Raw genomic sequence first — 60,000 nt, forward strand, 5'->3', positions numbered from 1 at the left:
CCAGTTCCCCAAGGAAGGCGTCCACGTGCTCCTCCCTGACACAGCGCGCCAACACGTTGCCCCCGTCCTTGTTGCATGGCAGGCACGCGACGCAGTGCGGCACCGCCATCCGGTCCAGCGAGCACATCACCCTCGCCGGCCGCCCGCCGCCGAAGTCCACCGCGTCGGCGCCGAGGTTCCGCCAGCTCGTCACGTCGAAGGCGTTGTACCCGAGCGTCACGTCCAGTTGCTCCATGGACAACGATAAACCACCTTCCGGTTCCAGGCCGCGCACGTGGCGGCGGCCTTCGTCTCCGGCGTCGACGTCTTTGTTCTTGCAGAACTGATACGGTATCGGCTGCTTAGCGCGCTTGATCAGCCTCAGCACGTCGTTGATGTCGCCGTTCGCCACCTCCCCGCTCGTCGGCACGACCACCGCCGACGTTATGCAGTTGCCGTAGTAGCCGCGCTTGGCGCCGGCGTGCTTGCGCACGTTCACCGCAAAGATGAGCGGGGCGGGGGTCTCGGGGTCGGACATGACGGCGCGCGTGCGGCACTGCCAGAGAACGGCCATGACCGCCTCGAAGACGGTGCACGGGCCGCCGCCGTCCGCGGCGGCGGCGTGGCGAGCGAATCCGGCTTTGATACGGTTGATGCACCTGGACGGGACCGTGATGTCGAGGTAGGCGAAGTCCCGTGGCTCGAGCGTGACCTGCGCCTTCTCCATGGCGTCGACGAACGGCGGCAGCTCCGGGAGGGAGTCGTCGCCGCAGCTGACCGGGAAGACGGACGGCCGGGGCAGGCCCCGTGCGAGCTCGCCGACGGCCTGCAGGAACTGCGCGAACCCCGTGCCGTCGGCGACGATGTGGTTCCGCGTCACGCCGACGACGAACCCGCCGCAGGAGAACTCCGTCACCTGCACGAGCAGCAGCGGGTCCGACGGACGGAACCCCTCAGCACCGAGGCCGACGGCGAGCTCCTTCAGCAGCGCGCCGAACGGCGCGTCAAAGAGCTTGACGTCTGCCAGGGAGCAGTTGGCCGACGCGGCCACGAATCCCACGCCCTCGCCGGTGCAAGCGATGCGGAGCTCGGCGCCGCAGTCGTCATCGATCACGGCGCGGCCGGCGACCGGGTAGTAGTGGACCAGGGCGCGGGACAGAGCGCTCCGCACGGTCTCGGCGGGCCTGTGGATCGCATGGTCGAAGATGTGGAACGACGTGACAGGGAAGAAGGCGAGGGCCTTGTCAAACGACGAGAGGTTGATGATGTGCGCGGTCGTCTCTGCCGCCGCCGGCGCTGTCGACGGGCCGACCAGCGCCAGCGATGACTTGGTGACGGTGATGCTCATAGTTGGCATGGGTTCACTCGCTGGTGTGCCCAACCGTCGCCCGCCCACCATAAACGCACTGCATTTTGACTTTCTAGGAGAAGAAACCTTTTCTATTTCAGTGGATTCTAGCTAGGAGGTGAGACTTTTGGGAGATGAGATGTGCACCTGGGGCTGGGAAGCCTAAACCTACACGACGACATGTGACCTTGTTTTGTTTTTTCCCCACATTTTTCTAATGCGACATTGACTTAGAGGCAAGCAACTTGAGGTCCCATGCAATCTAATATTTTACGGCTTGTTCGACTGAGCAAGTTCGGCTTGTTTTTTTTCAGCTAGAGCAGTATTTTTCTCTCACAAAATTTTAGTATAAACAGTACTTCCATCATAAACAGTACTTTATTTCATCCCAACCGAACACTCAATTAATAGTTCTGTCGGCAGCCGGCAGAGACAGGAGGATTGTCACGTTTTGTCCCCTGTCACATTCAGACACCATTTTTCAAGAAAAATAGTCATACTTGATTTCAAGTGTTTAAAATTTTTGCCACACCTCAGAAAAAACTGACAGAATCTTGCCATAGCTTTTCTTTTAAAAAAATAATGACATGATCCTTGGAATTGGAGATTAATCGAACAACCCTTATAGCAATCATCAAAACAGTTCTCAAAGTGGGTCAAATTTACTTACACCCCTTTGGATCCATCCAACTAACTATTAGCTAGGTTAGCTGGAAGAACCCGGCCAATAACTAATTGTTAGTTGGATGATAGTTAAGACTTTAGCTGAATTTATTAGCTGAGATGGTTGCCACCTAACTATTAGTTGTTGGAATCCAAACAAGCACTTAACCATATAGACGTGGTAAATTATGGCAACCAACTAAACACTACCTAAAAGATAAAGTAAACGTTTAGTTGTGTAGGGGATAGCTTATTTTAGCACTAGTTGAACAAACGCACTTGCTTTGACTTCACTAGTTGAACAAACGTGTACTAGTTGTGTAGGGGATTGCTCTCTCTCTCTCTCTCTCACGTCATAAAGGGACACTTTGACTAAGATCCTTTGACCCCTTAAATTTGACAATCAATGACCTTAAAAATAGTTTAGTAAAGAAAATTAATAGCTTTCATTAGTAGTTCAACAATCTCATGCATTTTTAGATATGTAACAATATTCTAATATATATGACAATCTCCGATAAAAAAATATGTAAAACCATAGTCAAAGTAGCACTTCAATCAAAGACAATAAAAGTCAACAGTATCTAGTAATTTTGACCCAATGTTCAACATGTCGACAAAAGCTGCTTCCAATATCAACCTGGGTCACTTTAGCCACTTAGGTGGCATGACAGATACAGATACTTGCATACCCTATATGGGATCGTCAAATGAATTTTGTTAGCTTGATAAGTTTGTAAGGTTCTTTTGACTTATGAGATACTCAGAGTTCAGTTTTCTGTGTTGCTGCAGACGCTATATGGGGCCACACCAGCCACCACCAGATAACATAAAAAACCCGTTCTGCCGAACGCTGAGCATACTGAAGAGTTATATATCCATGACGTCTAAAAAAGACGTACCCAGTGCAGATAGCTACCGCTCTGTGCAGGATCTAAGAAATGATAGCTCCTGCCCTGTGCGGGGTCTGAGAAAGGATGTTAGTGGCAAGCCTTACTCTCGCATGTGTAATGCGAGAAGACCGCGACTCGAATCCGAGATCTTCCGGTCACAGACGGTAAGACTCTACCGCTTGCTAGGAGATGCCACATGACGTCTCGGGCATGAATTTTTTTAGTTCCACCGCAACTAACTGACAAGTACAGATGATTTCGCTAAGCATTAACACACAAAAAAGCTCAGTGTTAGTGTCATCGCAACAAAATTTTGTACCCAAATCTGATGGGTAATAGTAATCGGTATTCAGTAAGGCCATTGTCCTACAACTCTTTAGAAACACTATCAGTATATTGCACCAAATCTCTTTGACAAACTGTGAGCAACTCGCTTTAACAAAAAGTGAGATCACTTGGGTCCAGCCTTTCCATAGAGTCCTTAAGGGTAACAGTTCTGTTGAACACCAGTTCCTCAGGCGTCGAGTCTGAATCCACAGCAAAGTATCCTGTAACATCACCACACGAGGGTGATGAGCAACAAGGACACAGGGTTGGTTTAATCTTCTTTTTTTATCCAAGGTGTAGTTAAATTGGGAAAAAAAATCCTAGTGACATTACCAAGGCGTTCAAACTGGAATTTGTCCCCCAGCACGGCACTTGCAAGTAAAGGCACAGCATATGCTCCCTTTATCACCTCCTTCGACTGTGGGTTGAGATCACCCAGCCAGTCGTCAAGTTCTGCAGGATTCAGGTGAACAGAATATGAAAGACAACATCCAGAGAAGTCAGCGAGCAGAATTTCTATTTGAACAGGCAATTGCAACGAGGAATGGTAAAAAATACTATACCTCTGAAAGAAACAATTTCTCAAACAATCTGACTTCAACTTTGAGTGGTTCAACCCCTGGAGAAGGCTCAGCAACCCAATGCAGGACACCCTACACAGATTGTCAGACAACTAAGAATGGAGACGCTGCAGATATAAATACTTCCAGTATATAGAAGGATTTTAGTGGCCAATGTACCTTCGGTTTTGTAGCCTTTGAAGCGTCATACACAGCTCAGATTTCAACAATACTATCTGCATTGTCTCCATAGATAACTTCCGTACATTTTTATTGGGAATGCATGTCTATCCATTCAAAATGGCGACACATGTCAGGCAACTAGGCATGAAGGTGAACCACTTAGATGCTTTCAAATGTATTACCTCAGCATTACTGATTTACCAGGAGCAAGCCCATAGAAATCTTTTGAATCCTTAAGACAGAAATCAGATTGCTCAATGTAGACGATTCTTGAGAATGGAACCTAGGAATGTAGGGACAGACGACAACACAGACAAAAAAAGGCAATTCAGCAGAATGATGATATTTCATTACCATAAAAACATCCTACCTTCTTTTTTTCTAAAAAAAGATATCATATAATGTGTGAGAATTGAAAAGCACCTTATAGTGGGCTGACGCATCACTGTCAGGCGCATTAGGCCACATTTTGGCATCAAGGTTAATAACCATTCCATAATCCAAATTAGTTATAACAACCTATATTCACCAAAACAGTAAATCCCATTAGTGCATCAGTTAAGTGATTAACAAAATAAGATAAAAAGGCAATGATTTGAGAAATAGTTTAGTGCAGAACCTTTAGAGGATGCAAAACAACCAACGCTCGAGGGGAAACTTTGTTAAGTTCTTCTCTAATATGCTATTCAAGGCGTTCGATGCGTATCAAGCTATTGTCACTGCAACGAAAGTTAGTTTAGTGGTATCAGTCATAAAAAAAACTGGAGCAGATTTTCCTGATATGTATGGATATGTAAAGAACCACTTTGAGGGACATGGATTTTGTGCTCTAGGTGTTATCTACAGCAATTATAATGTATTGGGATCTATTCCCAAAAAAAAGTGTATTGGGATCTGTGATCTACCTTGTTTCCCAATTTACGATGGTTAGCTAGATGGACAATTTCTTTTCCCAATTCGTGAAAATGTTTCTTTGCAACATTACTTTCTTACCTTCTTGTTATTCCCATTCCACGAATGAAAGAGTTAATTGCTGTTGATGATACTCCTCTCCTTCGTAGGCCTGCTAGTGTCAACAGTCAAGGATCATCCCACCCATCTACCCACTTGTCTGTGACCAGTCGATTTAGCTGCAAGACGGGGGATGCAAAATCTAACTACGTAATTTTATGAACTACATAAATTGGCATTTCATTCGCAAGTTTCACTGGTATACCTTTCTTTTGGACATAACATTGTTTGATATGTTTAGCCTTGAATATTCCCATACATATGGCTGATACTGGCCCAAGGCTACAAGCAGCCAGTAGTATGACGGACGACGTATATCAAATTCTAGTGTGCATAACTGACAATATTCAATAGCTAGATTAGCTGATGACATTATAGGGCCTAAACAACTGAAAAAGAATAATTAAATATTACCGAGTCTGTAATGTTCTCAAGAGAATCTACCAAACAATGGGCATAGTCATAGCTTGGGTAAATGAACCACTTGTCTCCAGCATGTGGATGAGGTGTAAACTACGTTCAGTTATGTCGGAGCACTTACCTTTATTCTATAAGCTATCAAGTCAGCCATGTTCTTGTTGTCATTCTGCTTGTCCTGCTTCATCCGGAGAGTAGCCTTTCCCTCAGCAATCAATCCACATCTCATATCTTTAAATAACTTCAGTGACTCTTCAATGGGTCTATCTCTCCATGGACTATTCATCTTCTTTTCTCTATACTCCTTAATTTCTTCTGGGGTCTGCCAAGCATATACCACTCGGTATAAACATGCTATATAATTCACAGTATTCTAAACACAACTAAATGCGAAATTCAACATGCTACATAATTCTTGTTATTCTAATAAACACAATTAAATGTGAAATTTGCTTTCTTTTGATCCAAACAAGCAAGGCCAGAGAAAGCACACCTGGTGATCGACATTGGCTAGTCCCTTCTGTATCAAACAAATAGCAAGTTCATACAAATCTTGGAAATAGTCGCTCGTATATGTTATGTTCGGCAAAGTCTATAGACGCCGTAATGTCTAGACTCAACCATGTGCCGAGCTGGGGGGGGTCACCAGGGGGCGCATAGGGTTGGGTTAGTTGTGCTGGTCCAGCAAGCGGAGGGTGCCCGCCGTATCTTCAGGAGTCAACAATAAAGAGTCGTAGTCTTCTTCAGGTCAATAAAATAAGCCGAGATGTAAAAGGCTTATTTTTAGGTGTTAGGTTTGTGTCTAGTGGAGGCATCGTTAGTGTCATCGTTAGATTGCAACTCGAGGACGAGCTGCATGTCCAGGTGGGGTGTAGTGTTAGAGGAGTCAGGGGCCTATTGGGCCTTAGCCCATTAGGGTTAATTAGTCGCTTGCTTAGGGGCCAAGTCAGACCTCTCTATATAATGAGAGGAGATGTATCAATCTAGAATCAAGCAAGAGATTAGAAGGAAATCCCTTCTCTCTTGCCGGCTGTGGGCGAAGCCCCGCGGCCGGCCTCCCCCAGCGCCCTTGCAGCCCTAGCCGCCGCCGCTGTGAACAGCACCCGCGCGTACTGTAGCGCCGCGGCTACTGTAGCACGCCAGCCGCCGTCGCTCCCCTCGATTCTCTCCTCTCAATCCTAGCAACCACATAACAGTATAGGTAACTTTGTAAGGTTCCCAGCCCATCCATGTGACAATTTCTTGAATATGATCTATGTATTCTTTCTGCTCGGCCTCAGGGTTTGTATCATCAAACCTGTTTAACAGATAGCATTGTTAGAAATCATATACTCATCATTGTGTATGTGTCGGTTAGATGTGTGTAACTTGCAGGCTAAGATAGATGCAGGCTACATGATGACCACGCCACAGCACTCACGTCGCACGTTCTGTTAGATAGCATGCAGGCACGTTCCTGCTGGATTGGATCACAGATCCCTGTTACATTTGTAACCATTCGATTGCTCTATAAATGGAACAAGATCCCAAAGAGGATCAGTGTGTTTGGCAAGTCATTTCAAGCATCATATCAGCATGTTTTAGCAATGTAAAATGCACAAAAAAAATAGTTAAGAGGACTTAAAGTCTGTAAGTGTTTCAGACAGAAAACTAAGGATATCGAGATCAATTAGAATTGCTTCATACCTAAGGTAACAGTGCCCATTACGCTCTTTAGCCAACCCAAAATCAATGAACATAGCCTGTACATGAGAAAGGATGAAAGTATCATTTCCAATTTCAAGAATTCATGTTGGAATAATTATATCTTCAATGTAGAGGATTATCAGAACCTTGGCATGACCAATATGAAAGTATCCATTAGGCTCTGGGGGAAAGCGTGTCATCACTTTTCCACCAGTTGCTTTAAGATGTTTCTCTAAAATGCTCTTTGTGTTGTGTGCTCTCCATATATTTCCATCACTGAAAAATATTTCTGTATGGACCTAACTCACCAAAATAACAAATGTCAAAATTATCTAGTTAAGGTATTCCGTAGAATGACAAATATGGTATGTATTTCATATGGTCAAGGTACCTTGAAGTTTTCCTCTGGCTGAGGAAATATGTAGGGATTTACTTCCTCCTCAGGAGTAGCAACTGCTACTGCAGTCTTTTCTTCCTGTATATCATTGAAAACCATAATGACTGATATGATAATGAAATAGTCCTATATTAAACTTCAAGGAATTTCAGCTAACAAACCTCAACTTTAACAGGCTTCTCCTCCTTCTTTTTCATTGGTTTAGCATTATCTGCTTCTGTTTTTGGACCTAAAATTTCCACAAGCCTTTTCTCAATTTCCTCCTGTAGCATAATCAAATTGTAGTAAGTTAGTGCAAGCCATATGGTGAAGTTCACATGAACAGATATAGGGGGGAAATATAACAACTTCAGCTATTATGTAACCTTGATTGACTTAGCATCACCCCAGGGATGCCTCTTCCTAACCTGTCCACATAAGCTGCCAACTGAAAAAAAAAAATCAGGACCAAATGGAGCTCAGTTCTTACAGTCCCACATTAAAAGGGAAAAAAGGGTGAAAAACAGCAACACTGAAGTAAAGGAAGGTGAAGTGGAACCCAAACCATTTATACGATATCGCTGCTCTACTATGGCTTCCATAATTTCATTTAAAACATCCATGACTGTTGACTGAATCTCTTCGAACAAAACAACCACCCCTGCAGGAAAAGGAAAATTGTGGATCAGGTGAGCAGAACATTGGAACGGGATGGACCACAGTGTTAGTCGCTGAATTCTCACTCTTGGTAGTAGGAGAATTCTTACTCTCATCGAGAGAGGATGACACTAGGAGTTGGGGCAATTTTTCTATCTATTTCTCACACAAGCTCACACAAATGCCATACCAACCTGAGGGGTTAGGGTTACATATTTATAGGCTGCTAGCCAGCCAAGCATATGCCAAGATGCTAGTCTAAGATGCTAGTCTAAGATGCTAATATGCTGTCCTAGCTAAGATGTTGTCCTCTAGTCTAAGATGCTGTCCTCTAAGATGCTGTCCTAAAAACAGAAAAACAGCCACAAGGACCATGACCATGTGAGCATCATAGCCCCACAAAGACCAGCCACACATGAGACTTATCCATCATTCTCCCCCTAAGTCTTGTGCGTCGTCTTGTGGGAGAGTTGAACCATCCCGGTCCTGGAGCAGAGCTCAAGGAACTTGATCCTCCCAAGGGGCTTGGTGAGCAGGTCCGCAAGCTGGTCCTTGGTGTTAATGTAGCTCGCCTTGATGCTCCCTTCCTCCAAACAGCCTCGGATGAAGTGGTACCTCACCCGGATGTGCTTGCTGCGTTCGTGGAACACGGGGTTCTTTGCCAGGGCCAGAGCGGACTTGCTGTCCACCCTGAGCTCCACTGCTGTAGTGTCTCTGCCGAGGAGATCACCAAGCAGTCGAGCGAGCCAGAGTGCCTGAGTCGAAGCGGTGGAGGCCGCTATGTACTCGGCCTCGCAGCTGGACAGGGCCACCACCTGCTGCTTGACCGACTGCCAGCTAACGAGGCACTTGCCGAGGAAGAAGAGGATCCCGTGTAACACCTCGGGTGTTAGCATTGCATAACTTGACTTGCATAACATGAGCATGAGCATCAAGCATTCATAAATCATCATTTACAATTGAAACATTTGATCGAAACATATGAAACATTGCTTGTTATCTTGTGTTTCTTGGAACCTATGCATATGATCTTGTACAAATGAATGCAAGTGGGTAATGCTAGTCACTAAAACACCTTAGCCACACTTAGGTTAACAAAAGGAACCTTGTTCATGAAGGCCACATCTCATGATCAAGCATTTAAGTGATATTTCATGTGTTGACCTGGATAGCTCTATGTGTGACCACTGCATATAATGAAAGGATGACCTTGCAAATTGCTCAAACATGCTTAGGATATCATTAGGAACAACTTTGGTATTTAGTGCTAGGGCTAGTTTGGTCATTTAGCCATGGTTTGAATTTGTATCATGATTTCAAAGTGACATGTTTGACTAAAGTTGAACTAGGTGTTAGAGACCTTGCATGGAGGAGTTCACTAAAGCAAAGTTGTAGTGTTTGGCATAGGGAACAACTTTGATTTTTGGGTCTTTGGCTGATTCAGCTCCTAACATGTTTGAAATTGGATCACAAGAATCATCAAAATCTTGATTTCAACACTTAAGAAATTTTTCTAAGTCAAGTTCATTGAACAGCCTGACAAGCTGACCTTCATGACAATATAACTTGAATTCGGTTGAGAATTGAGACACGATCATTGAACAACATTTGTAACTGGTACTTAGGTCTACAAAGTTGGTTTAGTAACCTAGCGCTAATTCGTCACGGTTTGGAAGTTAATTCATCACCAAAACTCGTCGTCAGGCACTGCATCGCGCGACTGACGAACTGAATCGACCGGCACAATGGCCGACCGGTTTCAGACACCGCGCGCCGCGTGGCGCGGGAAACGGCCGCGCGTCGCCGCCGGTCTGTCCGCGCAGGCCACTGACGCGCCTGGGCGCGCCTTCATCACCGCCAGCTGCCCGCCCGAGCCACCCCGCGCCTCATTTCCCAATTTCTGCTTCGTCTTCCTCGCCGCAGCGACAGCCGAGCTCGGCCGCACCTCCGCAGTCGCCATAGCCAACGCCAACTCGCCATCGCTGCTTCTCCACCCCGGCAACGTCTCCACTAGTGCCTCAGCGACCCACTGCTCCCTCCCGTGCTCGCTGGCCGTACTTGGTAAGCCGCCTGCATCGCGTACTGCCCTCACCGGAGCCCCGCCGTGGACTCCGTCTCCGTGGCCACGTCGCCACCGTCCATCCCAGGCCGCGTTAGGGCACTAGATAGCTCCGCCGTAGCTCGGTGATGCTCGGCGCAGCGTCCGTTTCGAGCCACCGTAGCCCACGGCCGGCGTACCGCCGTGGTACCAGCCCCGCCGTTCCGCCATGGCCGCCGCCGTCAGCTCTAGGGTCGGCAATAGGTCCGGCCAAGTAGCTCAATCAATGCGCTAGGTCACCTAGGTCATGCCGTGATGATGTCACCGCCGGCGAGTTCGCCGTCGGCGAGCTCTGGCCGCGCCAGCGCTGTGCAGCGCCGCTGCCCTGTTTCGTGTCACTGACGCGTGGGGTCCCCTGACCAGCGGGTCCCACCTGTCAGCGACAGCAGTAGTGAAGGCTAACTCATTTTGAATCCAGTTTTTGATTTGTTTTGTGAAATTTGTATCTTCAGTTTGGTAGCTCCAAAAATTGTGAAATAAATATGATTGTGTTGCTTAGGAAGTGTAGTATTTAGTAAAAATATGTTCTTGGCTTCAACAGTAGAAATTTCTAGAGATTTAAATAAGGATTTGAAATGTGCTTTTGAATGCATTCAAATTTGTTTATTTTATATCTAGAGTTCCTGTGCTCCAAAAATTATGAAATTTTTGTGGTAAGCTAGTCTTAGCATATGTGAACTCTGGTAAAAATTTGAGGACCAGTGCATGTGTAGATCTATAGTTATAGATTTTTCTTTTATAAATAGTTAATCCTTGCATGAATTTTTATAAATTAATTATGAGTCCAAAATACATGAAATTTATTGGAGGTGATACTAGTACCATATGGATGTTAAGAAAAATAAGAAATCTGTTGCTTGACACTTTTCAATAGGATTTTCCATTTATGCTATTTCAAGCCTTGCTGCCTTATCATTTTTATATAGAATGTTCTACTTAGTAAAATGACATGAAATTTTTATGGTAGTCCTTTGATAGGCATTAGTGAGGCACTGTAAATTGTTGAGAATTTATGAAGTACATCTGATATATGTTTATTATTTAACATAGATATCTAAATAAAATAATAAAGGCATTTAAATAAATAGTTTGGACTTCACCATTACATCATCTTAACTGTATTTGGTATGCTTAAACTGGTGGTAGAGTCTAGGTTGTCAAATTTTGAATGATTACATGAAGTAGAAGTATTTTTACTTTACATTGCATGTTAAATAGTTTCCGGACTGATTCTAGAATGTGATGAGTTGCATGTTGAAACTGATGTAGACTGTAAAAATGGTTAATAACAAAGTTGTGGAGAATTTGATAAGCTTTCCAGAAAGTCCAGGATCACTGTTTTTGGATTTGTAGAACTCCAGTTATGAGTGAAACAAGTAGCTACTGTTCGTGGCATAATCGATGCATTGTAGAAGTAGTTAAGTAATAATCGAGAAGAGATATGCACCTACTCAAACAACAGTGATGCACTTGTTAACATATATGCATTCGTAATACTTATACCATACTCATGCATCTAGGATCGGAGGAAAGAGATCACGTTGCTGGAATTCGAAGAAGCAGAGGAAGGGAACCCGCAGGAGGATCCGCAAGCACGTAGCTCCCGAAGGCGTGGAGCAGAACCCTGAAGAGCTTCCGGAGTGTCCCTGACCACCACCCTACTTCCTTTCTGCGAGGCAAGCCCCTGGAGCATTATAAGTCTCCCAGTAATTTATAAATGTTTACTTACGTATTTATGATTGATGCATTAGGTTATAAGAGTTGAATGAAACCACTTGATGCATGTACATTCCGTTGTCCAGATATTAACACTTTAACCGGTATAGGTCCAGGATCGAATATATGCTTAGCCATGCTTAGACCGGTAGAAGTCAGGGTGATGTCCTGTCACCTGCGAGAGATAGGGGGATACCGGAGCACGGTTGGCTATATCTGCTATCGTGGAACAGAACCATGTGGTAAAAGTAAATCGAGACCGGACGGGAAGTCGATAGAGAAGCAACAAGACATGGAGGTCTTGGGTGTGGACTTATCCCTGTCTGTGTCGATTAAGGACCATACCGTTGTTGGCGCTTCTAACAAGATTGAACGCATGCCTCTCACTTAGCTGGCCGAATAACTTGTTCCGACCGCGAAGCCGAGTAATTCAACTCAGGCCTGGGAACCGTTCTGTTGTGCGCTCCTTCCGGGGAACGATCAGACTGAGCCCAAGGGCAGGCTTGGCCTGAGCATCCTAGCATCTGGTGTTCCAGATTGTGCGGCGCAGGTACGGACCCACGAAATGTGTACCTGAGTTGTACCAAAGGTGACCTAAGACTATCGTGGCTGATAGATCTGGGTTTGTGTTAGGAATAAATTCCCAGCTGGTTGAAATCGATTCGAATTGCCGTCTCTCCCGAATAGTGAGAAACTTGGCTAGTCCCAACATCATAGTAACTATATTATGAAACATGATGGTTCAGATGAATATGGAATTACAATACCTGCTATGGTTACTATTGTATGCTTCTAAATGATATACCACATGTTTGGCACAGGATAGTTGCTAATCTAGAAATGGATAGTCATAATTAACTTGATAAAGGAATCATAATGGTACAACGGGTAAATTGCCTTTTACGCAAAATGTTGTCAAGTTACGTCCACTTATACAACCTTGCATAATCCTTGGAGTCATTTTATTTCTGGTTCATGATGGGTAAGTCTAGCTGAGTACCTTCTTGTACTCAGGGTTTATTTTCCCATTATTGCAGATGGCACCGTGTATCATGGTTATTGCAAGAGTTGCTTCTATCCTGCTGTGGATGAGGAGTAAGCCTTGGGCAGGCTTCTTTAGTAATTCCTATCTTTGCTTTTGTGGACCATGATCTGGCTTGGCACTGTATCAAACTATGTTGGAAACTTTATCTTCGAACTTATTTGCTTCCGCTTTATTTATCAAACTTGGTTTGTAATAACTATTATTCGTACTCTGATGATGAAAAGTATCTGTGAACTTTATGTAATATGTGGCATGTATGTTGAATCCTGTACGATCTTGGTTGTTGTAAATCGTTTATCGAGACCCGTTGTGGCACTCGACGGACTACCGGGTTTATATGGGTTCAAGTATGATAGTGTGACTGCTTGCGGATTGCCATTGTACTTGTATTCTTATAAATTGGTCGGTTCTGCGACAGCTGGTATCAGAGCAGGGTTCAACGTTAATTGTCACAAGTGTATTTAAAACAAAAGTTTTTGTGTTCCAAAAACCCTTCTCTAGCAACTAATAGTTATTTAATAGGTATTTGAAATCTAAAGTGTGCCAATGATCACTTTCCTTATGCCCAAATTAAGGACTATTAGGTGGCTATTTAAGTTCTAACATGGGGGTTTTTACTTCGTCGTCCATACGGCGTGCTATAGTATGGATGCCATTCACTTGAGTGGTAATGTATGGATCAAATGCCTCTACGCCAAGGTAAGATGAGTGTATGACCGCAAGATGTGAGCGTGCGGTTGGGAAGAGTTAGCTTTGGTACGGCTATGTATGCATGCTTGCAAGTGTATATGGTACGTATTTAATTGTGGGTTTAAATTATTGTTGGGTAGATTGATACAGAAGTATATGTATGGGGATACATATATGAAAGTATTTACAATTACATTCTGCATATTTCATTATGGGTTTAGGGCTGAAATGAAATTTTATGCAGGTACACTAACAACGAAACGTGTAGCTCGACTAGTTACGATCTATATGAGAGAACGTATGTATGCCACCGTGTCTACCGTTAGAAACAAATTTTTCCTAAGTTTGTAAGGATGTACGGAATGAGCATGCATCATGTTAAACTACCATTCACATAACTACATGGTTCCTCCCCTTATAAAATTCTTACTCGGTTATTTAACTCTTATCCATTATGGCATTGTCTCACAAAAGGGTACATGTTGATGGTGCAGATGGCACGCACCAAGCAGACTGCTCGCAAGTCCACCGGAGGTAGAGCTCCTAGCCGTCAGCTTGCTCCACGTACCCATCAACGTCACACGTTCCTTGGAGAGTTTGGGATGCCTACACTCTTGTGGAGAGTGCTCAGCTATGTAGGTTGTCCCGATGGAATGGAACCCCGCTACTTCTGGGCGAATGAGCGGTTGGGAGAAGGTCTCTTAGTTATAGTGGAGGCCATTGTCCGTCCCCAAGGTGACGATTCTGAGTGGACAGGTTGGTGTTATGAGTCGACTGGCAGGACTGCTGAAGAAGCAGCTGGCAGGGCAGCCTTTGGGATCCTGAGGGATATCATGGATCGTTTTCCTCAGGAGCTGGTAGCCGCTTTGGTTGGAGTCTTTCCAAGAGGTAATCCCTCCACTGACTCATGGCAGCAGGCAAGAGGAAGATCTTTGGAGATTGGTGTAGCGGAAGGGCAGAACAGCGATAACCCTGCCATGAGCTCCATGTTCGCAGTAATGAGAGTGTTAGATGGAGTTGAAGGTAGCCTCAGACGTGTGTCTGGTGCTCTTGGTCATGCCCGCGAAGACCGACGTTAGCTTCAGAGGGAGCACGATGCCGAGATTGAGAGGCTCACTAAAGAAATGACTCGGTTAACTCACCAGCAAAATGCAGCTTGGTCTAGGGAAGATGTCCTGAGGGCTCGATAGTTTGAGCTAGGACAGTAGCTGGCCAATGCGGAAGAATACAACGATAATCTGCATGAAGAGGTTCATCTACTGCACAATCAGCTCCACCCTTATGTACCACCTGGAGCCGCAAAAATGGATCTAGAAGGGTACGAGGAAGAAGAAGTGGAGCCTGAAGAAGAAGTAGAACCTGAGGAAGGAGATGATTCTGCGTCTGACCTCGATAGTGATCATGATGAGGATTAGGTCGCTTAGCACTTAGTAGGACTCGTGTATCACCTTTATTCGTGTAATGGACCTGTAGTTCCAAGTTGGCATTAGTAACCAGACTATCATGTAATGTTAATCGCACGTTTGGTTGAACGTCAATGCAATTCTAGTACTTTGTCGGTAATCACGCTTTAAAATTGCATGCGTTATGAGCACGATAAGTGGTCAAATTGGCGATGTCATGTTGCGAGAATGAATTATTATGCCTCTATTTTTATTGTGCTTTTGAGAAAATTTCTCCAGTAATTTCAGTTTGGCATGAGTACCTAATTCATCTGCAATCTCTTGGCATCAACCAATAATCGCTTATTGTTGCAACTTCGCAGATGATGCGCACCCGTGCTGGAGCTGGTGGCAGCCAAGATGGCAACCATGATGACTTGCCACCCCCACCGCCACTGTCTGCTCAGGAATTCTTTACCCAGTTCCTTGGGAGCCAAAGGACAATGGAGGAAGCTTTGCGCCTCATCGCGCAAAACACTACTCGTGGCCACCCACAGCAACCAGGGGCCGAGCCAAATCAGCACAGTTCATTCAAGGAGTTTCTGGACACGAAGCCTCCGATCTTCAAGGTGGCTGAGGAACCACTGCAGGCCGATGAGTGGCTGAATACCATCGAGCAGAAATTTTGTCTGCTAAGGGTCACAGAGCACCTGAAAGCTGAATATGCTTCTCATCAGCTGCAAGGACCAGCAGGAATCTGGTGGACGCACTTCCTGTCGTCTCTGCCTGCTGATGCGAGAGTGACCTGGGATCAATTCAAGCTGGCTTTTAGGGGACACCATATTCCCCCGGGCCTGATGCGCATGAAAGCAGCCGAATTTATGAGGCTCACTCAGGGAACAAAGTCACTCACAGAATACATGCACGCATTCAACAACTTGTCAAGATATGCTCCAAGTTTCGTGGATACTGAAGAGAAAAAGATTGAGAGTTTCAAGTGAGGTCTGGGTACCAAATTAATGAAGACTATGGCAAATTCTCGATGTGCCACATACAATGAGTTTATTAGTGATGCCTTGACCCAAGAAAACCACAACAACATGCATGCAGTTGCTAAAGGTCGCAAGAGGGCATATGAGGCCGGTGCATCCGGATCTTTCCAGTCAAAAGCGCCTATCGCAGCTAGGCCACAATTCCGTCCACCTACACCCAAGTTCAGGCCTCCACCACCGAAAGCTCAGAATAACAGGCCACAGAAACCGTTTCGTAAGGCGTTCACTATTGCCTTACCAAAAGGAAATGGCAATCAGGACAGCTCCACCGGATTCAGAAGTAATCAACCTTGTTTCAACTGCAACCAACTGGGTCATTGGTCCAAGGAGTGCCCCCACCCCAAGAGGAATAGCAACTCAAATCAGAACAATCAGAGGTAGGTGAATGCCAGGGCACGTCAGGGACAAGTGCATTATACCACTGTGGAGGAAGTGCCCGCTGGGGAAGTTGTCACGGCTGGTATGTTTCTCGTCAACAAGCATCCCGCAGTTGTTTTATTTGACTTGGGAGCTTCTCATTCATTTATGAGTCAAGCATTTGCATCTAGACATGATCAAGAAATTATAGAAGTACGTAAAGGGGGTTTTAACATAAGTTCAGCAGGGGGTACTATTACTACCAAAAAGATAGTAAAAAATGTACTCATCTTGATACAAGGGAGAGAGTACACAACAGATTTGATAATATTGCCGGGGTTGTCGATAAGTGTAATCTTAGGCATGAATTGGATGAAGGATCATGGTGTTCTTATTGACACTAGCACCCACACTATTATGTTGAGAGAACCCACGGGAGGGAAAGCTTTTCTAGTCCCACTCTCCCGTGATTTCGAACCCCAACATTTAGCCTGTGCTATCCAAGCCACCACCATATGTGATATTCCAGTGGTTTGTGAGTTTCCGGATGTATTTCCAGAGGAATTACCAGGTCTACCACCGGATAGGGACGTGGAATTTAAGATTGAATTAGTGCCAGGTACCGCACCCATATCTAGAAGGCCCTATAGAATGCCACCTAATGAGTTAGCAGAACTTAAAGTTCAATTGCAAGATCTATTGGACAAAGGTCTTATCCAACCTAGCTCATCTCCGTGGGGATGCCCAGCATTGTTTGTGAAAAAGAAGGATAAGTCACTGAGAATGTGTGTGGATTACAGACCACTCAATGCTATGACCATCAAGAACAAATATCCATTGCCCCACATTGACATCTTGTTCGATCAACTAGCGAAGACAAAGGTATTCTCCAAAATTGACTTGAGATCAGGGTACCATCAAATAAAGATTAGACCAGAGGATATACCTAAAACTGCTTTCTCTACTAGGTACGGCTTATATGAGTATTTGGTTATGTCTTTCGGACTAACAAATGCCCCAGCCTATTTCATGTACCTAATGAACTCGGTATTCATGCCCGAACTTGATAAGTTCGTGGTCGTGTTTATCGATGACATATTGATTTATTCCGAAAATGAGTCAGATCATGAAGAACATCTGAGGATTGTCCTATCCAGATTGAGGGAGCATAAGTTATATGCCAAGTTTAGCAAATGTGAATTTTGGATGAGCAAAGTACCTTTCTTAGGTCACATTTTATCGAGAGATGGAATCTCAGTAGACCCATCAAAAGTACAAGAGGTCATGGAGTGGAAAGCCCCAACTTCGGTTCATGAAGTTCGGAGTTTTCTAGGGTTAGCAGGATACTATCATCGGTTTATTCCAGATTTCTCAAAAATAGCTAAGCCTATGACCAGACTACTTCAGAAAGATTAGAAATACAAATGGACACTAGAATGTGAAACCGCTTTTCACACCCTCAGAACTTTGTTGACTACAGCACCTGTGCTAGCACAACCAGACATTGAAAAGCCTTTTGATGTATTTTGTGATGCCTTAGGAATAGGTTTGGGATGTGTGCTTATGCAAGAAGGGAGAGTAATTGCATATGCCTCTCGGCAATTGAGAAAACATGAAGTCAACTATCCTACACATGATTTGGAACTGGCAGCCGTTGTCCATGCATTAAAGATATGGAGACATTACTTGTTGGGCAATGTATGTCATATCTATACTGACCACAAAAGCCTCAAGTATATCTTTACCCAGCCAGAACTGAACATGAGACAACGTAGATGGTTGGAATTGATTAAGGATTACAATTTGGAAGTGCATTACCATCCGGGTAAAGCAAATGTAGTAGCTGATGCACTTAGTCGGAAGTCCCATTGCAACACTATGGAAGCACTATTGGAAGATGGATTCAACTTGCTACATCCTACCGTACTCCACAATATCACAATCAGTTGTTCGCTTGAGGGCAAAATCATAGAGCTACAACAGACAGATATAGGAATAAGTCACATCAAGAGAAAAATGCAAGAGCAAGAAACCAAACATTTTAGATTGGACGAAAGAGGTGTATTATGGTTTGAGGACCGACTAGTGGTGCCAAAAGACCATGAGCTAAGGAATCAAATCTTAGAAGAAGCTCACTCGTCCAAATTGTCTATCCACCCGGGTAGTAGTAAAATGTATCAAGATCTAAAAACCCGTTTTTGGTGGACTAAGATGAAGAAAGAGATCGCAGCCTATGTTGCTAGGTGTGATAACTGCAGTAGAGTGAAAGCCGTCCATATGAAAACTGCTGGATTACTTCAGCCACTGCCTATTCCAGGATGGAAATGGGAGGAAATTAGTATGGACTTTATTACAGGCCTTCCAACAATGCCACAAGGTCATGATTCAATCTGGGTCATTATTGATCGTCTTACCAAGTCAGCACACTTTATACCCGTGAACACGAGGTATATAGTTGGGAAATACGCTGAGATATACGTATCCCAGATCATGAAATTGCATGGAGTACCCAGGACCATAATCTCAGATAGAGGACCACAGTTCATAGCTCGTTTCTAGGAACACTTACACCAAGCTTTGGGAACCAAGCTAACCAGAAGTTTAGCTTATCATCTGCAAACTTCAGGACAGACAGAGAGAGTAAACCAAATCCTAGAAGATTTACTTAGAGCTTGTGTTATATCTTCAAAAGGGTCATGGGAGAAATGGTTACCTTTAGCTGAATTCTCCTATAACAATAGCTATCAAGCGAGTATCAAAATGGCTCCATTTGAAGCCTTGTATGGCCGAAAGTGTAGGACTCCATTGAATTGGATTGAGCCCGGTGAAAGGAGATACTTTGGTATTGATTTTGTCAATGAAGCCGAAGAACAAGTACGTATCATCCAACAGCACATGAAGGCAGCTCAATCAAGACAGAAGAGTTATGCCGATAGAAGAAGAAGACCACTAACTTTTGAAGTGGGTGACTATGTATACTTGAGAGTATCACCCATGAAAGGTGTGAAAAGATTTGGGATGAAAAAGAAACTTTCACCAAGATATGTAGGGCCATACAAAATTTTGGAATGAAAAGGAAATGTTGCGTATAAGCTACAACTACCACCAGAGATGAGTGCAATCTTTGATGTGTTCCATGTTTCTCAGCTAAAGAAATGTCTTCGAGTACCGGAAGAAGCGATTGCACCCACCAACGTGCAGCTTCAATCGGATTTGACCTATGAAGAAAAGCCAATTCAAGTAGTAGAAGAGATGGAGAGAGTGACAAGGTGTAAGATTATTAAGTTTTATAAGGTGGTGTGGAACAATCATAGTGAACAAGATGCTACGTGGGAAAGAGAAGATTATCTACGAGAAGTTTATCCCGCCTTTTTCCAAGAATGGTAGGTCTTGCAAATCTCGGGACGAGATTTTTATAAGGGGGAGGGGCTGTAACACCTTGGGTGTTAGCCTTGCATAACTTGACTTGCATAACATGAGCATGAGCATCAAGCATTCATAAATCATCATTTACAATTGAAACATTTGATCGAAACATATGAAACATTGCTTGTTATCTCGTGTTTCTTGGAACCTATGCATATGATCTTGTACAAATGAATGCAAGTGGGTAATGCTAGTCACTAAAACACCTTAGCCACACTTAGGTTAACAAAAGGAACCTTGTTCATGAAGGCCACATCTCATGATCAAGCATTTAAGTGATATTTCATGTGTTGACCTGGATAGCTCTATGTGTGACCACTGCATAAAATGATAGGATGACCTTGCAAATTGCTCAAACATGCTTAGGATATCATTAGGAACAACTTTGGTATTTAGTGCTAGGGCTAGTTTGGTCATTTAGCCATGGTTTGAATTTGTATCATGATTTCAAAGTGACATGTTTGACTAAAGTTGAACTAGGTGTTAGAGACCTTGCATGGAGGAGTTCACTAAAGCAAAGTTGTAGTGTTTGGCATAGGGAACAACTTTGATTTTTGGGTCTTTGACTGATTCAGCTCCTAACATGTTTGAAATTGGATCACAAGAATCATCAAAATCTTGATTTCAACACTTAAGAAATTTTTCTAAGTCAAGTTCATTGAACAGCCTAACAAGCTGACCTTCATGACAATATAACTTGAATTCGGTTGAGAATTGAGACACGATCATTGAACAACATTTGTAACTGGTACTTAGGTCTACAAAGTTGGTTTAGTAACCTAGCGCTAATTCGTCATGGTTTGGAAGTTAATTCATCACCAAAACTTGTCGTCAGGCACTGCATCGTGCGACTGACGAACTGAATCGACCGGCACAATGGCCGACCGGTTTTAGACACCGCGCGCCGCGTGGCGTGGGAAACAGCCACGCGTCGCCGCCGGTCTGTCCACGTAGGCCACGACGCGCCTGGGCGCGCCTTCATCACCACCAGCGCCCGCCCGAGCCACCCCGCGCCTCATTTCCCAATTTCTGCTCCGTCTTCCTCGCTGCAGCGACAGCCGAGCTCAGCCGCACCTCCGCAGTCGCCATAGCCAATGCCAACTCGCCCTCGCTGCTTCTCCACCCCGGCAACGCCTCCACTAGTGCCTCAGCGACCCACTGCTCCCTCCCGTGCTCGCTGGCCATACTTGGTAAGCCGCCGCATCGCATACGCCCTCACCGGAGCCCCGCCGCGGACTCCGTCTCCATGGCCACGTCGCCACCGTCCATCCCAGGCCGCGTTAGGGCACTAGATAGCTCTGCCGTAGCTCGGTGATGCTCGGCGCAACGTCCGTTCGAGCCACCATAGCCCACGCCGGTGTACCGCCATGGTCCAGCCCCGCCGTTCCGCCATGGCCGCCACCATCAGCTCTAGGGTCGGCAATAGGTCCGGCCAAGTAGCTCAATCAATGCGCCAGGTCACCTAGGTCATGCCGTGATGATGTCACCGCCGGCGAGTTCGCCGTCGGCGAGCTCTGGCCGCGCCAGCGCTGTGTAGCGCCGCTGCCCTATTTCGTGTCATTGACGCATGGGGTCCCCTGACCAGCGGGTCCCACCTGTCAGCGACAGCAGTAGTGAAGGCTAACTCATTTTGAATCCAGTTTTTGATTTGTTTTGTGAAATTTGTATCTTCAGTTTGGTAGCTCCAAAAATTATGAAATAAATATGATTGTGTTGCTTAGGAAGTGTAGTATTTAGTAAAAATATGTTCTTGGCTTCAACAGTAGAAATTTCTGGAGATTTAAACAAGGATTTGAAATGTGCTTTTGAATGCATTCAAATTTGTTTATTTTATATCTAGAGTTTCTGTGTTCCAAAAATTATGAAATTTTTGTGGTAAGCTAGTCTTAGCATATGTGAACTCTGGTAAAAATTTGAGGACCAGTGCATGTGTAGATCTATAGTTATAGATTTTTCTTTTATAAATAGTTAATCCTTGCATGAATTTTTATAAATTAATTATGAGTCCAAAATACATGAAATTTATTGGAGGTGATACTAGTACCATATGGATGTTAAGAAAAATAAGAAATCTGTTGCTTGACACTTTTCAATAGGATTTTCCATTTATGCTATTTCAAGCCTTGCTGCCTTATCATTTTTATATAGAATGTTCTACTTAGTAAAATGACATGAAATTTTTATGGTAGTCCTTTGATAGCATTAGTGAGTCACTGTAAATTTTTGAGAATTTATGAAGTACATCTGATATATGTTTATTATTTAACCTAGATATCTAAATAAAATAATAAAGGCATTTAAATAATTAGTTTGGACTTCACCATTACATCATCTTAACTGTATTTGGTATGCTTAAACTGGTGGTAGAGTCTAGGTTGCCAAATTTTGAATGATTACATGAAGTAGAAGTATTTTTACTTTACATTGCATGTTAAATAGTTTACGGACTGATTCTAGAATGTGATGAGTTGCATGTTGAAACTGATGTAGACTATAAAAATGGTTAATAACAAAGTTGTGGAGAATTTGATAAGCTTTCCAGAAAGTCCAGGATCACTATTTTTGGATTTGTAGAACTCCAGTTATGAGTGAAACAAGTAGCTACTGTTCGTGGCATAATCGATGCATTGTAGAAGTAGTTAAGTAATAATCGAGAAGAGATATGCACCTACTCAAACAATGTGATGCACTTGTTAACATATATGCATTCGTAATACTTATACCATACTCATGCATCTAGGATCGGAGGAAGAGATCACGTTGCTGGAATTCGAAGAAGCAGAGGAAGGGAACTCGCAGGAGGATCCGCAAGCCACAGCCCCCGAAGGCATGGAGCAGAACCCTGAAGAGCTTTCGGAGTGCCCTGACCACCGCCCTACTTCCTTTCTGCGAGGCAAGCCCCGGAGCATTATAAGTCTCCTAGTAATTTACAAATGTTTACTTATGTATTTATGATTGATGCATTAGGTTATAAGAGTTGAATGAAACCACTTGATGCATGTACATTCCTTGTCCAGATATTAACCCTTTAACCGGTATAGGTCCAGGATCGAATATATGCTTAGCCATGCTTAGACCAGTAGAAGTCGGGTGATGTCCTATCACCTGCAAGAGATAGGGGGATACCGGAGCACGGTTGGCTATATCTGCTATCGTGGAACAGAACCATGTGGTAAAAGTAAATCGAGACTGGACGGGAAGTCGATAGAGAAGCAACAAGACATGGAGGTCTTGGGTGTGGACTTATCCCCGTCTGTGTCGATTAAGGACCGTACCATTGTTGGCGCTTCTGACAAGATTGAACGCATGCCTCTCACTTAGCTGGCCGGATAACTCATTCCGACCGCGAAGCCGAGTAATTCAACTCAGACCGGGAACCGTTCTGTTGTGCGCTCCTTCCGGGGAACGATCAGACTAAGCCCAAGGGCAGGCTTGGCTTGAGCATCCTGGCATCTGGTGTTCTAGATTGTGCGGCGTGGTACGGACCCGCGAAATGTGTACCTGAGTTGTACCAAAGGTGACCTAAGACTATCGTGGCTGATAGATCTAGGTTTGTGTTAGGAATAAATTCCCAGCTGGTTGAAATCGATTCGAATCGCCATCTCTCCCGGATAGTGAGAAACTTGGCTAGTCCCAACATCGTAGTAACTATATTATGAAACATGATGGTTCAGATGAATATGGAATTACAATACCTGCTATGGTTACTATTGTATGCTTCTAAATGATATACCACATGTTTGGCACAGGATAGTTGCTAATCTAGAAATGGATAGTCATAATTAACTTGATAAAGGAATCATAATGGTACAACGGGTAAATTGCCTTTTACGCAAAATGTTGTCAAGTTACGTCCACTTATACAGCCTTGCATAATCCTTGGAGTCATTTTATTTCTGGTTCATGACGGGTAAGTCTAGCTGAGTACCTTCTCGTACTCAGGGTTTATTTTCCCATTGTTGCAGATGGCACTATGTATCATGGTTATTGCAAGAGTTGCTTCTATCCCGCTATGGATGAGGAGTAAGCCTTGGGCAGGCTTCTTTAGTAATTCCTATCTTTGCTTTTGTGGACCGTGATCTGGCTTGGCACTGTATCAAACTATGTTGGAAACTTTATCTTCGAACTTATTTGCTTCCGCTTTATTTATCAAACTTGGTTTGTAATAACTTTTATTCGTACTCTGATGATGAAAAGTATCTGTGAACTTTATGTAATATGTGGCATGTATGTTGAATCCTATACGATCTTGGTTGTTGTAAATCGTTTATCGAGACCCGTCGTGGTACTCGATGGACTACCGGGTTTATATGGGTTCAAGTATGATAGTGCGACCGCTTGCGGATTGCCATTGTACTTGTATTCTTATAAATTGGTTGGTTCTGCGACAGGCTACATCCAGATAGGAATACTTTTTCCTCAGAAAAGCACAAGCGCCACTCAAGAAAGCACTTGGATGCCGAAGTTTGTCAAGGCAACATTCTATGCTGAGTCGTTTTACATAGCGCAGACGAAAGGTTGTCAACACAAAGATCTACATCTAACAAGTCATAGCGCGGACAAAGCACTCGACGGATCACAAAAGAGGAAGAAAAGAAAAGTACTCGACAAATCGAGGGATTTCGTCAGGATAACGCACAGAGTTGTTTATAGGGCAGAGTACAACCATGACATGCACATATGACGTCCGAGAAGCAATAGCGAGCAAAAGATTAAGATATATGCATATATACACTGAATACACATGCACATACGGATCTGCATGCATGCAAATGAGGAAGCCATCAATTTACTGGACACATAAATCAGGATGGGATACGAACGATCCAACAAGGTGCAAGCACACGTCAAGTCATATACAAGCTGTCATCACATCTACAACTCTAAAATATCAAAGCCAAATCAGAACCAAGCCACGAGCAGCAAGCCGTCCGAGACCAAAGATAGCAACCTGTCCGTTCGAGTGTCCGGCTACTTCGAACACACAAGATGTCCAACCATACATCAAGCCAGATAACAAGCAAGCCAAGACTGACTACTCGGCCGAGGAGTCCGAGTACTCGGATACGATTTAAGCAAGAAGAACACGCGATCTACATAACAACTCAGATACGGAAGCCAAGCCAAAAAGAGGAAGGCACACAAGAAAACCCAAACCTATAGGCTAGACAAAAGTACACCGAGTCTACATGAACGCAAAAAGTTAAGAAGAACTCGGATACGAAGACCTCAGCATGAATGGTACAAAATCAAGATCAACTCAGATACGGAGGACTAACCATGAAGCAAGACGAACGACCAAAGAAGTAGGCAAGGCCAAGGCGTTTGTGCACTATTTATGTATGTGCATGCACGTACATATCAAGGCTCGTACATGATGCGTACATTCCTGTCAACAAGCTGTTCTAGCTGGCCAACAAGCAAGCCATCCGACTGGAAGCAAGCAGGCCACTACAACAACCCGCTGACTCTGCTGCGATGCTCAATGACTACCTCGGCTACTACTCAGAACCAACAAACTAGTCGGTGACGAGTTCCGGATGCTCGACGTGTCTACAACCAACTGCTCGGACGTGGTATCCAACTACTCGTCCGAAATACCCAGCAACTCGGCTGCGGCGATCAACAACGCGGCCACGAACCAAGGGAGCTACATCTATACCATGAGATCGGGAAAAACACACTCTTGAGAGCTATTTTACTCAGACAAGTCCAGAAACAACCTGGTTTGATCAAAAAAGAACGCCAATGAGGTATGGCAAGAACCAAGACAAGCTCAGAAAGAACCCGGATTGATCAAAAAAGAACCCCGACAAGGTACGGCAAGTACCAAGACAAATCCAGAAAGAACCCAGATCGATCATAAAACAACCCCGAAGAGGTGCTGCAAGTACCAAGACAAATTCAGGAAGAACCCGGATTGATCAGAAAACAACCCGGATAAGGTACATACAAGTTCAGAAAGAACCTGGATGAAGTGCAAACAACGTGGAAGAGGTACATCAAGAACCAGAAAAGTCTAGAAATGACCTAGATGAATAAAAACAACTCGGAAGAGCATCACGACTTAGTCAAATCAGAAAACAACCCGGATAAGGTACATACAAGTTCAGAAAGAACCTGGACGAAGTGCAAACAACCTAGAAGAGGTACATCAAGAACCAGAGAAGTCTAGAAATGACCTGGATGAATAAAAACAACTTGGAAGAGCATCACGGCTTAGTCAAACACTAAGCTCGGGGGCTCAGCATTCGCTTCAACTACGCTCGGGGGCTTGAATTCAAGGATGAAAGACCAAGAATACAAGTACTCAAGACTACAACAAAGTCAACACATCAAGACCCTTCATCCGATTTCTATTCTAAAGAAAAGTACTCGGAGAAGGCTCGGGGGCTGCGGGATACATAACCCTAAAAATTTTTTGAAGACAAGAATCTGGACCCTCCAACTTTTGCAAGCAAAAGCAAGAGGCTCGGGGGCTACACTCAGTGAGTGCAATTTTTATGAAAAATTGCACCCACCGAAAAAGAACTCAGAGCAAACAAGAAGACTAAAGGGACCCTCTGGCTTCTTGTCCCAACAAGCAAGAGGCTTGGGGGCTACACCCACTGAGTGCACTTTTATCCAAAAGTGCACATCAGCCGAAGAAAAGACAAAGAAGACCATCTCAAGGTTTCACTTCAAGAAGAACCTGGAACAGATTTACAACAACTCAACGAAGACAAAAAAGAACAAGAAGGCTTCCGAAGCTCATCCATGAGATGCTCGGGGGCTTGTCGATACAGGACCCATGGGGTTTCCCACGGAGAGAAAAGAGAAGAAGACCTAGTCCAACTAGGATTCCCTACATGTAATCCTACTAGAACTAGTTACACATAATCCTACTAGGATCTCTACTTTGTAACCGACTAGGACTCCTGCCTCTCCTAGACTATATAAAGGAGGGTAGGGGTCCCTAGATTAGGAGCGACAGACATAACCACAACATACCTCGCAACACAACAAATAGCGCAGGGCACAATATACTATCCACACCAGACTGGACGTAGGGCGCCGTGACTTTCTGGCGTGCCGAACCAGTATAAATCGTTGTCTCCCTGCGTTTACCATCGAGTTCCTGCAAACGCCGATACCCCTCTGAACAAATCACCGTCCCGGGTACCCTGTGATGGGTTGCCGGTGGTAAAACATCGACAATACCCTTTGCCTAGGATTGATGATTTGTTTGATCAGTTGAGAGGAGCTCATGTGTTCTCCAAGATTGATCTTCGATCTGGTTATCATCAGCTTAAGATTCGAAACTCGGACATACCCAAGACAACATTCACTACACGGTATGGATTATATGAGTACACCGTTATGTCTTTTGGATTGACCAATGCACCTACATACTTCATGTATCTGATGAATAAGGTGTTCATGGAGTTTCTAGATAAATTTGTGGTAGTATTCATAGATGACATACTAATATTCTCCAAGACTGAAGAAGAACATGCGAAACACATAAGGTTGGTCTTGCAAAAGCTTAGAGAACATAAGTTGTACGCTAAGCGGAGCAAGTTTGAGTTTTGGTTAAGGGAAGTCTCTTTTCTAGGTCATGTAGTCTCCAATGGTGGAATAGCAGTGGATACAGGCAAAGTGCAAGATGTACTGAATTGGAAACCACCAACAACTGTAAGTGAGATTCATAGCTTTTTGGGATTAGCTAGATATTACCGAAGGTTCATTGAAGGCTTTTCCAAGCTAGCCAAGCCCATGACAACTTTGTTGGAAAAGAATGCTAAGTATGTATGGTCAGATAAATGCTAGGTAAACTTTGAAGAGCTAAAGAAGAGATTGACTACAGCTCCAGTATTAATCTTGCCCGATTTAAGCAAGAACTTCTCTATATATTGTGATGCATCCCGTTTGGGTCTTGGATGTGTGCTTATGCAAGAAGGAAGAGTGGTGGCATATGCATCTAGACAATTGAGGAAGCATGAGTTGAATTATCCTACTCATGACTTAGAATTGGCAGCTGTGGTTCATGCTTTGAAGATCTGGAGACATTATCTAATTGGACATAAGAGTGATATCTATACTGATCATAAGAGTTTAAAGTATATCTTTACCCAATCAGATCTGAATCTGAGACAACGTCATTGGTTGGAATTGATCAAAGACTATGAATTGGAAGTGCATTATCACCCGGGAAAGGCAAACGTCGTAGCTGATGCACTTAGCAGAAAGAGCTATGCCAATGGACTTTAGATAACATCTATGTCGGTAGAGTTGTGAGCTGAAATGGAGTATCTCAACTTGAGCCTGGTCACTAATGCAATGGAATTGATGATAGAGCCTACTTTGGAAAAAGAGATACGCAAAGGTCAATTGGAGGATGAAAAACTTAAAGAGATAGCAGAGAATGTAGTGCTTAGAAAGGCACCCAGATTCAGAATGGATGAGAATGGTACTCTTTGGTTCGGGGAAAGGATATGTGTACCAAAAGTGAAAGCTATCCGAGATGCAATTCTGCAAGAGGCCCATGAGTCTGCTTACTCTATACATCCCGGAAGTACCAAGATGTACTTGGATCTCAAGGAGAAGTATTGGTGGTATGGTTTGAAGAGAGATGTGGCAGAATATGTGGCTTTGTGTGACACTTGTCAAAGAGTGAAAGCTGAGCATCAAAGACCTGCAGGGTTACTACAACCAATGAAGATTCCTGAATGGAAATAGGAAGAAGTTGGTATGGATTTTATTGTAGGACTACCCCATACTCAAAGAGGTTATGATTCGATATGGGTAATAGTGGATCGACTCACCAAGGTTGCTCACTTTTTAGTAGTCAAGACTACCTATAATGGTGCAAGATTAGCAGAGTTGTACATGGAAAGAATAGTGTGCTTACATGGTGTTTCCAAGAAAATTGTGTCGGATAGAGGCACCCAATTTACATCGCAATTCTGGCATAAAGTACATAGATCTTTGGGAACAAAGTTGAATTTCAGTTCTGCTTACCACCCGCAAACTGATGGACAGACTAAAAGGATCAACCAAATTTTGGAAGATATGTTGAGAGCTTGTGCACTTCAGTATGGTGATAGTTGGGATAAGAGTCTGCCTTACGCAGAGTTCTTATACAACAACAGTTATCAGAAGAGTTTTCAAGATGGCACCTTTCGAGGCGTTGTATGGGCGTAAGTGTAGAATGCCTTTGTTCTGGAATCAGACTGGAGAAACTCAAGTGTTTGGACCCGATGTCCTTAGAGATGCAGAAGAACAAGTGAGAATGATTAGAGACAATTTGAGAGTAGCTCAGTCCCGACAGAAGAGTTACGCTGATACTCGCAGAAGAGAGCTGACTTTCGAGATTGGTGATTATGTGTACTTCAAGGTGTCACCAATGAGAAGTGTGAGAAGATTCAATATGAAGGGAAAATTAGCACCAAGGTATATAGGACCTTTTAAGATCCTAGAGAGACGTGGAGAAGTAACTTATCAGTTAGAACTGCCTGAGAGTTTGTCAGGTGTGCACGACGTGTTCCATATTTCCCAATTGAAAAAGTGTTTGAGGGTACTAGAAGAGTAGATTCCTTTGGAAGAACTTGCTGTCAAGGAAGATCTTACTTATGAAGAGTATCCGATAAAGATCTTGGAAACTGCCAAAAGAATTACAAGAAGCCGAACTGTAAAGATGTGCAAGGTGCAGTGGAATCGATATACAGAGGATGAGGCTACCTGGGAAAGAGAAAAGGATCTAAGAAAGACTTATCCCCAACTGTTTGAGTAAGCAATCACCCGAATCTCGAGGACGAGATTCATCTTAAGGGGGGTAGAATTGTAACATCCTAAAATTTGCATTCTTTTAAAATTAGTAAAAATGATTTATTTAAGCAAATGTGTGTGCATTAAAAGACAGGGAAATAATAAATTTTTTGGAATTAAAATTTAAAAATAAGGTTAGAAACTTTTTGATGCATACATGCTGCTGCATATCATTTTGTGAATGCTTGGAATTTGTTAAAGATTTCAAAAAGAATTGAAATTTGAATTTCAAAATGGATTTGGAAAAGTGTAGAAAAAGAAAAAAAGAAAAAAAAGAAGAATCCATTTTTCCCTCCCTTCTTGATTTTTGGCCGGTGGCCCAGCTCCTTCGGCCTACTGGCCCATTCCTCCACGCCGGCCCAGCGCCTGTTTCCTCCCTCCACCCGCGCCCAGCCTCGCGCGGCCTGCAAGGTGTCGGCCCAGCACCGCAGCCAGCCCAGCCGCCACGCCTTCCTCGCGCCCGTAGCCGTTGACCGCCTGGCCCCACTTATCGGCGCTGTCCCCTTCCCCGCGCGGCTCGGCAACCGCCCGCGCCCGGCGCTGCAGCAACCGCCGCCCACGACGGGCGTCGTGGGAGCATCCCCCCCGCTCCTCGGCCCTGTTAAATAGCAGCCGAGCCTCCCCCCCCCACATGCCCCTGCTGTGCCCCGCTCTCTCTCGCGCTCGCCATGCTCGGGAACCACCGTAGTAGCACCACCGAGGTCCACCGACCACACCTTCGCTCGGACTGCCACCGCAGAGCTTCCCCGTCCTCCTTCTTCCCCACGGTGAGAATCCCCTGGCCTCCCTCTATCTCCCGGTACCGCTTGTTTCATTTTTCTTGGCTTCTAGATGCCCTGGCCGCGAGCTCCGCAAGCCTTGGCCGCCGGCCATGGCGGCCACCGCGCTACCCACGTTTTTCGGCTGTCGTATCGGCATGGCCGAGATCCCCTACTTCCCCTGCCTTCACCGGTGCTCTCGGGTTCTCATTTGGTGAACCCTAGCCCCCTTACCGCGCGCGTCCGAGACCTCCACGCCGCCGGCAATGGTGCTCTACCGCCGGCGTCACTGTTCCGGCCGGCCACCTTCTTCTCTCTCCCCCCGGATTCATTCCTGGCCGCTCGTTTCTAATCCAACGGCCGAGATCATCCGATACCACTTCGCGAGTTAATTTTCTAAAGAGACCCTCGGTTTTCATCTAATTGAACCCACAGTCCAAGGCGTAGTTCCCCGAATGCGCATTCTCGTTTGGAAAACGTAAACTTCACGCCTTAAGTCAAAAATACGTTTTCAGTATTTACAGAAATGCCATTTGAACTGTTTCGCTTATAAAATTGTCGTTTTAGCTCCGAATTGATCCATTCAAATCGCGTTAGCTTTGTAATTTCATAAGCTACATGTTGGAACTACTGTTAGTCAAGTTTGGAACTTTTTAATTTCATGATTAGATTTAATTAAATATATGGCTATAGGAAAACCCGTTTAAATCATAATTTTCGCATTTTAGCTCCGTTTTTCGTGAACTTCGCGTTGATGTGATCGTAGCGAGACGTAGATTATTTTTACAAACATTTTATCTTGTTTTCAATACTGTTGGTGTACTATTCTAATGATAGAAATGTTTGCTTTGCATGAATGCTTTTGGAATGTTGTATGTTGCCGTGTTGGTCGCGTTTAGACGGTGAGGAAAACGTTGGAGACCAAGAATTCTTCGATGACCAGCAGGACCAGCATGAGTTTCTGAACCAAGGCAAGTATAGCATGGGCCTACCTTGATGTCCTATTTCACTTTAATCAATTACTCATTTGCATGTGTCTAATTTTGATACCCGTAAGGACAACCTAGTGATTGTTTATCCTATGCCTTGTCTCCTATAGGTTAAATGCATATGGGTAGATTGCTAGTGCTCTAACTGAACTTGATATACATGATGATGAATGATACTATGGAACTAAGAGTTTAACATGATTTATAACAACTATTCCATAGGGCGAAGGTGCAAATGACCTTTGTTCATGTTGCTCCCAGCTCTCCATAAGGACTTATCTGTCGGCAAAAGCTGGGACTGACAGTGCAATCGGGAGAGTCATATGGCTCTGACTTTAGCTCAGTAATAGGATCTTTTCTAGCTAGTTAGAGGTTACCTTTTTGATGCAAATGGGGCTTGCCACGTTGGGTATAGGGCTGCCTCTGTTCCTATGAGTATAGCCGCGATGGATATGTGCCATAGGAAAGGGGGGTTCCTACATCTACCTGCCAAGGAAACCTAGCGGCCCTAACTTGTTAGGGAAATCTATGAAATGGCTTCATAGTGTACCCTGCCTGCTCACCTTGGTAGTGACATGGGAGTAATTAACTCGGGCATATGGGGATCACGACTCACGGTGAATGTGCACCACCTCTATAGAGGGTAACAAACTGTTATAACAGCCATGCTCAAAGTCATGAGCGGCCCGGAAAACTCATAGAATAACTGGATACTTGATGATGTTCATTTAAGATGTTCTATGATGATATACGATACACTTAACACTAATATATGTTCTTATGGGATTAAATGGGAGCTTAAGCATAACTTGATAATACCTGAGAATAAAAGCTTGACCTACTAAAAATGCTAACTGCAGTAAATCAGTGTCAACCTTTTGAGCTTCATAACCCCATGTTAGCTTGTTAAGTATGGGATGTACTTACACTTGTTTATTTTCTTGATTTGGATAAAAATCCCGGATGGGTAACAGATGACAACGGGTATGAGGATTTTCCGGAGGATTTTTAGGCTTGTGGTCAACCAGTTGACCTTCCCTGTGATGAAGCCCACGATAGTTTATTATCTTTTATTTTCCGCTGTGTGATGTAAGACTAAGTTGTATTATGGATCTAATGTAAGAGACACCGTGATGATACTTTATATGATTTGTCGACTTGTGTGTGTGACTGTTTCCTGGGCACACATGAGTATTGTGCATTCAATTTTATCCTTAAAATTGGGTGTGACAGTGATCAAGCTCCAACTTGGAAAAGAAGAAAGAGAAAAGTAAAAACCAAGGAGATCAAGGCAAATGTATCAAATAGGTTTTTGTTTTGGCACTCAAGACACCATACAGGGTGTGAGTGTGTTTAGGACCGATAGTCGTACTATAAAGAGGGGAAATCTTTGGCTAAGCGGTTATCGAGTGCCACTAGGTGACATGATTCTTGCATATGCATTAGGGATCTAGTGTGCCAACATTTGACCCTTGAAAATGCTTTGAAAAATACTAACACACGTGCACACAAGTTACACACTTTGTGGTTAGCAACTTGGAAGCAAGGGTGAAGCCGTTGAGAAGTTAGAAAAAGAAAAGGATGCGAAGGTACCTAACCGGACTCCGGCTCCGGGGGTGACCGGACTAACCCATGGAGCATCTGATCAGTTGGCGTTGCTCTCGATCTGCTTCTGTGGCTTGACTGGACGCTATGATCGGATGTGGGGGGAGCGTCCGGTCACTTCTTCCAGAGAAGGCTCAGCGTGGCTTTGCGACCGGACTCAGGTGGCGGTGCGAGACCGGACGCACAGGGGGTGCGTCAGGTCGTCGCTGACGTAACCTTTGTGTGTGAGTGCTAGTGAAGACCGGACGACGGGCGCGTTAGGTCGTTGATGACCGGATGCGTCCGGTCTATAAAAACACACTCTGGAACCTTCTGTTCTTGATCGGACTCAGTGTGGCTGGCGTTCGGTCATGCCTTGAATCGCGTCCGGTCACTCTTTAACTCTGGCACGAACCGTTTTCGGCCGTTGAGATCCAACGTGCGAGGTTTAAAGCGGTGCCACGTGGACGCCATCCGTGGAACGGACGTAGCCGCCCGGACGCTGGGATGCGTCTGGCCAGGCGAGTCCGGTCGGCCCCCGACTGAGCAACGGCTTTATTTTCTTGGGGCACCTATTTAAGGCTCTTGGCCGGCTTGTGGCTCATTCTCTTAGCACTTTAACATTCTTGACATCCTTGTCAGCCTAAGCAAACACATCCCACTTATCTCCATCATTGATTCATTATCACAGTAAGATTAGGAGTGATTCCTAGTGCATTTGCTTGAGTGATTGCATCTGGTGGCACTAGGGGATCGTTGTGTCTGCGGATTTCTTGTTACTCTTGATGGTTGCCGCCACCTAGATGGCTTGGAGCAGCGGAGGAGCATTGGCATGAGTTGGTGATACGTCTAACTTTCTAACAGTGTGTACAACTCTTCCTGTGCTCCATGAAGGCCATGTGATTGGTAATTTAGAATTTTCATATTACATTACAGTATTTCATTTTCTGATGATTTTATCCTCTTTTGCAGGATATAGCAAGATGCTCCCCTCAGGAAAATGTTTGGACAAGTTTATGGAGCTTTGCTTATTTAAAGGTGACATATGATGTTCCTTGCTTTCTCTTTGTTTTTATTCCATATCATGCTTCTTTTTAAGAGTAGATTCTCCATATGACCTTTTTTTTGTCTTCATTTTTACATAATTTGTGTTCGCAGCATGGGTTAGATACAAACTGCAATTATCATGGAGCAGTCAAACTTACTTATGGAGCTTCATTGGAAACAAAATGGTTATTGCCTCCTTAGTATCCTCTCCATATATTATGTTGCACTGATGATATTGGTATACAGAACATTTTCACTTCTCACATTTATCTCAACATGCATTTGATTTGTTTTTTTTTATTTAATTAAGTAGGTGGCCTTCTTCATTAGTTCTCCAAGGTCCAGGGCTTCAACCAGCCTTAAAATCTGTAAGAGTATATAAGGCAATGTCTGCCTTGCAATCCTTTGTAGAATTATTGAAAGGTATGGATGTGCTATTGCCACCTTTTTATGAAAATAGTCTGTCTGAACTCTTATCTGTCTTTGTGATCTGGTTATTTAGATATGTGTACACTGACACATTGACATACAAACTTTTGCTGAGTATATATCTTTATATATTAATGGTTCTGGAAAATATTATTATACATGCTGTAATGATATCTTATTGAATACTAATTAACCTTCCTCCTTATTTCAGCTTGGAGTTTCTTTGGCCATAATAATCTCACCATTAAGGTATGGTTTGAGCAATCGGCCTTTTTGTAACTCATTCTGTCAGTTTGAGTTATTTTTTCCTCGAGTCCTCAACATACTATTAAGTGGGAATTGAACATACTTACATGTAATTTGCTACTATGAATGGCTATCCTTTCTTCATGGTCTTAAAAGTTAGTGCTCTTGCTGAACTATGATAGCCTTTATTTCTCTCTGTTTTGTTATGTGTAGTGAGTATAGCAGATATATGTTCTCTCGGTGTGGTTTAAATTATTCTGTTAGAGGAACAGGTTCTACTGAACTGCTCATCAACTCTGATAACACGCAGTTCAAGAACTGATAATATTGAGAATCTTGATTTAGGTCATACTGATGTTATGTCCATACACCAATCATCATTTATTCTAGGTACGTTTCGCCAGAATTGACATGTTTGCATGACTGATTTTTATATTTTACCAAATATCAGCAACTAAATGCATATATATATATATATATATAGAACTACTATCCTGTAGCTGGCTACAAAATAACTTATTCTGTAGCCACTTTAAGTTATGATAATTACTATGTTAATTTACGAGATTATAGTAACTCCTTACTAAGTGGTTTAATATAACGTTATGGTAAATATCCCCATATGTTATAGTAACCCAACTATCGTAAATATGTATTGACATTATGGTAAATTAGTATATAAAATTATAGTAAATGGAGGTGGCTACAGAATAACTTATTTTGTAGCCGGCTACTGAATAGTCTCTCCATATATATATATATATATATATATATATATATATATATATTTATTTATTTACAAGACTTTCGCACCCGAAAACCTGCTGTCGTTTGTTCGTTGAGCGCAAAACTGTGGAATACTGAAGTTCACAAGAAGATAGCTCATTCTTTGGATGACAGTGAAAATCTCAGTGAAACGTCCCATAAGCTTCAGTTTTCAGTCACAACAGCTTGCTACAAACAATCCATATAAATGTAAGATCAGATTTTGCTTACTTCTGATTTTGTAGCATCAAGATATATGAATAATTTAGGTTTGGTTATTGAAGATGTTTCTCATTGCATATATTTCAGTATGCAAGTTCTATCTAAAAAGGACTGGTTTGTCTATCTTATCCGTATGAACAGTAGGGGAGGACCGCACTTGAATATATGTTACTAGGGTATTTGTACAAGAGGTCCTGCATGGCCAAACTTTTCAAGGATAAACAAGACCAACGGGACTTTGGTGCTCCACTGCTAAATCTGAAATAAATACAACATCTAAGGCTACTCTTTAACCAATGTGATTCAACTATAGCAAGCTTTTTCCACATGTGGTAAAAACTTCTTAGAAACCTTTGTTTTACTGGCCGTCGAGCACCATATCTGAATCCTACATACTCTTAGTCTCTTACAAAGATGTTTGTTATATCTCATCCCCATTAAAATAGTATTTGGGTTACCCCAATACTATTTCTAGGATTATTAGGGGAGATAGTTTTGCAGCCCCCAATAGTTCGTTCCAATTATTCTTTCTGGCAGATGGACCCCACCTGTATGTGGGTTATTTTATTTTCCTTCCTCTCCATCTTCATTGAGCATATATCTCCCTTCGCATCCCAGTTCATCACCGGCCACCCCTCATCAGCCTCGCCTCCCTTTCCCTGCTAGCTGCATCTCTCCCTCGAGCCGTCCATGGAGGCCCTCGACATCGATTGCCATTGAAGCAGCTACAAGCAGAGAGCACAATCCCCCCTACCCCAATTTTGGTCAACAACAGAGATCACGACATTGATTCTAGTGGTGCAGGATCTCATTGGATGAGGGCAGCTTACCGGTAGCTCAGGATGTTGTGGCCACCATTGCTTTGGGTTGCGGTCACACGGCTAAGGTCGGATTGACGACGGTCATCTCTTTCTTATCTGTCCCAGTGTTTTAAATCTCCGGCTAAGACATTTTAGCGGATGACCTCAAAAAAAAAGCTATAGCGGAGCTAAATGGGGATATAGCGGGCTATAGCGGCTAAGTTGTACATAGACACAAATAGCTTGATCTTTCTTAAACAGCTATAGCGGGCTATAGCGGCAGCTATAGCCGGAGATTTAAAACCTTGATCTGTCCCCGCTGTGGGTCCATCTCGCTTGTCCTCGGTTTAGCACAAGCACAGATCGTCAGAGTTCGGTGGGAGGGGGAGGCTTGGGGACAACAGCTCGGAGCTGGGCTTATAGGCACACGCACCAGCAGCTATGGACTGGGCTCGCATGAAGTGGGCGTGCACTAACCTGAGACGCTCCAGCTTGGGGCCGATGGCTTGGGGCTTGGGCTCATCGGCATGGGCATGGATTGGCGGGGGCTTGGACAGAGTTTGTGGCCATGGCACATGGTGAGTGAGGAAGAAGTGGTAGTTATTGTGGGGCTCATGCTATTTGGGGAGATGAACTCCCACTTTATTTGAGAGGAGATGGGGAGTTTTTTTTGGTGGCCACCAAAAAAGGGAGAACTATTGTGGGGACTACTAGAGCAAGAAAATAGCTCTCTCTCTCCCAATATGACAATTTTATGGGGATGAGAAGTCATATTGAGAGACTGCTGGAGATGCTGTTAGGAGGCACCTTGTCAGAGTATTCTATTTCTCTGCACCCAAATCTCCCATCATGCCATGCCATGCCAAGGTAATATGCTTGTTGAACATGTTAAAAGTTGTTCCATCTTTGCTTCAATCTTTCAATGATCTGAAGAGGGAGATAGGAGCTAACTCCTATTAAATTAGAATTTTAGTTATGCAGTAGTATTTGCTTTTGGGACTTAAAACACCTGTTCCTTCTGTACTAAAATCTTATGCAGCACAAGATACTCTGATGAAGCCTTCATTCAGCAGAATTAAATCAACAGAAAAAAGGAAGTTGAGATGTTCATCAGGTAGGTATTATCGGTTTATTACAATTATAAATGCATGCACATCTACAGGCCTTTGATCGCATTGTTTATTTATTTTGTCAATATTATTTTGCTCCATTAGTAAAAGGAAATTCTCCTTACACTACCTATAATCATCGTTGCATCAGAACAATCTTATACTGATAATTCAAAAAAATCAAGTCATCCTGATGCTGTGGCAAATCATGCTAATCATGTTAGTTCGTCAAGTGCAATTCTTCACATGCCAGTCATTCAGGTATGTACTTAGCTCTTTGCCAGAGGAATAGCCACAATAATTCTAGTATGCATGACAAACTATTATTTGTGAAATGGAGTATAGTTATATGCGGGGCCAAGAGCGTTATATGACAGTAGCAGAATCTTTTTGTGTGGCAGCAGCAGCATTTAGGGTTTAAAAGGTGTCTTTTTTTTGTTAAGGTTTTTGGTATGCTATATATATATATGATTGTTATTTTCTTCCTCTTTCAGATCAGGGTTTGCCTGTATTTTGGGAGGCAATCAGTTCCTGTAGTTTGTCCAGTTTGTACACCAAACTTGCTGTCCATCTGAATGATTCCCTTATGTTCCCTCATAATGTGTATACAGTAGTGCACTAGTGCTAGACTGTATTTTAGAAACAAATAAGAAACACTTTGAAGTTGATTTCAGCTATAAACCAGCTTGTGCAGTTTTATGTCAAAAGTAACCTTATTTAGAGTTCGGTATATTCCCAGTATGCGTACTTAGGAAACATGAAGCTTTAGCTGCATGTCTTGATCATCACAACAGGTTTCTGAAAATCATGGAAGAAAGCATGCAGAGTTAATGAAGACCAGTAGTCAAGGAGGTGAAGGAATTGCAGAAGGTATAATTAATCCCGAAACTGTTCTGTCTTCACATATAATTATAAGACAATATCTAATCTTCCTTATTTACCATGCAGTCCAACAGGGTTATTTAGAAACAAAGAATTTGGACACAGGAAGGAAGATAAGTCCTTTTTATCTTTTCTATATGTCATCAACCGTGCTGTTAATTGCAATGAATAATATATAGTTTGCAAATAAAAAAATTTGAAGTCTTGATCTATAAAAGGTTAAGAACACTTTTACAAGTTACATTTCTTCTCTTAAAACCAATTGAGGTAGAGGGTAGCATCTTAGACTCATAGGTATCTTGCAATTTAGACAAACCATGGAACTCAATGTACTCCATAAGGGGAAGTGGTGCAGGCCAAACGCCTCTGTTGCTTTGGTTTTATTCTTTCATTCTAGTTCATTTTTTTGTCACTCATGATCATCCAGTTGGAATATTTAACAAATTTAAAATATTAGGCCTTCTTAAATTTTTGGAACCAGCTGGAAATAGGGAAAGGTAGACATAGGGTAGTCCGGTAGGACCCACTTTGTTCTTGAAGATAGGAAAGAGCTCATTTGTTGTAATGAATAATAGAGTAATAGAGAAGGAAGGCAATTAATCCCCACTCCATTCACATTTGTGATGTCAGTCTATCCGATTTTGCCAGCTTTTTCATTCAAACGATGGCAGCACTGTGAATAATGTGTGCTTCAATCTTGTCGAATTCATACTAACAATACTTCTTACCTCCACCAACCACCTCACCTATTGAGTTGCTTATCAAGGCAGTTGCTGCCATACTGGTTATTCACTTGTATGACTGAACGCTCCGGAACCGATGTTTACAGGCCGGCTGTTTCGGCGCATTGTGTCCGTCAAATGTTTACGGTGCAAACGGATAACATTGTTTTCTGTTTGGATCATGCAGCCCGTAATAGATTACGCGGTAAATCATTCCGGCCGTATAGAACGCCGCTCCCGCCTCCTTCAGAGCGGTATCGGTTCCCTTTACGCCCTCTCATCTCATCCCGCGGTTTCGATTGCCGTTCCCGTTGCCGGTCTTTAACCAAATAGCACCTTAGTTAGAGTGGCAGCTTGCACTTGTTTCTTAGTGTTGGATACAGATGACATGACAAGGGAATTCTGGACTAGTTTTTATATGCAGTAGGTTGTTCCTCCTTGCATTTCTTGAATGTCTCAAAGTCCAACCATTCTGTCCTGGTTGAAATGAACCCCCAAGCCCCAACAATGTATCGTTCTTTGTAGTCTAATATCTTTTCCTTCTTGGGTAGCCTGCATTCAGATCCTCCATGATTGCTGTAGGGCTAAATGCCATGTTACCTTTCTGTACAGTAAATATTACACACCAGGTATCCAAGTGACAAAACCAACACCAGACATTGAAAAAGGTGTGCTGACCATGATGGTAATAAACCCAATGCTGAAGTCTGTTGTTCCCAAGGATGACTTAATTGCAGAAGCGAAGAGAAAGGGCAAGCGAGATCTTGACAAGAATGTGATGACTGATGCAACTAAACATAAAACAATGCCAGAAGTTGTCAAAAATGAGTTTGCTATAAAGGTAATTGATCAAAATTCCAGTTGTCAACGATAATTTTCTGTAACTATATATAATTATATATCTTGTGATTTGATCAATTACCAAAAAAATGGATTGAATTCCTTCAGGTGAAAGATAATCAGAATGATGAACTTAACAAAAAGGTAACAAATGTGAAAGCAAAGGCAGTTGACAAGGATCTCTTGAATTCAACGACGAGGACAAAAGCAAAGCCAGATGCTGCCAGTGACGAGTTGATAGCAAAGGTAACAGCCATTTGACATTTTTCCTCATACATTACATGAAGATAGATAATCTGCTGCTTCTAGTTAATAGCTTGATTTTAAATACATTCAGGTGATCGATCATCATAGGAGAGGTGAGCTGCGTTTACTGTGATTCACTGATCTGAAGTGCTTCCTCGGTGTAAAGAAAGCAAAAGTTGGAGGAACGAAGGAAGTGCTAATACAAAGAGTGACTGAGCTCCTTGCTTGACAAATGCATTGCTATTAGGAACAAGTTTCTGTTAGATTAATTTGGGCCAGGCCCATTATTTATTCTAATTAATCAAATAAACTTCAAAGGCCCACAATTATTGTTAAGTGGAAAAGTGATTAGTACCATATGGGAAATTCACTAAAAAGGTTATCAACTTAAATAGTGAGTCTTAAGACTCTCACATAGACAAGTTGAGAGGGAGAACCGGGAGGCCACACGCGCGCGCCGCCGCCGCCGAGCCGAGCCGCCCGCCCGCCCGCGCGCGCGCCGCGCCGTGTGCCTGGCTTGGTTGCTGCACTGTTAAATACTATCTGCAGTAGTGGTGCTGTTACAGTATGGTTAGTGGTACTGTTACTACTGTTTAAGTCGTATTTATGGATTAATATAAGTCGTAAATTGACCAAATGTTCAACAATCCAAAAACTTGATAGGTCATTTTCGGCTGCTAGTTTTGCTACGTCACTAAAACCACCACCATTGAAAGATGATGGATCCAACTATAAAGTGTGGCGTGTCCGCTCCAAGCTGTGGTTCACTAGTATGCGTTGTGAGCACATGATCAAGGGAAAGCGCATTGAACCTCCTTTCTCTCACGAGGAGGAGATTAAGTTCAATGAGGCAGATAACTTGTTCAAGGGGGGTCTCATCAACATATTAGCTGAAACCATGGTGCAAGTGTACATGGATATGGACACTGGCAAGGACATGTGGGATGCACTTGAGGCCAAGTTCGGTGTTGCCGATGCTAGCACTGAATAAGTTCTATGACTACAAGATGGTCGATGACCGATCTGTAGTAGAGCAGGCTCATGAGATACAGATGCTGGCAAAGGAACTCCAGAACAATGAGTGTGAGTTGCCTGACAAGTTTGTGGCCAGCGGTATCATCGCTAAGCTGCCACCTACTTGGTCGAGCTTTGCCACTACTCTAAAGCACAGGAGGCAAGTATTCAGTGTGACTGGTCTCATTGCAACTCTTGGTGTGGATGAAAATGCTAGGGCAAAGGACACTCATGGCAAGAAAGCGCATGAGGAAAGTTATAGCGCCAATCTGGTGCAAAAGAAGAACTTTCATGCCGCACAGAGGAAGAAGAAAAACAGGCCTGCAGTCAAGCCTAAAGCTGCAACTTTTAAGAAGAAGGGCAAGGAAAAAGAAAAGGGCCTTTGCTTTGTCTGCGGTGCATCTGACCATTGGGCAAAAGAGTGCCCTAACCACAAGGACAAGCAGAAGAAGTCCGCAAACATGGTTGTTAGCGAATCTGGAGGATCTAGGTACGGTAATCATCTACCTATAGTTTTTTCAGTTTGTCTCTCGCCTGAGTGGTGGGTTGACACGGGTGCTAACATTCATGTTTGTTCTGATGTTTCTTTGTTTTCTTCTTATCAGGAACAAAGAGGTTGCTCCTTGCTGATGGGAAACGGTACGCATGCTGCTGTACTTGGTGTTGGTACGATCAATCTGAAGTTTACTTCGGGAAAGATCATGCAGCTAAAGAACGTGCAGCATGTCCCCTCCATCAAGAAGAATCTTGTTAGTGGATCTCTATTATGTAGAGATGGCTTTAGACTTGTATTTGAGTCCAATAAATGTGTTGTATCCAAGTATGGAACCTTTGTTGGAAAAGGCTATAAAAGCGGAGGCTTGTTCCACTTCTCTTTGATGGATTCTTGTGATAAAATTGTGAACCATGTGAGAAATGATAATGAGTCTAATGTTTGGCATTCCCAACTCTATCACATCAATGTTGGTTGTATGACGTGCTTAGCTAGTTTAAAATTAATTCCTAAAATCGATCTGGTCAAAGGGTCTAAGTGTCATGCTTGTGTTCAAGCGAAGCAACCTCGCAAGCCTCACAAGGCTGTGAAAGAGGCGAGAAATTTGGCACCGCTAGATCTCATTCATTCTGATCTGTGCGAGATGAATGGTGTATTGACCAAAGGAGGAAAGAAATATTTCATGACTCTTATTGATGATAGCACTAGATTTTGCTATGTGTACTTGCTAAAAACAAAGGATGAAGCAATGCATTATTTTAAAATCTATAAAGCTGAAGTAGAGAACCAATTGAAAAGAAAAATCAAACGGTTGAGGTCTGACCGTGGGGGAGAATACTTTTCACATGAGTTTGATTCATTCTGCGAGAAACATGGAATTATTCATGAGAGGACGCCTCCATACTCCCCCCAATCCAATGGGATTGCCGAATGAAAGAATCACACTCTAACTGATTTGGTTAACGCCATGTTAGACACTGCGGGACTTTCCAACGAATGGTGGGGTGAGGCTATATTGACGGCATGTCATGTCCTGAATAGAGTTCCTACAAAGAATAAAGAAGTAACACCATTCGAGGAATGGGAAAAGAAAAGGTTGACTCTCTCATACCTATGCACTTGGGGATGCTTGGCCAAGGTGAATGTGCCAATCGTCAAAAAGCGCAAACTTGGACCAAAAACTATAGATTGTGTGTTCCTCGGTTACGCTTTACACAGCGTCGGCTATAGATTCCTAGTTGTAAGCTCTGGAGTACCTAACATGCGTGTTGGTGCAGTGATTGAGTCCAGAGATGCTACATTCTTTGAGAATGAATTTCCTATGAGAGGAAATGAACCTAGCACATCTAGTCAAAAACCTGTTGATTCCCCCGTGGTGCCAACAGAACATCTTGAACAAACATGTGTTGAGAATCCAGAGGAGGATAATAGTGGAGCTACTCGAAAGAGTAAGAGACAGAGGACTGTAAAGTCTTTTGGTGATGATTTCACTATATACCTCGTGGATGACACTCCAAGCACCATTGCTGAGGCATTTTCCTCTCTCGACGCTGACTACTGGAAGGAAGCAGTGCGAAGTGAGATGGATTCAATTATGACCAATGGAACTTGGGAGATTGTTGATCGTCCTTACGGGTGCAAGCCTATAGGATGTAAATGGGTGTTCAAGAAAAAGCTTAGGCCTGATGGTACGATTGAAAAGTACAAGGCAAGGCTTGTGGCTAAGGGTTATACCCAGAAAGAAGGCGAGGACTTCTTTGATACTTATTCACCAGTGGCCCGATTGACCACAATCCGAGTACTGCTTGCCCTGGCTGCGTCTCATGGTCTTTTTGTTCATTAGATGGATGTTAAGACGGCTTTCCTAAATGGGGAGCTAGATGAGGAGATCTACATGGATCAGCCTGATGGCTTCGTAGTAGAAGGTCAAGAAAGAAAGGTGTGTAAATTATTGAAGTCTTTGTATGGCCTAAAACAAGCACCTAAGCAATGGCATGAAAAGTTTGATAAAACTATGACATCTGCTGGTTTTGTTGCGAATGAAGCCGACAAATGTGTGTACTACCACTATGGTGGGGGAGAAGGAGTAATCCTGTGCTTGTATGTGGATGACATACTAATCTTTGGGACAAGCCTCAATGTGATTGAGGAAGTCAAGGACTTTCTGTCAAAGAGTTTTGACATGAAGGATTTGGGAGTGGCTGATGTGATACTAAACATCAAACTTCTAAGGGGAGAAAATGGTGGGGTAACACTTGTACAAACTCACTATGTGGAAAAGGTACTGAGTTGCTTTGGTTATAGTGACTGCAAGCCCATGTCCACTTCCTATGATCCAAGCGTGATCCTGAGAAAGAACCGAAGAATAATGAGGGATCAGTTGAGATACTCCCAAATCATCGGCTCGCTAATGTACTTGGCTAGTGCAACGAGGCCTGACATCTCATTTGCTGTGAGCAAATTAAGCCGGTTTGTTTTAAATCCGGGAGATGATCACTGGCGTGCTCTTGAAAGAATATTGCGCTATCTAAAGGGAACGTCGAGCTTTGGCATTCACTATATGGGGTACCCGAAGGTACTCGAGGGCTATTGTGATGCAAATTGGATATCTGATGCTGATGAGTTAAAAGCCACAAGTGGATATACATTCACACTTGGAGGTGGCGCTGTTTCCTGGAAGTCTTGCAAGCAGACCATCTTAACAAGGTCAACAATAGAAGCAGAACTTGCAGCACTTGATACCGCTACTGTTGAGGCTGAATGGCTCCGTGAGCTCCTTATGGATTTGTCGGTGGTTGAAAAACATGTGCCCGCAATTTCTATGAACTGTGATAACCAAACAGTAATTATCAAGATAAATAGTTCAAAGGACAACATGAAGACCACTAGGCATGTAAAGCGGCGGTTAAAATCTGTCAGAAAATTGAGAAACTCCGGAGTAATAGCATTGGACTATGTCCATACGTCTAAAAATCTGGCAGATCAATTTACTAAGGGACTATCGCGTAATGTGATAGATAGTGCATCGAGTGAGATGGGACTGAGACCCACATGAAGTTCTATCGTGGTGGCAACCTGTCCTATGTGATCGGAGATCCCATGAATTAGGATGGTGAAACAAGCTATGGGTAGACTGAGGGAAGAGACCCTTTTTAATAAAGGTCAATCTCTTGAGTAATGCACTTCTCTTCCTATCTGTATGGCAGGTTGGTAAATACCTCAATGTGATCCGAGTGGCTTATTGAGAAGCAAAGATGTCGGCCTACAGGGCATCTTAAAGGAACACACCTATGTGAGTTCGATTGCTAGTCGCAATCTATGAGATTTGGGTGATCTCTAGATACTCATGAATAGGCCAGGAGTATGACTTATATGCTCCAACCAGAGGGGATGCTACAGGCAGCCTAGTATCAGTAAAGGAATCGAGTGAGCCTCACTTTACACAAAACTGTCAATTCAAGGCATAGTCCATTGGTCAGTTGTAAATGAGTGTAAACTCCTTTTCTAGATGGATGTTCAACTTAACAGTCTCCATCAAAACACTGGTATATCAAACAAGCTCAGATCTGAAGACATTAACTGTGGACTTCTGAAGTTTGGTGGAGATTGTTAGATTAATTTGGGCCAGGCCCATTATTTATTCTAAGTAATCAAATAAACTTCAAAGGCCCACAATTATTGTTAAGTGGAAAAGTGATTAGTACCATATGAGAAATTCACTAAAAAGGTTATCAACTTAAATAGTGAGTCTTAGGACTCTCACATAGACAAGTTGAGAGGGAGAACCGGGAGGCCACACGCGCGCGCCGCCGCCGCCGAGCCGAGCCGCGCCGCCCGCCCGCGCGCGCGCGCGACGCGCCGCGCCGGGCCGGGCCGTGGCCGTGTGCCTGGCTTGGTTTGGCCTGGTTTTGTCGCTTGGCCCAACCAAAGCCCTAGCTGCCGCAACCAACTCCCAACGCCCAACCACCCTGTCCAGGTTCATTCCCCCGATAGGGCCTAACGAACAGATGGGAATTGCGTGGCTATAATGAGGGGAGGGCGCCCCTGTTCCAGGTGTGCGAGACCCGACTCTTCCTCTTCCTCCTCTCCGCAACATCTGAGCGCTGAGCTGTTCGTCTGCATCTCCGACCGGAGTTCCCTGCGCGCACAGGGAGCTTCGGTAGCAGGCCTCCGGAACTTCCCCCGTCAAGCGTACCTGCACGGGTAGGCGGTGAATCAAGTTTTTGGGGAGCGCCAGCTTCCCGGTGCGACTGCTGCCCCGTCTACAGTTTCCTGTTCGGGGGCTTCTGCTTCCTGATGGGAGAGTCTCGTTCTACTGCTCCGACGCCGCACCTGCAAGAGCTTCCCGTGCTACTGCTGCGACACCGCACCTGCAGGAGCTTCCCGTGCCACTGCTCTGACACCGCACCTGCAGGAGTCTCCCGGCGCGACCTCCTCTGCAACATGGTGGACACGAGGAGGACTGGTGGCCGCACCAACACCAACGACGGAAAAGATGGTGGCTCACTGTCCGCGGATACCGGCAGTCCCACCCTAGGGTATAAATCTAATCCCACTGTGCGCTATTGTTCATATGCTATTCTGTTAGCGTTTTTAGCGCACTTGGTTGCTGCACTGTTAAATACTATCTGCAGTAGTGGTGCTGTTACAGTATGGTTAGTGGTACTGTTACTACTGTTTAAGTCGTATTTATGGATTAATATAAGTCGTAAATTGACCAAATGTTCAACAGTTTCAACCTAACATGCATGTGAAGCTGTGCAAAGTACCTTTTTTCCTAATTGTTGCAATTTTTGAGGGCACAACTAGAATTGTTAACGTGGATTTTGATACGTCAATACCAGAAAGGCCTAAAGCCTGACTGAAGGTAGTCATCTAAAAGGCCATTTCATCTATTGATACCTAAGATTTTAGGTAATGTGGAGGATAGGACTGTGAGACTACTCCTGCATTATTATGTTATTTTGTCGCTGCCTTGAGCGCCCCTTTGTTTTTTGAGTTCTTTGGTTTTCGAAAAAAAAAACAAAGAAACACAAAAAGAAGCTAATCGAGCCGTAACTTAGCTCCTGCCGCTAGTGTTTCTATCAAGAAACTAATTGTGCCGTAACCTCAGGGGCTGAAGACATGTAGTGCACCAAGGGAACTATCAGCTGCCACACGCAACTGGCAACTCCCTCTTCCCCAAGGCATCAGCAGTTCAGCCCAACCACCAGCCCCCACGAAATCGAGATCCCAGTCAATCAGTATACTTCCAATTTGGAGCAAATTAATAGCCACATTTTCTTATATATGCTCACTTCTGTTGCATTATTGAACGGTGCTTGCATTTCCAGCAGCGATGGTCACGTCGTCCAAGACGCAGGAAGCTCTGGCCTTGATGTCACTCGCCGTGCTCGCCAACGCCGCCGCCGCTGCAGGCGATGCGTCGTCCTGCGCCAAGCTCACCCTGAACAACCTCTGTCCTTACCCGGTCTGGCCGCTCGTCACCGCCAACGCCGGGTACCCCTCCGTCGCCGGCACCGACGCCCGCCTCGACGGGAACGGCGAGGGCCTGGTGACCATGGCGCTGCCGCAAGGCGCGTGGTCGGGCCGTGTGGTGGCGCGCACAGGGTGCGTTGACGATGGCATGGCGTGCGGCGACGATTGCAGCCCTCCGCAGTGCGAGACCGGCAACGCGTCGCCGGGGACGGTGGCGCAGGTGAGCGTGGGCGGGCTGGCGATGTACAGCGTGAGCCTGGTGGACGGGTTCAACGTGCCCATGGTGGTGACGCCGCACGACTTCGCGGCGGGGGTGCAGTGCCCGACGCTGGGGTGCGTCGTGGACCTCACCCAGGACCAGGAGTGCTGCCCCGCCGGCGCCAGGGCGCCCCAGGGCAGCTGCGGACCCGGGGGCACGCAAGCGGCGCTGTTCAAGGCCAAGTGTCCCGACACGAGGACAACCTCGACGGACGTCGAGGCAACGCCGCAGGACTGCATCGCGCCCAGCGAGCTCAAGGTCGTCTTCTGCCCGGCACGGGAGTGCACGGCCAGTTTGTGTTTTTTTAACACTTTTTGTAAACTAATTTTAAATCTAACATTGTTTTATTTTTTTTTTCCAAAACTAACACTTTTACCCGTGCCTATTTCCCTGGCGCGTCGAAACGCATGTGCCGCGCCATGCATGGTGGCGCGGCGAGAGGGATAACGTGGTGACGACCGAGATGCTGACCGGTGACGTGGTAGGGTCTGTCGCGCCATCCCTTACGGCGCGGCAGTCCTAGGTAAATATCGCCCGTGAGCCGTCCTCCCTCTGTCTGCCTTAACACGGTGGACGATTTCCGCGCCGCGCCCTCCCACCACTCCCAAGTGCTGTCGGCGCTCGGCCCTCCGTTGCCGCCTCCCTCCCTCCCTTCCCTTCCATTCTCTGGCCGCCTCCCTCCCTCCTCGGCCTCGTTCAAGGTAATGACGCACTTTTTATTTTCGTTTGAATGGTGGATTGAAATATTATGAATGAGAGTTAATGTTAGGAGAAAAATTACGTTTGGGAACTATGAGCTATGGTTTGGAGAAAGATATTAGTTTGATTTTGTCAATGTTAAGGTTAATTATTTAGTTTGAAGTATGTTTATCATGCATATTTTTGTTGCTATAAGTGTTGGTTATATTATTTGAGTTGCAATGCAAATGATTATATTTTACATTAATTTATGTTGTTTTGATTGATGTTTAATTTGAACTATTTTATTAGATGGAAGACATATTTCGGGAGCTGTTATGGCGAAAACGGAGTCGTCCTAGAGAATTGTCCCTCGACGAGTCTAGCAAAGATACCCTCATCCCTCCTGACCTCCCTGTCCCTAACTGTGACTGGTCGTCCGGCCGACGTGTTTCAATTGAGACATCCGGACACAATGGCTCGTTGCTTCTACACATGCAATCGTTTTAATGTAAGTAATTGTTTTCGTATATTTTTTTCTTCATTTGTATTACTAGGTTACTAATATTTTATTAGAATTTTATTGTGTAGGCCTATGAGCGGTGCTTTTTCTTTAAGTGGATCGACGGTGCAGACAAGTTTGACCCTAGGTACCTCCTTTTCAATGATTGGTGGAGAGGGCGACATCCACGAGAGCACTTCGAGCGGTGGGTTCCACCTCCCCCTAACCCGCTTCCAATAACGGCTAAGGAGAAGCATTTAGCCACAGTTAGACGGCTCGAGGAACCTCCTCTGTGCGATTGCGGAGATCAAGCTATGATAAACCCTGAGAATACGTTGGAGTTTGTGTATCCAAACAAGCATGAAGTAAGTGCAAAGTGTATGTGTTGAAATGTTGAGCTATATGTGTTCATATACTAATGTCACCTTATTTAGGTATTTTCAATGACGAAGTGTCGTTTCAAGGAGTGGTTGTATGGTCCTAAAAACCAATGGTCAGAAGAACCGCCAAAGGTTAAGAAAAAGAAGAAAGAAAGGGTAATTTACAAAGCAGCTCCTGTCATGTGCAAATGTGTTGTTAAATCCAACTATGGCCTAGTCCCTTCGGAGCTTGGAATAGGCCATTATTGTGGCCATATGGTTGACTATGATGAGATTAGTTATTGGTGTTGAAAACCTGAAATTGTATTTTCTGGATTTTTTAAAGAATTATGATATGATTTTTCGTTTGAACAGAGCACTAGGAAATGCAAGTGAGAATTTTATGATGGTCAAGATAAGTTCTTGGATGACTTGAAGGGGATGCAAGTAATTGCATGGAAGAGGGGATATTGACGTGACTATGTCAACCACTTTGTTAAACTACGAAAGAAGAACACGTGTGAGTTTGCTAGAAAGAGCGGTATTTATAACACGATCGATGTTAGGCTTGACAAATGGGGGTCGGAGAGACGGATGGCATTAGAGGAGGATAGGGCAAGGAAGGCTGCAATAGAGGAGGAAACAGTACAGATGCAGGTCTTGAATGACCATGTTGCTGCATTGTGTGCAAGTGAGACATTGGAAGCCTTCTTACTTTCATTGTCTGCTTTTAAATGTACTATAATCGCGTTGGTAACTTGTTGTATTTTATACATGAAGGGATTGGATGCAGCGGGGACCATGCCACAGAGGTGGCCCGTGCAAGTTATGTGGAAAACAAGTTACATGAGCATAGAACCCGAGCCGGTCGTAGCGTTATATGTCCGATTGTGTTGGACAATGAGGGGGACGAGGATGAGGACGATATTGTCAGGTTGAGCGATCTCATCACTCTAGCGTAGGCGGGCTTACAGGTGGAGAAGAATGAGGATGACAATGGCAGACTGAGCGAGCTCATGGCTCTAGTAGAGGTGGGTTTGAAGGTGGAGGAGGATGAGGAAGCGTTCTTCTCTCAAGCTGCAGAGCCGGTAGATGAAGCGGAGGCCGCTTACTATAGGCAAAAGGCAGATCAGGGCAATACGAGTGACCCTAGCCATAGCAACAGGGTTGTGGTAGAGGATTAGTACTCAGATGATGAGTTGCTTACTCAGTATGTTTCTGACTAAGGGTTTTTGATTGCGCCGTCTGTTAGTTCCATGCTTTATTAATGATCAATGTAGCTATGTACTAGAACTTTCATTGTGTTGTCTTGTTTTCCATTTGAACTATTGATGTATTGTACCCATGTATCATGTACTTGGATTACCCATGGATGATCTTAAGTGATCCCATCCGTTTGTCACCCTCTGACCCATCCGTTTGTCGCTCTCCGATGCATCCAAGTTTTTTAATAATAGCGAATGCGTTGAGAATTTCTATAACGAACAAAATCGAGTGAAATTATTTCGAATACGGTTGGCTGGCATATATATATCTTGCATGTTTCCCATGTATTTTAAAATAGTAGTGTATAATTTATGTTATTAGCATTAGATCAATGTAAAATAACAATAATGTTATCATTTACTCCAACGTTCTTTTTTCATGAGTCACGTTAGGAACGCAACCCTAAGCCTAGGTTCTGCCGCGTCATAGCCCATGGCGTGGCACTGACACGCCAAGGCCCATGACGTGGCAGGACCTGGATGTAGACAGAAGCTGACCAGCCTTAATTGCAATTGAACAGGAGCTGCTGTCGGTGCTATAAACAACTACAAGTGTTGCCACGACGCAATTGAAACGAATATGAAGCAAATAAATGGAGTCCATGCGCAAGTTGACAAGTTGCCACATAACATTTTTATTGGTTCATGAGTCTACAAGTTTCGGACGACAATATTCGTTGGACATAAGTTTGACATAACCAACTAGGTCCTAGGAGTGTAAGGATCCCTCGGACGCCTCTGTCTCTTTGGATTTGTAGGCAACACATTAGGAGTATAGCCAACGTCGGTGTGGTCACGTTGCCGGTGCTTACAGCTCATACCTTGCAAGTATATGATATGCATGATTACTTATAATCTTTATGATCGTTAGTTCATGGAGCCTACGTATTTAAAGAAACTACCTTTGTTACTACCTGTGAGGCTCCTTGGGTACCAAGCGGGGCACCACCTTGCTAAGACATGCCGATCTCGTCCTGCTGCCAAGGGTCACACTGGTGGTGCTGTATGCGGAAGCCTAGGGGTTGTCGTCATTGTCATCGTTGTCCTCATCTACAGGGTCCTTCCCAGTGCTATAATATGGTGGTATACGCACAGCGGAAGTGGCACCTGTCACCGGTTGAGAAGAGCCAACTGGTGTCCTCAAAGAGCCAGAAGACATGTCATAACTATAACAAAATAATTGCTAGTTGTACCATACATACCTCTGAATTGTAGCTTTGTTATTAATCAATAACACACCCATGCAATTCTTGGTTGGTGGAGTAAAGCAGTGGTGGGTAGCCTATCATTCTTCCAAACTACCTGCAAACCCTGATGGGCAAGTGAATCTCGACCACATGGAAGAAAATAAGAGTAACGTTGCAGCGATACTCATATGACTCATCCCTAGTGACAGGACTCAGATAGTCCTAGAGCTCTGGAGCATCCCAAGAACACCAATGCACATGAACATTTCATAATTAAGTTAGGTTGTGATATAGTGTACATCGAACAAGACACATGTATGATAGTCCATGTACTCCCTGTACTTGTGTCTCGCATTCTCTCTAACTAACTCTGCTTGCATCTAGATATACAGAGCTGTAGGCAGTGTATCTTGCCCGTTCCAATGTTGCATTGAACACGATAATGAATTAGCCATTAATAATTTCATCATATGTAACTGCCTCAAATAATATAGTGAACCGAAGTACTTACAACGAAACCAGTAACAAGAGGTCTCCCAACGGGCCATCATTCCCAACACCAAACCTGGAGTAGGTAGGAGCAACCCCCAAAGTTCATATACCTTAAGGTGCGACGGTAGGCAACGCATTGCTATCGATACGTCCATGCTAGGACTGCGCTGCTCCAACTGTACGCCGCTATGTTATCCCTCGTCATATGCTAACACCCACTGAGCCTTCTGCTCCATCTAATACTCTAACCAAACCTTTCCCGCTTCATTTAGCATCTTGTCTAGTTCTCTCTTTGTCTCCTTGAACTGGTGCTCTGTATGTACACAACATAGAGCCTTTACCTTGTCATATACCTCTTGCTTCCTCTGACACCGCCAGAAATTAGCGGCAAAGTGTCTCATGCACCATCTATGCACTAGAGGCAGGAACCCATCTATATGCTCAGCTGCAGCATTAAGAAGCCCTAGGTGACGGTCTGAGATCAAACATATAGTGCGAGATGGGCCAAGAACTTGTACACATAGAAGCCGCATGAACCATGACCACGATTCATTGTTCTCTCCCTTTGCCAAAGCAAAAGCCATGGGTACTATTTGGTCCTTAGGATCAACAACAGCTACCATCATCAAGGGGCCCCTATACTTTCCTATCAGGAAAGTGCCATCAACATGTATGACTGGCCGACAAAACCGAAATGCATATTCCGTTTGTGCAAACGACCAGAACACACGATAGAGGACATGCCTCAATGGGTCCCAAAAATACATCCCTCTGGTGTCCACAAACCATTTCAAGCCAGGGTTGTAGTAATGCATTGCACATAAGATGCAGGGCACCCTATTGTATGCTTCCTCCCAACTACCCCATCGAATCGCCAGGACAATTTGCTTAGGACGCTGTAAGGAAAATGGACCCTAGGCCCATTTACTTTGGATTTTGGTGTTTGATGACCAACACAACCAAATTGGACTAATGAATTTGTGAGTGTTTGTTTTGTAGTCCAACAGGGTGCAAGACGTGACTGGACGAAGGTAACGTGATGATCTGATGACCAACACCTTAAGCAAGACCTTAGGAGCACAAGAAAAGACCTAAGATATCAAGCAAAGTCCAAACATGAAGATAGGAACTAAGTCGTACGCAAGATCATGAAGAAACAAGCTCGCAGAGGTGACCAGACACTGGACCAGACACTGGAAGTGCGACCGGACGCTGGACCGGTGGCTCGGCAGACAGGCGACCGGACGCAAGGACCGGACGCTGGCGGCAACCGACCGGACGTAGGAACACAGCATCTGATCAAGTACAGAAAGGTTCCAGAGCGGCATATCTGTGACCGGACGCGTCCGGTGGCAGGTGATCGGACACTGGCCAGCGTCCGATCAGCACATTGCTAGCTCAATGGTCGGGACAACCGGATGTGTCCGGTCAGAATGATTCAGCGTTCGGTCAGTAGCAGTTTCGTGGGAATTCGACCCCAACGGCTATTTTCTCAGCGGGGCTTATAAATACAACCCCCAACCGGCCATTTGAAGTCTGTGGAACTAAGGAAACATACCAAGGGTGTTGATACACCATTTTAGTGATCTCCACATGCATAGTGCTTAGTGTTTTATTAGGTGATTAGCATAAGTGGTTTGCGAAGTCCTTAGGTTGATTAGACCACCGCTTATGCGCTTACTCTAGGTTTATGCCTAGTGTTTAGTGAGGTTTGCATACCTCTTGCCACCCCGTGCTTGCAAGCACAAGTGTTGTACATTGGAGGGGCTTGAAGTCTTGCGAGATCACACCAGCCGCATTTGTGGTGTGGCCGCCACCGTGTACCAGAGGGAACAAGGCCTGCGACGTTTTGGCCGGAAGCTTGATAGTGAAGACGGTGGAGAGCATCCGGGAGAGGCTTGCTGGAAGGCATGTCGGAGACCCACTTGCACGTGGGGAAGGCCTGAGGCTATCCACGGAGTTACCCAACCAGGAGCTTGGCCCTTGTGAGGGATTCCTTGCGAGGGGCTCCAACGAGGACTAGGGGGAAGCTTGCGCGCTTCTTGATACCTCGGTAAAAATACCAGAGTCATCGATGGGAGTTTGCATATCTCTACCTTACTCTTTAGCTTCTGCATCTACATTGTTTACTTTACTACATTTGCGGTAGAGATAGCAACACACTAGCAAAACCATAGTTGCACATCTAGATAGTTTATCTATTGCATAGGTTTTGCTAGGATTAGAAAAAGAGGCCATAGTTTTGAGTTAAAATTTTAAGTTGTCTAATTTAGCCCCCCTCTTAGGCATCACAGTCCCTTCAATTGGTATCAGAGCTAGTTGGCTCATATTTGGACCTTTGGCTTAACCGCCGTTGAGCCAACGCTATTGTAGAGTGGTTGGGATGGATACCGCTAGGCCTCCATAATTTGATGGCACTAACTTCCTCTACTATATGGCTAGAATGTCTTGCCACCTTGAGGCGGTTGATTTAGGTGTATGGAGAGTCACTCATGATGGGATGAAACCCATTAAGAATCCTGAAAAGCCCACAAAGAGTGACGAAAAAGAAATGCATTTTAATGCTAGAGCTAAGAATTGCTTGTTTGAATCATTTAGCATGGATGTGTTTAACCAAGTGTTCACCTTAAATACGGCACATGAAATTTGGTTAAAACTCCAAGAGCTCTATGATGGCACAAGTAATGTCCGTGAGCAAAAACATTGTCTAGCTAAGCAAAATTATGATTCCTTTGCTATGAATGATGATGAGCTTGTTCGTGATATGTATTCTCGATTGAATCTAATTATCAATGAGCTCCATTCAATAGGATTATTAAAGCTAGATGATGCGGACATCATGAGGAAGATCATCTCCGTTCTACCATAAAAGAAATATGCAAGCATCATCACCATCCTTCACAACTTGGAGAACTTGAGCACCATGACCCCGGGCATTGTCATTGGCAAGCTAGTGGCATTTGAAATGTCACGTAAGATGGGTCAAGGAGAAGCATCTTCATCAAGCAAAGGCAAAGCTCTCGCTTGTAGCGAGAAGAAAAAGATGAAGGGCAAGAAAGTTGAGTCAAGCTCAAGCTCAAGCTCCTCAAGTGAAGAAGAAGAAGATGAGGATGATGATGATGATGAACAAGAATCAAGTGATGATGATCAATCTTCCTCATCCACCTCCGACCTTGATGAAGAATCAATCAAACTTATCAAAAAGGTGGAGAAGATGATCGTAAGTCTCAATGTCAAGGGTGTGCCCATCCAAATTCAAGACCTCGTTTTTACTAATCAAAGAAATGAGCAAAGAAAGAGAGGATGCTATGGATGCAGAGAGTTGGGGTACTTTGTGGAAGTTTGTCCAAACAAGCCCACACCCAAGGCAAAGAAGAAGGCGTGCAAGAACAAAGCCCTCACATCAATAAGGTCATGGGATGATTCTTCAAGTGAAGAAGATCATCACAAGAGGCGAGGGCACAAGCACTCATCATCAAGCTCTTCTCGTGTATGCCTTATGGCACGAGGTAATGAAAGCTCATCCTCTAGTGAAAGCAATAGTGATGATGATTTGCCTTCTTACAATACAATTGTGCAACAAAATCTTAAATATGCTAAAGTTTGCACTAGTCAACAAAAGAAGCTCAAAAATTTAAAAGAAGAGCTAGGTAGTTCACAAGAAGCATACAAGAATTTGCTTGAACAATATGAAAACTTTGCAAATCTCAATGTTGAACTATCTACTAAAATTGAGCAACTTGAGGCTAGTGCAACAACAAATGAATGCACAATCAATGATAAGCAACTTGAAAAGAAAAATGAAAAATTAAAAGAAAAGTTAGCTAGCTCACAAGAAGCATATAATAGTTTGCTTGCTAAAATGGAAACCATGTGCAAACATTGTGATGAGCTAACTAATAAAGTTGCTAATCTTGAAGCCGTTAATTCAACCCTCACCAAGGCATCTAAAAAGAAAAGTTCTATCTCTAACATGTCTAAAAAGGATGCTTCTACTTCTTGTAATGATTTATGTTTAGACTCACCTTTGTGCAACCAAGTTTGTGTTGAGAAAGTTGTTGTAGATACATGCACACAAGAGGTTGCAAAGGAGAATAAGCAACTCAAGCAAGAAGTAGCTCGCCTCACCAAGGACTTGACTCAAGTGAAAGGCAAGGCGAACCAAACCCAACTTCATCAAGATAACACCGTCAAGGGAGTGAAGAAGCTTGATGAAGGACAAACCATGGTTTGTTACGTGTGCCACAAGGAAGGCCACAAGTCCTATGAGTGCAAGGTGAAGAATGGGGGAGGAGCAAAGAAGGAGGAGAAAAAGCAAACAAGCAAGTTCTCCAACACCTACACCAACATGGTGGACAAGAAGGCCTCCACACCTTATCTCTTAAAGAAGAAGAAAAATGACAAGGTGGTGGCCATCAAGGTGAACCAGCAAGCCAACAATGGAGTCAAACGCTTTTGGGTGCCAAAGGAAATCATTTCAAACATGAAGAGCACCAAGAAGGTTTGGATCCCAAAAGGGAAGTGAGAAGTCCGTCGGACGTCGGGGAATTTGGAGACTTGGTAAAGTTTGAGTGCATTTCATGGGGTGCATCATGATGGACAAAGTCATTGCCAAGTAGGTTAGTGAATACTATGGACCCAAATTCCCCTTCCCATGTTAGGTAACTAGATGTCATTACTTTCAAATTAGTATTCATTTCAATTGGTTTTGTTTTTCAATTGATATACTCTTAAAGCATCTAGTTATATTTCATGCCTATGATTGCATTTACATGCTTAATCTTTTGTCATGCATTCAATAGGTATATCATATGGTAGGCTTGCTCGGTTTCATTATCAACCCTTGGAGCAAACCTACATGGTTTAAAAATTGTTTAGAAGCACGGCACATAGCTTGCTTTACAATTATTTATCAAATATGTGCCAAAGTCCAAATTGTAGATAATCTCTCCCAAATATCTTTTAAGTGGTATTTTGATTCTTAAATCAATGTGCACAAATGGTACAAGTATTCAACACTTGTGTGCACATATTTAGGGGGAGTTATTCTACAACTTGGATGCTTTGAGACTATCACTTGTTCAAATGGTATCAATTTTTCAAACCTATCACATGTGTAGTAGTCTCATTGTAAGGAAATTGGAGTCCCCAGAGTTAAGCATCATTCTTCAATTGGCATCATCATGTTGATTTCATTTCATATTTATATGCTTTCTCCATGTATTATATAGATTAAACTCTCTTGTAAAATAAATTGCTAATTATGCATATGCCTTGCTTTCTACCATATGTATGCATATTTTGAGGGGGAGCTTAGTCTATATAATGTGAGAGTCAAATTTCGTGATCCATTTTATTCTTTATACAAAGGACCACGAAATTTGACCCTCCCTTGTGCTACTAATGTCTTCCTTTTCGGTGTTTGATGCCAAAGGGGGAGAATTTGAAGGACCAAAGGCAAGCATCAAGTTGATGTATACAAGTGGTAATGGTCCGAGAAAGGGAGGAAAGTGAATTATGGATTAGTCTAAGTAATGGGAGAATTTTTTTTAGAAAGCTAGGCCTTAATCCATAATATCATATGGGGACATTTGTAAGGGCAAGATGGTCTTCAATTGGTATCTAAGTAGTATCTTCTAGCATCATATAACCTTGCCCTTTGCATTGCATCCTAGCAAGTTGGTAGTTTTTAAATTTTCAAAATTTTATTATTTGCTTGCTTTGGTCGTGTTGTCATCAATCACCAAAAAGGGGGATGTTGTAAGGAAAATGTACCCTAGGCCCATTTACTTTGGATTTTGGTGTTTGATGACCAACACAACCAAATTAGACTAATGAATTTGCGAGTGTTTGTTTTGTAGTCCAACAGGGTGCAAGACGTGACTTGGACGAAGGCGACGTGATGATCCGATGACCAACACCTTAAGCAAGACCTTAGGAGCACAAGAAAAGACCCAAGATATCAAGCAAAGTCCAAGCATAAAGATAGGAACCAAGCCGTACGCAAGATCGCGAAGAAACGAGCTCACAGAGGTGACCAGACACTAGACCAGACGCTAGACCGGTGGCTCGGTAGACAGGCGACCGGACGCAAGGACCGGACGCTGGTGGCAAACGACCAGACGTAGGAACGCATCATCCGATCGAGTACAGAAAGGTTCTAGAGCGGCATATCTATGACCGGACGCGTCCGGTGGTAGGCGACCGGACGCTGGCCAGCGTCCGATGAGCACATTACTGGCTCAACGGTCGGGACGACTAGACATGTCCAGTCAGGATGATTCAGCGTCCGGTCAGTAGCAGTTTCGCGGGAATTCGACCCCAACGGCTACTTTCTCAGTGGGGCTTATAAATACAACCCCCAACCGGCCATTTGAAGTGTGTGGAACTAAGGAAACATACCAAGGGTGTTGATACACTATTTTAGTGATCTCCACATGCATAGTGCTTAGTGTTTTATTAGGTGATTAGCATAAGTGCTTTGCGAAGTGCTTATGTTGATTAGACCACCGCTTATGCGCTTACTCTAGGTTTATGTCTAGTGTTTAGTGAGGTTTGCATACCTCTTGCCACCCCTTGCTTGCGAGCACAAGTGTTGTACATCGAAGGGGCTTGAAGTCTTGCGAGATCACACCAACTGCATTTGTGGTGTGGCCGCCACCGTGTACCGGAGGGAACAAGGCCCGCGGCGTTTCGGCCGGAAGCTTGATAGTGAAGACGGCGGGGAGCATCCGGGAGAGGCTTGCCGGAAGGCACGTCGGAGACCCACTTGCGTGTGGGGAAGGCCCGAGGCTATCCACGGAGTTACCTGACCGGGAGCTTGGCCCTTGTGAGGGATTCCTTGCGAGGGGCTCCAACGAGGACTAGGGGGAAGCTTGCGTGCTTCTCGATACCTCGGTAAAAATACCAGAGTCGTCGACGGGAGTTTGCATATCTCTACCTTGCTCTTTTGCTTCCGCATCTACATTGTTTACTTTACTACGTTTGCGGTAGAGATAGCAACACACTAGCAAAACCATAGTTGCACATCTAGATAGTTTATCTATTGCATAGGTTTTGCTAGGGTTAGAAAAAGAGGCCATAGTTTTGAGTTAGAATTTTAAGTTGCCGAATTCACCCCCCCTCTTAGGCGTCACGGTCCCTTCAGACGCCAAGCCTTTCTATACTTCACATCGTACTTAACGAATCCAGATATGGACTGTTGTAAAGAAGACACTGAAATGTCATTATTGTCATCAATGAGTCCCAATATACGATGGACAAGGTAACGTGCAGTGAGCTGCTGATGATTTTTCTTGCCCCTATTTGTTAGGCAAGTGTGTGGTTCGACAACTTTACTTATCCTCCACTTGTCATCAGTCTGTCTCTTTTGTGCATTTAACCTACACATACAACCGTTTTTGCATATCACGTGGTACCTCAACTCTTGGTCCAAATGAGTGATGCTGTATGGCCTATGGTCATACACAGCATAGTCCTAAAGGAAGAGCTTCATCTCTGACATTGTATTGAATATCATCTTCTTCCTAAGGGTTTCTTTCTCATGATCATACAATGATTTCCTACACATCTGGAGACCGGTGTCACAAACTGCCATATCCATCATGCTGACATCCCTATAGTTCGGAACTCCCCTAAAAGGTACGTTCATCGCCCTTAGTTGCTCAAGCTCAGTCGCTGTGTAAGGTGGTGGTGGAACATACTGCTGCACTTCGCTAATTCTGCCCCATGAATCATAGGGGGTATCATCTGCTGGCAAATCTATGACTAGTCTACCCTGAGCCTAGATAGCATGCAAAACCTCAGTTGGTACTGGTAATGGCATACCATGAACAGGTACTGGCATGGCATCAATCGGTATGGGCATAGCATGTCTATCTCCCTGGTTAATATCTAAATCGTCCAAATCACTGCTAACTACATCACCGATCCTGTCCTCCTCCTCTTCTAGTTCGAACTCG

At 44.1% G+C, this 60,000-nt stretch overlaps 2 protein-coding genes and 2 pseudogenes across 3 annotated transcripts; 2 read left to right on the top strand and 2 right to left on the bottom strand.

Annotated features, from left to right (window-relative positions):
• Window positions 1-4: 4 nt before the first annotated feature.
• LOC136533539 (acyl transferase 15-like) lies at window positions 5-1,431 on the bottom strand (the record flags this gene model as incomplete). Its single annotated transcript, XM_066526099.1, has 1 exon — window positions 5-1,431. A coding segment is annotated over exon 1 (1,374 nt), but the record flags the coding sequence as incomplete, so codon positions are not given.
• A 1,741-nt stretch (window positions 1,432-3,172) lies between these two features.
• Window positions 3,173-9,878, bottom strand: LOC136533540 (glutamine--tRNA ligase-like; annotated as a pseudogene).
• A 23,174-nt stretch (window positions 9,879-33,052) lies between these two features.
• On the top strand, window positions 33,053-40,842 carry LOC136533541 (uncharacterized; annotated as a pseudogene).
• A 6,284-nt stretch (window positions 40,843-47,126) lies between these two features.
• LOC136533538 (osmotin-like protein) lies at window positions 47,127-50,497 on the top strand. 2 transcript variants are annotated; one of them, XM_066526096.1, is made up of 6 exons: window positions 47,127-48,257; window positions 48,547-48,745; window positions 48,826-49,101; window positions 49,171-49,272; window positions 49,471-49,786; window positions 49,876-50,497. In XM_066526096.1, exon 1 carries the CDS (start codon window positions 47,158-47,160, stop codon window positions 48,001-48,003), a length of 846 nt encoding a protein of 281 aa, XP_066382193.1. In that variant the 5' UTR covers window positions 47,127-47,157; the 3' UTR covers window positions 48,004-48,257; window positions 48,547-48,745; window positions 48,826-49,101; window positions 49,171-49,272; window positions 49,471-49,786; window positions 49,876-50,497. The 2 variants fall into 2 exon arrangements, with proteins under 2 accessions (XP_066382193.1, XP_066382195.1); XM_066526098.1 differs by having other exon boundaries at window positions 47,127-48,079.
• Window positions 50,498-60,000: the final 9,503 nt, after the last annotated feature.

Source organism: Miscanthus floridulus, unplaced genomic scaffold (genome assembly GCF_019320115.1).
Source record: "Miscanthus floridulus cultivar M001 unplaced genomic scaffold, ASM1932011v1 fs_911_1_2, whole genome shotgun sequence".
Classification (NCBI taxonomy): Eukaryota; Viridiplantae; Streptophyta; class Magnoliopsida; order Poales; family Poaceae; genus Miscanthus; species Miscanthus floridulus.

Excerpts from the sequence above, each read along its gene's own strand:
- LOC136533538 (XM_066526096.1), top strand. The coding sequence starts at position 47,158 with ATGGTCACGTCGTCCAAGACGCAGGAAGCTCTGGCCTTGATGTCACTC.